At 41.4% G+C, this 72,089-nt stretch overlaps 2 non-coding genes across 2 annotated transcripts; one reads left to right on the forward strand and one right to left on the reverse strand.

Annotated features, from left to right (window-relative positions):
- Positions 1 to 20,860: 20,860 nt before the first annotated feature.
- On the reverse strand, positions 20,861 to 20,947 carry TRNAS-UGA (transfer RNA serine (anticodon UGA)). Its single transcript has one exon. It is a non-coding gene; the product is annotated as a tRNA-Ser (tRNA).
- A 21,797-nt stretch (positions 20,948 to 42,744) lies between these two features.
- TRNAE-UUC (transfer RNA glutamic acid (anticodon UUC)) lies at positions 42,745 to 42,816 on the forward strand. The gene has a single exon. It is a non-coding gene; the product is annotated as a tRNA-Glu (tRNA).
- Positions 42,817 to 72,089: the final 29,273 nt, after the last annotated feature.

Raw genomic sequence — 72,089 nt, forward strand, 5'->3', positions numbered from 1 at the left:
CGCTTACTGATTCAATCACAGCTGATACGCATTCATTCAATTGCAGCTACTTCGAAAAGCCTATGTAAAGGGCCCGGCTTCCCAGCACGAACGTCTTCTCTTTCTCTCTTGCCGATTCCGAACTCCTGGCCGACTAAAACCAAAATAGAAATGCAGTTGATCTTCTTGCAGCTGAGAGAGATACTGGCATTGAATGAAGCTGATTCCCCCTTCCTTATTGGAAAGAAATCAGTCTCACCATATTTGATCATCCCCCGCCTCTCTCTCAATCTGATACGCGGGTAGCCCTCTCAATTGATCCCTCTTGCTTGTGTCGGGGAGAAGTGGTTGCTTCGCTTCCTTAAGTAGAGTGCCAAGAGCTTGTAGAGAGCTATCAATCATTCTGCATTCACTCAGTTGACTAAGATTCAACCATTTTTTCTTGAGAGATTGAATAACCAAAATGAAGTACCCAAGCGCGGGATGAGCCTTTCTTTAGGGATTCCACCTTTAGGGATTCCACTTTCAGGTGCGGGACTTCCTCTTGATGCAAGGTTTTGCCAAGAATCTGCTTTTACTGTTCACGACTCCGATCTTCTTTAATGGAGAAAGGCGTTGACACATGACTGCATTTCAATGCTTTAACTCTTTCAGTACGTGGAAGAACCTTCTTTGCTCAGCTGATTAGCTTTCCTTCCTGCCGGACCGATCCCAACAGTAGCCGATCCTAGCCCAGGGAATGAGACTGACGTTTACTATCAGAAGTGAGCCAAGCTACCTTCATACTAAAGAACTTATAAGTGTTGAGACTCAAAGTCAGGAAGGACTCCACCTATACCTATCTAGCTATCCATTTTAGAGCTGTAAATAGAAGAAAGCTACAATCTCATAAAGCTTGCAGGCAAGGCATTGAAAACAAACCTCCGCTCTTGGCTAGCATCCAGACTGCCTTAGTTAGCTACATCCCTCAGGGTTTAACAGCCAGAAAGTCACGCAGCGAGCTATCAAACAATCGTGAACTCCATAAAGCAAATATGTCTGATTAGTCCTTCTACAGTAGGCATTAGTTTCTGTTTAGTTTAAGAAAAAGAATTACGAAATACTCATGGTAACCCTGAAAGCAAATGAAATTAGTCATATTATCTGTAAACATATTGAAGAATAGAGAAGAAGAAATTGTAAATACCGGTATTGTACTTCAAGTAGGCGAGGGCATTGCTCGTATTTATGGTCTTGATGAAGTAATGTGGAATTAGTCGAATTGGAAGAAGAGGGTACTATAGGCATAGCTCTCAATTTAGAATCAAATCATTTTGGTCTATTATTAATAGGTGATGGTTTGCTGATACAGGAGGGAAGTTCCGTAAAAGCAACGGGAAGAATTGCTCTGATACCATACCAATACCTGTAAGCGAGGCTTATTTAGGTCGTGTTATAAACGCCCTGGCTAAACTAAACTGATGGGCGAGGTTCAATTGCTGCTTCTGACTCTCGGTTAATTGAATCAATCCCCCTGCCTCGTATTATTTCGAGACGTTCCTTCCGTATATGAGCCTCTTCAATCAAACAGGACTTATTGCTATTGATGCGATGATTCCTATCGGACCGGGTCAGCGAGAATGAATTATTGGGGACAGGCAGACCGGTAAAACTGCAGTAGCCACGGATACGATTCTGAATCAACCAACAAGGATGTATGTAATATGTGTTTATGTAGTGGTCAAAAAGCCTCTTCTCTGGCTCAAGTAGTTACTACTTTACAGGAAAGGGGGGCAATGGAATACACTATTCTAGTAGCCGAACTAGCGGGGTGGCGGATTGATTGATTCTCCGGCTACATTACAATACCTTTACCCTTATACAGGAGCTGCTTTGGCTGAATATTTGATGTACGTAAACCAACACACTTGAATCATTTATGAGGATCCCTCCAAACAAGCACAAGCTTATCGACAAATCTCGCTTCTTCGCCCCTTCCCCTTTCTTGAACTGTAAACTAAGACGTCAGATGAATGAGAGAGATTGAACTCGGTCTTCATGGCTTCGCCCCTTCCCCGGCTTACTTAATTCCCTTTACTGGAAAGAAAAGAAGAAAATCAGACTCAACGAACCCAAAAGAGCTACTGAACCTGAACTGATATTCCCTGCACTTTATACAGGAGAGTCATTAAATCCTTCACCTATTTCTTCTTTCACCTATTAATTGTCGGAAGGAAAGACGAAAGATTCATTCTTTAACTGATCATTCTCTTTCACCTGCAAAGATCATTAAGAAATTGATTCTATCCTATATGACTGTTAAAGTTCGTAAGAGGTTTTTCCCTTAATAGCTGCAGAGGAAATCAAAGAAATTCTATCTTTCCCCTATTTTTTGGGTATCGCTCTTTTTCCCTTAATAGCTGAAGCTGAAAGAAAAGAAATTCTATCTTTCCCGTATTTTAGGGGTATTTCTCTTTTTCCCTTAAGGAAAGCAGCTGAAAGAAATTTTTTTCTATCTTTCCCCTATTTTTCGGGATAAAATCCCGGTATTTAGGGCAGAGGTAATGTTGAAGTCAATCCTTCAGATTCATGAGAGTTAACTGTCAGTCAATCCTCAAGATTCATGAAACTGTAAACACGACTTATTCATTCGTCATCGTTCACTGGAAGGAAAGACTATCGATTCATGAGACAGTCAATCCTCTCTCTTCCTTCTTTCTCTTTCTCTGATCCTCAAGATTCCTTCTATCTTTACCCTATTTTTGGGGATCAAATCTAGTCAAGGTAATTACGTATTAAGGAAAGACGAAACTCAAGAGGAATGAGACAGATTGAACTCTTTCACTCGGGTTTCACTATTCTTGAACTGTAAACTCTGTCTTCGTCTTTGCTCCTTCAGTTGCCAAGTCAAGAGTCCGGTCCGAACAAAGGCATTATATGCAAATTCAAGCTTTCTTTCCCATTTAACCATTCAAGGCAACTTATACCACTTAGTAGGACCTTCTGGCTTAGAGGAGACCTTCCATGGTTGATATATCTTTCTTTCTTCCGAGACTGTCTGGTTATCCGGGAACTGGCTTAGAGGAGACTTTCCATGGTGGATATCTTCCGAGACTGTCTGTTTATCCGGGAATGTGACTCTTTGTTTCCCAGTCCTTATAAGGAGGAGTACAATGTCCGAATGTTCGATCGATGCTACTGTCACTAAGGGAATAGCTCCTTAATTCCTTCTTGTCTCGCTCGCTTACTTAGGCTTTCTTTCTTCCTTCCCTTTTTTCTCGACTAGTTCATGCAATGGGATGAGTTTCTGTCCTGCCCCTTTCTTTGGGGGACCTAGTTGCTTTCTCCAAGTGAGTTTGGTATTTAGTAGCGGAGCGGGCAATAAGAACCTTTCTTGCGGAATCCAATCCATCACAACGAAAAAGACTAGCTTCGGGTTTCTCTCTCCCCGCCATAGAGATGGAAGATTTCTAGATCGAGGTTGCCACATCAAAAAGTAATGCTTAGAGGAACTTTTCGATGCACAGTCGGGGTAGGCTTCTCTGATTGCAACAATCGCGATATTCCCTTTGCTTGCCTTTTAGGAGTAGAAGCTGCACTGTTTGTTTGCCTTTTTTTGATGGTTGGTTGGGAAGACTTCGCAACAGGTCCTACGTGGATGCCCGGCAGCTTCAACAATTCTTTGAAAGGCTCTACTTATACGGTAGCCGCCTTCTAACATCGAGTTCACTCACCCATGCCCTTGGCTTACCTACCCGCCCGATTGGCTTTCAGCTTTCATCTCCTAATGTCAGAAAAGGTGTGTGTTCTATTGCATTCTTTTAGATATCCACGTGTGAGACTTTCATTCATTTAAGGAGCTTCTCAGCAGCTAAGGGCTTTGGGAGGCCGGGAAGGGCAGAATATACTACTATAGGGGCTTCCACTTCTCTTTTCAAAAGGAGAACTAAATTCAAGGGGTATTCCAATCCTCTGGAAAAGAAGAAAGCAGCACTTTAGTGATTCAAAGTTCTTTACTAACTCAGTGTCGATCTCTAAACGCCTAATTAATCTCACGAATGGTTAAGAAAGCAAAGTTCACTCTCAAGCTAACCTGTGGATGCGGGCTCCACCTCTTTCACCTTTCTTTTAATGGGAGCTAGTTGAGCTTTAGCGGGCATACCTGTGTGGGGCATTCTTCGAGGAGAAAGGCATGTCCTCGTCTTGGTCCAGTAGTTGAGCTTCTTTTCACCTAACCGTCTGCCTTCTTGTACTGATGTTTCTGTCTTGTTTCGATTTCCCAGACATCAGTGATTTGGAACATTACTTAGGCTATCCCTCGGTTTTTGAATGTAGGAAGATTCCACCATAAGGGGATTACCGGTCTACTAGTATGATTGTAGGAGACTCTTCTTATTGGTCAATCAAGCTTGAAAGACTGACTCTTGCGGGGACAGAAGTGGGGGCTTTTTCGGGTTATTAATGTTAACCGCCAACAACCTTCTGTGCTTGCTATAAATCAGTCTTTCTTCTCAAACCAAACACTACTCCCATCCGAGTGACATAAGCCTTTCCCTGCAGGAAGATCAAAAGTCAAGGTCTTCAATAGTAGTATAGTAGGGAACATCTCACAACCAGCAAGCGTATTCACGTCAACATTGACGCAAGCGAAGGAACGAGTGAGCCGATTCAAGTAAGGGCGTCCGTGTAACACATATCAAAGCGTCTGTTGCCAAGCCTAATATCAATCAGATATATCTGTCCTGTGTTAGCTGCCTGCCCACGACATGGGTTGGGCTTAGAGTCTCTTTCTTGTCTGTAGTAGGTTTCTGAATATCTCTCCTTTGAATGGCGTAGATCTTCGTAGTACCAGCGGGTCAGGATCGGCATATGGGCAAGAAGAACAAGTCTTCCTTTCCTGTCAGTAGCCGGGTAACGAAACGACCTTAGGAGCGATCGCCAAGTCTATGCATAATACTATGTGTTAATCTGAGGGCTAAAAAGCGCGGTGACAAGATCTTTCTCACTTCTATGCTTTTGCTGCTTTCTTAGATGCTTACAAAAAGGAAGTCTTTAGACTGACTGTGATATGAACCAAGGGACATCAATCATACAATATACTTCAATGAAGATGTGAAGAAAAGGTTGTCAAAATTATCAGAAGATGTTTCAATTCTGCTACATTGAAGAAGAATAAAGTTTGATTGTTTTAAATTCTGGGTGGGTTACAATTTAGAGTAATTTAGAGTTATTGTATTTTAAGACTTTTTATTTACTTTAGGTTACAATTACATATTTAGGTTACAATTACATAATGGCTAATTATGGCCATTAAGTATGAATGTTACCACTCTTGGAATGCCTTTAATAGTTTCATTTTTTAGGCTATATAAAGCCGTGTATGTTGTATTTGTAAGCAGACTTGGAAAATATATTAAAAGAAGCATTTGTGCTTTTCTTTAGCCAATGTCTAAGTTTCTTTGCAATTCTATATAGTTTAGATTGCATGTAGAATCATTCAAGCTCGACATGATCAATCTTGCTTGTGGAGTGATTCGAATCTCAAACAAGTGTTTGAGATATTTGATCAACAAGAGTCATTCAAGCTAGACATGATCGATCTTGCTTGTGGAGTGATTCGAATCTCAATCAAGTGTTCTTGCCTTGAGATATTCGATCAACAAGGTAATCCGAATCTTATTCCCCTTGTATTGATTCCTTATCTTATCATTTGGTATCAGAGCTTCAGGCTCAAGATCGGATATATGCTTTCTTTGCGTTTCTTCTCAATTTGATTTTTATTTATTTTCATCTTTTTAGTTTTTTAATCGACCCAGAGTTCAAAATTCAATCTTTGCTCTATTTAAAATTTTGAGAGGTGAGAATGTTGTGGTCAGATGCCACTCCTTACTTAACCTTTTAGAATTCTCATGCAGTGGATTTTCTGATTCATTCCATTTCAATAAGAAATTACCTCGCCTTTTAGACGGTTATATGTGAGAGGCTGTACTTTCAATTAGAACATAGAAAGAGGGACCGACCTGGTGGGGCATGAACACCAACCAACCTAATCCGGATAAGAAGTAGGCGCTAGTTACCCTTCTAGATGAAAGATGTGAATGAGGGAAGCAATGCTATTCGAGTCGAATTGAAAGCAAAGCCTCCTTGCAACTTTCTTGCCTTGTGGCATCGCATTCTGTATAAGGTAAAAGCTTTCTCTACTGTCTTTAGAAGGCACTCTTTTTTGCCTCTGCGACCCGTTGGGATTCCCAAAAACAATAGGATAAACTTCAAAATCGACTAGCTCTAGGAGCACCTCCTTCGGACCCTCTCTTTTTTCCCTTCATTCTCAGCTCCCATTCTCATTCCTTTTCTTTGAACAAATCGGGGAGAAATAGAAGATCTCATTCACCCTTTGCCCGGAGGCTTCCCTTGGACTGGAACAAAGACAGGTGTTTTCTCAACATAACATACGAGAAGAATAAACAAGATTGAGGCTCTTTTCGAGAAGAAAACCTCTCCCCGCGTAACGAAAAGTTAGCTTAACGAGTGAAAGCGTTTTCTGACCCTGCTGGGATTAGCTGATATGAATGAATTGATCCTTCCCCGGTGGTCTAACCGAATAAAATCCTTTCCTTCTTGGTTTTGTAGAAAAACCTTTCCTTTAGACGGAATCATACCAGCGAAAGGAGATGATGATTTAGCCAAGTGCTTAGCTCCCACTTTTGAAGCTAGGGGCCTAACATCAACGCTAATCGAAAGACAAAGACCCGCCTTCATCATAAAAAGGCCTTGTCCGCTCTCCTTTCCCTCTGCTTCGTTGACGTTTTCTACGCTCTCCTACCCCCTTAAACAATGGCTACTTTGAAAGCTCCCCTCGCTCCACCACTAGATGAGATGATGTCCAGCTAAAAGATCCTCTCCTTCTTCTTAGTAAAGGAAGCAAGTCTGCTCTTAGCCTCTAAGTCCGCTTCCCAGTCAGCTTCCGAGTCAACGAGAATAGGAAAGGGTATTATGGTCTGAATCTCAGGCATACTCAAAGGTAACTAGGGGTAAGTCTTTCAAATCCTCCAAGTGAGACGATCTAAAGCCTGCGATGCCTATTCATTGATTTTTGATTAATGGAGTAGTCTCCGTGCCTTCGTTTCATCTTCCTAACCACTAGTAGAGGGAGGCTCCCAAGGAGCAGTAACAGGTAACCATAGGGCGAGGGTAACCGAAGGGGTAGTTGCCTAGTAGCCAGCTGACTTACGAGTACCAGCAGCACTGACGGTTACGCTTTCCTTATGCCGATTCTTATTTCTAACAAGAGAAGGCTCCGCAATTGCCTGCTCCTTTGACACCCTATCCTATTCCGATTGCGAGAAGCTCGAGAGAAGGCTCCGCAATTGCCTGCTCCTTTGACACCCTATCCTATTCCGATTGCGAGAAGATCGAGTAGGACAAAAGTCAGCAAGGCACGTACGGGACGGAAGTCAGACTTGGCTTTAGTAGAGAGGGATGAAATCGATTCCTTTGCTCTGGCGTTGGAGGGACTCCGTCTTGCGTTCCCCTTTTTATCCCGTGGACATTCGTAGTGGGGCTTTGAGTTCATTCCTCCTTAGCCGGGAGGGCACTCTTTCCCCTTGAGAGCTTTCAGTTTAAGTAAGAAGGTGATCCATAATCAATGGAATTCGATGCTGCTTCGAAGATGCTCTTTCCCTAACGAGTCCCCTATACATCCTGATCGCTCTAGGCTGTCTTGTAAGACTTCCCCTACATAGTCGGATCCACTAAGCCTTACAACGAGTTGGGGATTCACCCTCTCTTCCGGCCCCGTGTGGACCCTTAGAATGCAAATCCATACAAGGAATGGCTTCTCACTTTCCATCCATGAACTCTGACTAGTTCACATTTATTCATGCTCAGATTATACCTCATGCTGGGCCTTTTAGAAGGTTTTGCCTTATTTAGGCACATCCAACCAATCAATCCCCCTTCCCGAGAGCTAAGGTAAGGTAGTTGGAAAGGAAGCAGGCAAGGATCGTTCCCTAGAATGAGCTTGAATAGGGCTTCTTACCGCCCGCCCTTCACTATCAATCAGCGTCATATAGATATGCTGCTGACGAGACATTAGGGGAGTTGACTTTGGTCATTCGAAGGGGGATGAAGGTCGCAAGGTGGGATTGACCAACAGGATAGATTGTATGGGCTATTTGCCTTAACAACTGAATCAGTAGTATCAGCTACTCAATGAGAGGAGACTTTCGGGCGTTCTAACTCCCGTTCTAACGCTTAATCCGTTACAGCAACTGAAAAGAAAGATAGAAGAATGAAATGCGCAGACAAGCTCGCTTTAGGTGGGAACTCAAGCCATTCTACTTCGGGACAATGGGAAACTAGTCTCATGGCTGCATGCTCTTCTTCCCGATCCCGATTTCCGAGTTATATAGCCTGGATGGGAGCTTTCAAATACCTCTCTTATACAGCTCCTTGTTCTATTTGAGTAGCTTGGTTTGGTTAGCAGCTTGGCATGAGTAGCTTGGAGTTTAGTAATTGCTTAGGACTTGCCTGTAGTAAAGCCTGCAGTTATAAGGCTTTGGGGGTAAGCACGCAAGCAGCATTTGATGTGGGAGTCAAGGCAAAGAAAGAAAGGGTGGGTATTGAAAGAATAAATGAATAAGGGTCAAATTGAAAGCTCACAAGAAGCGTCTTCTGCGTGCTAGGCCTACCATAGAGGAAAAGCTGTCTTTGATTGGCCGTTGAAAACAGAGGGCGATCCAGTCCAAAACATAGTTATGCCTTGAGCTCCTCAGGAGTGTACTCTGCGGTCTAATTATGCTTAATGAGATAGTCTATCAACTTGGCTTAAGAACCTTCAGATCGTCAAAGGAACTTCTCAAGGTACCGTTACCGTAAAAAAAGCCTATTAACGAGGACCACATTAGAGTCTATATCAAACCAGTCTTCGCACTTGGATAGGTTGTCCAAGACCACTTGATTGGGGACAGACAGTAGTATCCTATCTTGTGATGCCTAGAGGACAAGAGCTCGTTCAGAAACTCATTCATCAACCGAAGAAGCAAAAGAGAAAGGGGAGTGGAATGAATCTGAGAAAAGGAACGAATCCGAGTTTGAAGATGCGACTAGGAACTCAAAGTCGAGGTTCGAAGAAGATGCTCACAGGATTGGCAATGAAGCTCAGTCTGAGTCTGATTCTTCTGAGTGAAGAACTCTCATAGTGATTTTCTTAACTATTGAAATCGCGTGAAGGAAGAGAAGCTAAGGCGAGGGGAGGGGCATAAAGTAGTAGCTAGAGTTGGCAATGGAATTGTGAGACCGAGTTTACAAGGCGAACGAGCGAAAGCGGCTCGAACCATAGCGAGAGGAGTGAAAAAACCGCTCGACCAAAGGGAGAGGAGTGAGGTCTTGTCATAGTTTGAGATGAAAGTTTTTGTAAGATGTCTCAGTTGATTCAGTTGCAAGGGAATCTTCTTCAAGCGGAGGTGCTGAGATACTCAACTAAGCAGTCCTTTCCCTCGACGGAAACCTCTTTCATCACAGTCTTGTAGGAGAACTTGCCCAAAGGTTCATTCCTTCCCTACCCTATTGGATAGGTGTGTTGACAAAGGAAGTAAAACAAGAAGGGGCACATTGCTAGAAGGACAAATTCCCACTCTTAGCATTACTGAATGCAAGGTTAGCGTCCTACCTTCTTCTTGATTTTCCCCCTACCTAAGCTAAGTGGAAAAGAGAAGAAAGACCAGATACCAGAGAATCAACCAAAACTGGGAAATCACCAGAAGAAGCTAGGGGTTTCAAACGAAACTGATGGACAACCAAGAGATGATTTTCCTCAACAGGAAGAGAATGAGGTAGCTCAGCATCTAGCTCAGTAGCAGCGAGAGAGGAGTCTACTAAAGGAGTGAAGCTCAGTCATATACCCTAATAGTTCGTATTCTACTCTTCGATCTATCTTCCGGTTAAGATAAGGAAAGCGGGGAATCTACTAAACGAATAAGTGTGCAGTATTTCTGATAAGATAAGGAACCAACTACAAGGGGAATAAGATTCGGATTACCTTGTTGATCGAATATCTCAAGGCAAGAACACTTGATTGAGATTCGAATCACTCCACAAGCAAGATCGATCATGTCTAGCTTGAATGACTCTTGTTGATCAAATATCTCAAACACTTGTTTGAGATTCGAATCACTCCACAAGCAAGATTGATCATGTCGAGCTTGAATGATTCTACATGCAATCTAAACTACATAGAATTGCAAAGAAACTTAGCCATTGGCTAAAGAAAAGCACAAATGCTTCTTTTAATATATTTTCCAAGTCTTCCTTACAAATACAACATACATGGCTTTATATAGCCTCAAAATCAAACTAGTAAAGGCATTCCAAGAGTTGTAACATTCATACTTAATGGCCATAATTAGCCACGATGTAATTGTAACCTAAAGTAAATAAAATGTCTTAAAATACAATAACTCTAAATTGTAACCCACCCAAGATTTATAACAATCAAACTTCATTCCTCTTCAATGTGGCATGAATTGTTTGATAATTTTGACAACATTTTCCTTCACATCTTCATTGAAGTATATTGTATGACTGATGTCTCTTGGTTCATATCATTCTCCACTTCTTCAAGAGGATTCGTCCTCGAATCTATTTGTGTAACTTTGCTGCAAAAAATAAGTTATGGAAATACGACGGACCTCACAACACTCTCTCAAGAGTATATGCTCAAGGAATTTTAGGCCACTCTGTTTGCACTCATTTACACAAATGAAGCTCTCATTCTCACCTCTCAAATTTTTTAGTAGAGCCCAGATTGGATTTTTTATTTTGGATCGATTAAAAACTAAGAAGATAAAAAAACAAATTAAAAAGAAACGCAAAGAAAACATATATCCGATCTTGAGCCTGAAGCTCTGATACCAAATGATAAGATAAGGAACCAACTACAAGGGGAATAAGATTCGGATTACCTTGTTGATCGAATATCTCAAGGCAAGAACACTTGATTGAGATTCGAATCACTCCACAAGCAAGATCGATCATGTCTAGCTTGAATGACTCTTGTTGATCAAATATCTCAAACACTTGTTTGAGATTCGAATCACTCCACAAGCAAGATTGATCATGTCGAGCTTGAATGATTCTACATGCAATCTAAACTACATAGAATTGCAAAGAAACTTAGTCATTGGCTAAAGAAAAGCACAAATGCTTCTTTTAATATATTTTCCAAGTCTTCCTTACAAATACAACATACATGGCTTTATATAGCCTCAAAATCAAACTAGTAAAGGCATTCCAAGAGTTGTAACATTCATACTTAATGGCCATAATTAGCCATGATGTAATTGTAACCTAAAGTAAATAAAATGTCTTAAAATACAATAACTCTAAATTGTAACCCACCCAAGATTTATAACAATCAAACTTCATTCCTCTTCAATGTGGCATGAATTGCTTGATAATTTTGACAACATTTTCCTTCACATCTTCATTGAAGTATATTGTATGACTGATGTCTCTTGGTTCATATCAATTTCATTATTCTCTGAACTTCTTCATCAAGTAAGTCAACTTTGATCTTTTTCCTAGCAGCTAGCATCTCTGGGCTACCCGATCCATCAGTAAACGAGAGGTCGAAAGTCTCGACCATTGAGATCTTACTTTGATTTTGATACGGAAAATCTCTAACCATAGAAATAAGAAAGAGGACTTGATGCCCCGAGTCAAAAGCTAATTGATTTCATAGTTGAAACCATGTCAGTATAACCTGCTTCAGTTGCTTTTGCTTTGTGCTCTTCTCTTCTTCCCGACCCTGAAATGCGGGAAGGTAGTCTATGTTAACCTGGAAACTCTGCCTCTGTGAGCCTTTTTTCTTTCCTTCTGGTCTAGCGGCATAAAGGCTGCTATGCCTTCTCATATATCAATCGAATGTTAGACCTCATCTCATCAAGAAATAGCGTCTCGTATATAGACTCACCCTTCAGACTATCAGTTCCTTGCTTTCCCCTGTCCTGGGTGGGGCTTTGTTTGACTGGCTTGCTTTCGTGCTTGATGGAAGATAGGTGTCAGGCTCATAAGGTTTATCCTATAATTCTAATAAGGTGAAAACTCATCATCAAGGCGGTTTTCTTTCTAGTTCTACTGTCGAAGAACTCACTTGCGGGACGGACAACCTACCTAATTAAGAAAGTTGACTTCCTCCAAACAGCATGCATCTCAGATAAGGAAGAGCAAACTACAACGACTGACAGGTGAACTCAAGATCTCTATCTTACTCCGGAGGAGGAGTGAAGTGATTAGAAAGACCTAACCTTTGACTAAACATCGACATCGAGTCAATTACACATAGCAAGCATATAAGGCAACTTCAAAAGAAGCTTACTTAATAAAGAAAAATAGATCATTGGATAAATCGGTCAAAAGCCGCCTCTACAGCCTTTCCTTCTCCATCCACCTTGGGAGTCAAACCACCTTGTTTGGGTTGGGAGTCAAAATGGATCTAAAGACCTTGGTAAATGCACCAATCGTTCCGACCTTCCTTACATGTCCTTTCAGGGTGACCAGCCCGCCTCCTTCTTCGGCCTTCTTCTCGCCTTGCGGTGACAGCACCAGCACCACATGCTGACTGTGAGACTGCCTTAGTGCAAGAAATACCTGAAATGGGTGCACGAACTACCAGAAATGGACCTTCAATAGAGCGAGCTTTTCCTAGCCTTTTCTTGGGATCGATTTTTCATGATCGGAAACATTGAGATGCCAAAAAAGTCCCATGCCTTTCCGGACCAACCAACCCGGCCCTCGAAAGTCTCTATGCATTTTGGGAGCTGGAGCAGTCAAAGAATAAAAAAGAATAAGATGTCAGTATTGAATAGTCTAATTGATTGAAGAAGAAAATGAAAGATTAATTATAATAGTCTACAGGAAGGAAAGAAGAAACAGAAAGATTAACGATCCTTTTTTACAGTTGAAGAATAAAGGGAGAGGAAAGAAAGATGACTGAGAGTGAACTCCGGAACCTGAACCTGACCCTTTAGTAAATGAATGAAGAACCTTTACTGTGTTTGATTGAAGAAGAAAATGAAAGATGAAGGAAAGACGAAACGAAAGAAGAATTAGACAGAATAGAACAGGACTATTACTGATGAACCAGATTGAACGGTAAAGTGGCTGAGCACCTTTACGATGAATGATCCTGTAAAGACCATGAATTAATTAATTCTATCCACATATATTGTAAAACAGTAAAAGGGGTTTTTCCCTAACAGCTTCAGCTTCAAGAAAAGAAATTCTATCCAGCATAGGGGTAAAACAGTAAAAGGGGTTTTCCCTTAATAGCAGGAGCTTCAATAAATTATTTTCTATCTAGCATAGGGGTAAAACAGTAAAAGACCTTTTTCCCTTAATAGCTGCAGCTTCAAGAAAAGAAATTCTATCTTTCCCGTATTTTTGGGGATAAAATTGATGCTTTACCCTGATTTCCCTCGGTAACTCGACTGTAAACACGAAAAAAACAAGAATTCTCCTATCTATCCCCCATTTTTAGGGATAAAAGTCTATCTTTACCCTTCTTTCCCTCGGTAACTTTCCTGTAAACACTCAAAAAACAAGAATGATCCTATCCTCCCCCCTATTTTTAGGGATCAAACTCTATCTCTCCCTTATTTTTTTGATTAAAATCCCGGTATTTAGGGCCGAGGTAATTCATAAGTCAATCCTCAACTCAACAAGAATTCTCGTTCACTGTCAGACTGATTAGACTGATCCTACTGATTGAACTCATGAGACTTCCCTTCGCTACTGAACCTGCCTTCCCTTTCACCGATATTCCCTTCCCTTATTGATGGAGGTAAAGCATATTCTTTCAATTCATTCAATCCTGAACCGTAACAAAAACAGGAGAGGATAGTCAAAAAGGGGTAAAGCTCCTTCCCCTTATACTCAATATACTAGACCTATTTCCTATTTCTTCTTTCACTGTAACCGAAGAAAATGAAGAAAGATCAGCTCATTCACCTCGTCCTTATTCCTTCTCCTTCACTCGCTATCGGTCTGGTCTCATGGCTTCGCTCCTTCACCTGGGTAAAGCTGCTTCGCTCCCTTCTTTCATTCAGTAGCTCTTTTCTTTCCTTTCCCTATCGGTCGAAATGTGGAGATACCTTTACCGGCACCTGTTAGCTCTGTTCGGCATGGGTTAGCGACATAAAGTGCGAATCAAAGTTCATCGGGCCATTCCTTTTCTTCGACAACTGAACTATCATCACCGTTCTTAAGCCTAGTGTGGTCATATGCAAAATCTTGCTAAGCTTCATTCTACAAGCATTCCTCTATTTGTATACATTTTGAAGGTATATGGATTCCGGATCATAAGGTAATTTCTTCTGCGACCGATGTGACCGAAGATTGAATTGGTACCAACGAACCAAGAACTGATGGAATTGATGATTTGAACAGGGTGCGGAAGAAGAAAGAAAAAGGTATAGAGGCTTTAGATAAAGATAAAGGCTGGAAAGAGAAAGGTAGAAATCGAGTTCCAAAAGGAATGGACTCCTCAGAGGGGGTAGGAGAACTCAGCTAAGTCAGAAAGTCTTTCTAGCGAGGAGAGCGCAGAGTTAGTTATAGCAATTTCACTCTTTTCCTAAGTCAGGGGTATTCCTCAGATTTTGAATAGCCAAGGTCTTTTGGTCTAGGGCAATAAAGAGTTCTGATTGGTAATAGATAGGAGGGATAGGTTTTTCTTGCTCAACCGGGAATCTTGCCTGACCCCGAGCAAGGGCCTAATTGACGTACGTACGTAAAGGGAAGGGTGGGGTAGGTCTTTCACTCTTGTTGTTACCTCAATAGATGAGTGAAGCGAAGGGACGAGACACCGATAGGCACGAGAGGAGTTCCATCCAGGAGGGAGAGCATGTAATTGAATGAAGAAAATCAAAACTACACCAAGCTATGGGTGCAATCAGTACATATGACTTGGCTATCGGCCTGTCCTTTTTCGCAAAGCTTGGCTAAAACTTATTTGCCTAAATATTGGCTAGCTCAGAGAAAAATTCCAGCTAGTCAAAGAAGGTGGTCCTGAGCAGATGATCTTCGGATTCCATAACAGCACGTCCGGCGGCTATTCAAATGGATCCTGTTCCTACCCGCTTGCAACCCTGATTCGGAATGGAATCCTATCGACTGGCTACTTTTAGACCAAAAGGATTTGAGCCACTTTCACTATGCGAGGGCTTTGGTCTGCTTCCTTCTTTTCTTTTCAATCACAGGAAATGAATGATTCAATCTCGAACTGGGCCTGACTATTTAGTTGAAGTGAGAGTCAACTATCGAGGGTAGACATTTTGAGGCACTTTTTCAAGACTGCCGTCTTTGCTAGTTAGTAAGTGCATCGGAACGCTAACGGCGAGGTGCCAACTAACCTTTGTCCCTGGCCCTCAATCAATCAATGGGGCAAGAAGAGGGGAGAAGCTGACAGACCGAGGGGAAGGAGAAAGAAACAAACCAAACAAATACCTACCTATTTACCGAGAAAAAGAAAAGAGAGAGATAGTCAAACCAGAACCGATATTACCTGATGTGATTGTGAGTTAGTCTTTCACAGTAAACAAAGACGAAAGGAAAGAAAGAAACAAGAATGAGACAGAGTTTACAGTCTTTGAGGGAAGAGGAAATGAATGAAATCCTGACCGACCCTATTGATTCTTCTTCTTTTTCGGAAGGAAAGACTCAACCTTAAACTAAACCTTTTCCTATTTCACAGTGAAAGAAAGAAAGAAAGGAGACAGAGCATGAATGGAATTAGAGTTGACAGTGAAAGAGGGGAAAGAAAAGAAAGGAGATAGTCAGACCGGAACCTGAACCGGATGGGGTAAGTCAAAGACAGAGAGAATGAAAGAGAAGCAAGCGACTGAACCGATATGACCTTAACTACTTCCCCTGATGGAACTGGGTAAAGCATATTCTTTCTTCTGAGCCGGAACCTAACTATAAACTGATTGTCCTCTCCCTATTTTGTTGGTCATTTCAGTCAAACACAAGGGAAGGAAATAGGTCAAGCTATTTTACGGTCTCATTGCTGCCCTCGCTCCTCTCAAAAAGCATTACTGGCGAGTCAATTCTCTCCTGAACCTATCCAACTCTGTCTGAGTCTTCGCTACTGAACCGGAACCTGATTGAGCCTACCCTTTACAGTCTTTGAAGGGAGAGAAAGGAGAGTCAACTGATCAGAAGGGAAAGCCGAAAGAGAAAACCTTACCCTCTATTCCCGGACCATTCTTTCATTCTAAAGCAGCATTCTACGGAACCTCTAGTACATTACCTGAACTTTACGGGAGAGGGGAGTGAATGAATTAGCAAGTGAACCGGAACAAAAACTGGACAGGAAAGCAAAGAGATAGTGAGATTTTACAGGAGGAGAGTCCATTCATTGAATCCGGAACCGATATTACATATTACCTGATGGAACTGTAAACAAAGACAGACGAAAGCGAAAACCAGGACTATTCTTCAAAGACGAGGTAAAGCTGCGAAAAACAAATAGAATTAGAAGTCGAGTCAATGAAATCCTTTACAGGAGAGGAAAGAAATGAAAGGGGAAAGAAAGATGATCAGCTCATTCACCTATTTGCTTCGCTCCTGCCCCGATATTACTTGACCAAACAAACACCTATTTATCTTATTCATTCAATCCTGAACCTCATTCCCTTCTTTCTGTAGGTCTGCCCCTTCACCGGCGATATGACCTTCCCCGATTGAACGTGAAGTAGCTCTTTCTTTTCTTGAACGAACTGTAACCCCGAAAGATGAATTCTTTCTCTGATCTGATCCTTTCTTGAACTCGGTAAATAAATAGGCTGAGATTACTTACCTATAGGTCTCAGAATTCCATTGCCTGATCTTTCTCTTCTCTGATCTTGATCCTTATTCTGTTGCTATTCAATCCTGAACCTTTACAGTCGAGTCCATGAATTAGCAGCTTGACCTATTTACCTCTTACCTTATTTATTAAGATGAACCTGAGCCTCGGCTTCGCTCCTCCCCCTATCGGGCTCATTGCTTCGCTACTTCACTATTCTTGAGCAAGGTAAAGCATATATATGAAATGCATTCGAGTGAACTCCGGGGAACCTATTTATTCCTTCAAACACGAACAGAGTAAACAAAGACTCAACTCAAGAGTTTACGAGCTGAACTCAATCACTTGTCCCTGATTGAACAAGGTAAATAGGTAGTTCATTCAGTAGCTCTTTTCTTGAACTCGTTAAAGTGGCTTCCTTCGCCCCTTTTCCTCTATTGCCTTGCCTTCTTGAACAGTAGGTAAACTGCTGAACCTGTCGGTTTCACCCATTCATTGCCTGAACTACTGAACGAACTGAACTCATTCACCTTTTCCTATCCCTTACGGTCTCCTTCACTCCTGAACCAGATGGAACTCGGTCAAGCATATTCTATTTCAGTAGCTCTTTTCTTGAACTCGGTAATGAGGAAGTGAAGACGAAAGATTCCTTCTCCTTTACCTGAACCGATATTCCCTATTTATTCTTGAACTGTAAAAGAGAAATACTCAACTCCTTATTCTCCTGAACCTCTATTTATTCCCGTCCCTTCTTTCACACTTACTCTCCTATAAGAAACCAGAATGAGAGTTTACAGTCAGTCAAGACGAAAGGAAAAATGAATGAGACAGATTGCACTCGGGTTGAACTATTCTTTCACTGGGTAAATAGGTTAAAGGTTCTTTCTTTTCTTTCACAAGGTCAAGCTGCTTGCTGAGGATTGAATGTAATCTCTTGTAAACTCATGAACCTTCTTTCTTTTCCTCTCCTGTAACCAAAGACTGACCGAAAGATGAAGACGACTCTCAACCTTAAACCTTTTCCTGATTTCACTGTAAGAAAAGAAGAGGAAAGACTAAACTCAAGATGAATGAGACCTCACTCCTATGCTGCCTACTTACTCAACCGACAACCTTTTCCTGTAAACTAAGACTCAACGAAAGCAAGATTCATTCTTTAACCGATCTTTCTCCTCTGCCTATTTCTTCTATTCCTTCAAACACTAGGTAAAGCGGCTGGCTTCGCTCAATCACCTGTCCTTTCCAGTCGTCTCGGTCGAGCTAAGCTACTTACTCGCTCTTCTCTACACCCTGCATTGATTGGACTGATTGAACTCGGGTTGAACTATTTTAGTGTTTCTTCTCTTTTCTTTGCTCTCCCTTCTTGAACGAGGTAAAGTAGCTAATCTAATTCATTGACTCTCTCTCACTGTCAAAGATCAATACTGACGATTCATTCTCCCTTTCCTTCTTTCACTGGGTAAACTGTATGGGGGATTCTTCTTTCACTCCTGAACCTCTACAACTATCTCTCTCCTTCTTATTCTTTAACTAACTGATCTTTCTCCTTCACTCCGGAACAACCTATTTACTTACCCCGTAAATAAAGGGATATTAAATTCATTAGGAGCTTTGAAAGACTCAACTCAAGATTAATGAGAGTTCACTGTCAGGAAAGACTATCGATGAATCAATGATCGTTCACTGTCAGTAAATCCTCAAGAGAAAACCTGAACCGAAACCGACACCCTTTTCCTTCTTTCACGAGGCTCGGTAAAGCAGCTTAGCTTCTCTCCTGGACTGATTGATTGAACAAGGTCTCTTTTCTTTCTCCTTCACCTGTCGGTCTCACAGCTCGGTTGGTTCTTTCTCCTTCAAACACTCACTCTGCCTGAACTGTCAAAGAGAAAGACTCCTTTCCTTATTAATGATCCTCTCCCTTCCGGTCTCGCACTTCGTTCCTCTCCCTTCCGGTCTCGCACTTCATTCCTCTCCCTTCAACCTTTTCCTTCCCCTCGGCGCTGAGCTTACCTCATATTCGTATTTCTTCTTTCCTTGAACTGATTGAACTCGATAAAGCATATTCTCCTCTTCCCGCTCCCTGATTTCACTCGGTAAAGCGTATTCTCCTCTTCCCGCTCTTTTCTTTGCTCTCGCTTCAAAGACTCGATAAAGCTAGAAGAAGAACCTGAACCTTATACGATATTCCCTTTATAGTGAATGGAGAGGAAATTCATTAGCAGTAGCAGCTTTGAAAGACGAAAGCAACTATCAGGTAGACACGATTAATGAGACTGATTTACAGTTCAAGAAAGAGTCAATTCATTAGCTACTGAACCGATATGACCGGAAGGAGGTAAAGCAATTCCATTGCCTTCCCCTGAACTCCTTCTCCTATCTCTTTCTTCCCTTCGCTACTGAACCAGAAGGGCTGAAGAAGACAAAGACAAGATGAATGAGAGGAAAGAGACTGAACGAACCGATATGACCTTGCCTGAACTTTACAGTCGAGTAAATGAATTAGCTATTTCACCCTCACCTCTATAACCTGACCGGAAGGAAGGAGGTAAAGCCGCTGGATGAGAAGCTTCACTACTTGTTCCGTTATTGTCTCTATTTATGAATGAACTGTAAAGCAATTATGATCCGGACTAAGCCTGCCCCTTCACCGGGTACGGTAAAGTGTCTTCGCCCCTGAACCGGGTACAGTTTCGTGTCTTTGCCTCTTCGCCCTACGGGTCTCAGGGCTTCACCCCTTCACCGGGTACGGTTTCGTGTCTTCGCCTCTTCGCCCTACCGGTCTCAAGGCTTTGCCCCTTCACCTCTCTCGGTCTCACAATTCCATTTCCTTCACCAGATTTCACAGTAAGAAAAGAAGAAGAAAAATCAGTTCAAGCTCCTTCACCTTTCTTTATTCCCTTCCCAGATTAAACTGTAAACTAAACACTCAACTCAAGATTCATTCTTGATCTTCTCCGGAACTCAATCACTTTCAGAACTGTAACTGTAACCTCGATCTCTCTTGTCCTTTCTTTCACTCTTTCATTAAGGAAGGGGAAAGCTTTTTGATGGGAATATATCTATACTATAATAAACAGTGTGAAGTTATTGTGAGTGATTCTTTCACAGTAAAGACTCTCGATTCATTCTTGATCTTCTCCTTCACTGAACCTGATTTCACAGTAAGAAAAGAAGAAGAAAGAGAAAAGAAAACCAGAACTGGAACCTATCGGTCTCGTTGCTACGCTCCTCTCCCTTCTTTCAAAGACTGTAAACTCTCATTCATCCTTGAACGGTAAACTCTCATTCATCTTTCTTTCGTCTTTTTCAGAAACATAAGAGCTTGGAGACTGACCTACTCTTTTGCTTGAATTTGATTCTTTCTCTTCTCTTCTCTTTCTTGATCTTCTTTCTCCTTTCTTTCACTCACTCTTTCTTTTACTCTCCTGCAGCCAAAGTGATAGCGGCTGTAGCATCTACCGGTAATGTGTGTGTGGAAGAGGGTAAGCTTTCTATGTGGCTGGGACGTATCAACACCTTTTGCATCTTTCTTTGACTTTTCAAGACAAGATCGAGGAATAATATTGATTGTGTTGGGTCCTTAGGACTAGGATGGCCGAAGATCAAAACCTTTAATGTGCCAGGGAGGGGTTGATCATCGAAGCCAGGGCAATAACTCAGAAGGAATTTGAGCGGTAGCTAACAGCCACCTTCATTCATAGTCGATTCATTAGGGTCGTCACCTTCTACCCTCTCACTTGTTCTACCTCTTTAGGTGAAAGTATCAACCGTTTTCTTTGTCTCTTATCTTAAGCCGGGACTTCCTAAAGAAAACTGCAATCGTAGTTTATCTATCAACCACTAACAAGACCACTGAGATCATCGACTTAGCTCCCAAAGGTAATCCACCCGGCCCTTCCTTCCCCAACCTATACAAGGGGAAAGATAACGAAAGGGAGACAAAGTCCTAACTAAATCATCATAAAACAAGCTAAGCATTCCATCTATCATCTCAGTCGAGTCGATCCGATTCATTCGTTCTTAGTTTCTCGATAACGCAAGAGAGAACTTATGACTTCCCGGATGGAGAGGGATTCGAACCCCCGGTATTCCTATCAATACTTCGGTTTTCAAGACCGACTCTTTGAACCGCTCAGACATCCATCCCCTTCGCGCTTCGCCCGCCCTATCATCTATGCGCTGGCAGGTAGGGGCTTATCCATGTGATTCGCTACGCTTGCTTGTGGCTATCGGCGGACTGACTCTATTGCCTGCCGGTTCACTTTTCCGGTAGTACGAATCGCTACGCTTCGCTTGTTTCTATTCTACTCTATATGGGAATATGCACCTTGGTTGGTTGCTGCGCTCCTTGCGGGTTAGGAACAAGAGAGTGAAGAACGAATGATCCTCCAAATGGAGTGATTTCGTCCGACTCAAGCGAGTGAGTGAAAAGCGTGGCAAGAGAGCGAGTTCGACTCGCGAACGATCAGCAAGTGAAGGACCGATCCTTTTGCGCTAGTACTGTACTGTTGCGAGACTGGTATACTATACTTTTCGGCTCACAAGCAAGATATAGACTGCCAGTTGCCCATCACTTACTCGCTCTCTTTTTCAGGCCCTTTCTATTCTCTTTCTAGTATGGTTCCCCTATAATCACACTGAACGCCCAGCTTCGCAGAGCTTCTCTCTCCCCAGCCCACAGCATAGTGTGAAGGATCCTTTCTTTCATCGAGCACCATTTTCTTTGATCTCTCAATCTGACTCTATTTATTGGATTAAGTCATAACCTCCGCCTGAGACTAGTATACTACTATGGAGAGACTAAACTCTATTTCAGAGATTGGACTCTCTTCCCCTACTATTAAGTAAGGACCCTACTATTAAGAAAGAGTTCCCGAGCCTGGTTCCCTGGATCCACGTGTTCCTAGTCAAATGGATTAATAAGGGGGCGGGTAGCACCACTATAAAGAAAGAAGCCCGGCCACACACACCTCTCCTCTTTTTAACCGACTAAAGCTGGATCCATTACACGGCTAGAATCAGAGAAAGATTGAGAAAGAAACCCCAACCACCTTGTTTGTGTACTGTAACCCTATCTGACTCATAATAAGAATTAGTAGCGGGGAAGGTATGTATATAACTCAGCGGTAGAGTCTCGCGTGGTTCCCAATACGAATGAGTCGCTTCTAGCCCTCTCCTGTTCCTTGCCAATATGCCTATTTCTTTTCCGATTGATGTAATATGGACTTAGCTTCTTATTCCGAAGAAAGATGGAGACTGACTGCCTCAAAATCGTTTCGAGTGACCAAACAAAACGAAAGACCCCTCATTTCTTTAGATCAAAAGGTAACCTTCTCTTCTTCTTAGTCATTGTCAATTAGTCTTAAGGGATTGACTGATTTTATCCGTAAATTGGATTCTAATTCAATTCGTGACGAGCATAAGTATAAAGTTCATATTCTTCAGTCATTAGTCATTGAGAAACAATTTGTTGGACAATATTCAACGAAGTTACCACAAAATATACGGATCCCTAAATCCATTCCATACTATAATTAAGCAATCGTTTCTTTCGAATATCTGTTTCCAATTTCCAATCAACAACGGGGAGATCTATAGGACATAGACGAACACATACTTCACAAGCAATGCATTTCTCATCAAATTCAAAATAGATTCGACCGCGGCTCCGATGCGATTCATTTTGCGTGAGGATATGGAATAGTTAGAGGTAAACGATTTGCATGGGATAAAGTAATCATGAAACCCTGACCAATGTACACCTTGCAGCTCGTACTCTTTGTTGACCATACCATAATGAATGAACCCAGTTACCATAGGGAACATATTGTAATATCTCTAAAGAATTGGTTCTTTCTTTCTTTCTCTTGTTTCAACAAGTCTATAATATCTACTAGTATAGTATTCCTTTACAGTGAAAAGAGTTGAAAGGAAGTTGTTTGTTTGTTTTGTTAATAATGGATTAACGAGAGATATAGGTAAAAGAAATTTCCATCCGAGGGGGTATTGAATAGTTGGTCTATTCTTAGTCGTGGTAAAGTCCATCTTCTTGCTATAGAAATGAACAAGAACAAAGAAGTTTTAGCCTAATCTAATAAAGAGACTAATTGTCATTACAAAGACTGCCTGAATACGCTTTATTTATTTATTTCAATTCATAAGATGGAGATATCCCACCCACCGAAGTAAAGAACCGTTACAAATAACGAAGAAACTAATTTAGATAGGAAGCAAGCAAGAGAAAATCAACCAAATTTGATACCCGAAGGAAGACTCGGTTTGATAACCCGCTACTAATTCTTCTTCTGCTTCTGGTAAATCAAAAGGTAATCTCGCGCACTCTGCTAAGGAAGAAAGACGCAAAATAACAAACCCTATAGGTATAGCTGCCAGAAATTCCCCTCCCTCTACTACCTTTGATTGAGCCTCAACTATATCAACTGTACTCGAACTCTTCTATAATCATAGTCGGTAATACCATCACTGTTCTCATCGCTATTACAGAACCGTACATGAGATTTTCCCCTCATCCGGGGCCATAAATCAATCTAAGGAGCGTGTCAGTTTATCTTGCTGGATATGTCTTTGTTTGTGGAATAGTATAGGAGGATCAAAATCTATCGTGTGGCGGCAAATGCACCCAATATCATTCTGTCTGTTCTAATAATCAAGAATAAAGGGTACTTCTTCATTGATCTCATCCTTTAATAAAAGGAAATTGGCTATTCCATCATTCATTCGGACACGAATTCTATCTCTATGAATAGGGAGATAGGAAAGAAATGAATATAGGAATAGATGGAGATTAAGTAAGAAAGAATAAGAAATCTCTCTTTTTTTTATTGGATTCTTTCCATTTGACTTTTTCGTTCCTATTCTTCTTTCTGAAAAAAAAAAAAAGGGACTTACTAAATCAGGGATTATTGAGTTTACGCTAGTTATTTATTTAATGGATGGATAGGCGCATACTCTGGATCGGAATCGTGGGGAGCCTGATCATTTCTCTACAAACTTCAAGCCCCAATTCCTATTCTTTTGATATTATGCATGTCCTTCTCTCTCTTTTGGATAATTTGGAAAATGTCCATGACTAATCCTTTGTATATCTTGGTCTTTCTTACCATCCACTCATTTTTGCTCAATCGGCCGTGTTATGGTAATACATATATGGTCTGGTATTACATCCAAATAATAGTGAAAACTCAATCCAATTGATCTTTTGAGTCCGCGACAGGATAACTAGTCAACCAATCTTGGTTGGGATAAAGGCTCTCTTGCGCCTATCTTTCTTTCTGCTTCACTCTTTTATACATGGAAAATCAGACTCAATATTTTGACTGCTCATTTTGCTTTCTATAAGCTGTTTTCTTTCACTCATATAACTGTCTTAGTTCATTAATCCGAATAATGAATATCAAAATGAGGATATCTATCTATCTATGCCCCTTTTCTCAACAACAACAAAGTGGGAGAAGTTTCTGTCTCAACGAATCACACGTACAGATATTGATAATACACATAGAGTGTAATGGAATGGTATTTCATAACGAATTGATTGAGCAGCAGCTAGTAGACCACCTAAAAAGGAAGGAATCTTTCTTATTGGATCCATATCCTGGAAGTCCCATGGGAGCAAGACTTGAAATGGCAATCCATAAAAAAACACCTATATGCGGATCTGCTAAAACAAGGCGATAACCAAAAGGAATTACTGAATAGCTTAGTCAAATGGATATGACTGCTATGGATGGATGGTCCGATACTGAATAAACGCGTATCACCTTTAGATGGAAGGAAGCAGATTTTCTTTCAAAAGTGGTTTTGTACCGCTTGAAGAACTCGCAAAGGACCAGCATATTCAGGTCCAATCCGTTATTGTATGCGTATATTTCTCTTTATAACCATACAACTACTAGTACGCCGATTGTGATTCCCAATACAGTAGTCAAAATAGGGACAAGCACCCATAGAATTCCTTTCATAATTCCAATCTGTACTTCTCCCCGGTCAGACTCAGTATCCTTGGTTTCAAAAGGGATTGGATAAGGCTCACATTACTGCCACTTCACCGGGTACGGTTTCGTGTCTTCGCCTCTTCGCCCTACGGGTCTCAGGGCTTCGCCCCTGAAAGTCTTTCAAGTCTGAACTCTCGATTCATTCTTTAACTGATCTTTCTCATTCAGTTCTTGTGAACCTTTCACTCTTTTACTCTATAGGCTGGATGGATGAGAATCTCCTTCCCCTATTGATTGAACCACCTGTAAACAAAGATAAAGACTCCTTATTCCTTCTCGGATATGAAATCCTTCTTTCACTGGGTAAAGCATCTTCTATTCCATTGCCTTAACCTCTCCAACTCGTCTTCTTCCTTTCTTTACCTGAACAAAAAGAGTTGAGTCAATTCATATTCAATCCTGTAAACGAATAAAAGTCAAGAAAGATCAGCTGTGAGAGTACCACCCTGCATTGTACTTCTTTCACTGGGTGAAGCATATTCTATTCGTTCCTTTGCCTTTAAGTCTCGCTGCTTGCTTGGCACCTTTCCCTACTTCCTCGCTGCTTCTTCCTTTCCCTACTTCGAGTCGGTTTTCATTCCGGCCATGGCAGTAATTATATGACACCGGTATGAATTTTCTCCTGCTGAGGAAAAAGGCTTAGGCATTTCCTGTGTTGGCATTCCAGCCTTCCTTCTCATCAATGATTTAAGATAAGCAAAATGAAAAGGATTCCAATTGAGCGTGGATTTACTTTCTTTGTTGGGGCGAAGGAGCTGGAACAAGAACTGAATTAGTAGACAATTATGCCGAGATATTCCTCACTTCCTCGGGGCGGTCCGGGGGTAACCGAGAGGAATCGCGGATAAGAGATTTTGGAGGAGGTCCTCTGGATTACAAAGTCTCAGAAGAAAGAGATTGGTCTCCTTTCCTTTGTTTGAGGAGAAGAAGGTAAGTAGTCGTCATTGGATTTTCTCGAAGTTCAAATCTCGCCTGCGTTGTCGTCTGGGCCCAAGAAGAAGCGAAGCCAGAATGTCAGAGCCTTCTTTCTCTGGTGAACAAAAATGATGAGCTGTAATTCCTCCCCAGAACTCGATCTACGACGGGAATGAAAAAGAAGAGAGATTTTTGATCGAAATATGAACCAATGGGGAAGTTTCACTCCTAAAGAAGCACTGAATTCAGCCTCTCATAATTTGATTGATTTATTTATTCCTTTTTTACATGCGGAAGAAGAAAACTTCCATTTTCAAAACAATAAACAGAAAGTGACTTTACCCCTTACCCCTTGTTTACTTTGAATGAGAAATTGGCTAAACTAAGGAAAACGAAATAGCAATAGATTTAGATTGAACCAGAATTGAATCAATTTCAAAAAGACCTCAAGTTAGGGATTTCTCAATCGGTAATCTTGCTCCCCAACCAAAGGGCTACTGCGGTACCAATCAAAAGGTTGTCGCTACTGGACGACGAAATGGATTTTGGAATATATTAGACATTCTCCCAAAACGGTACAGTTAAGAATCCCGCCGGTACGGAAACCATTAAAAGAACACCCAATGACTTATTCTTATTTGGCATGTAACCCCTTAAAAGAACACCCAATAACTTATTCTTATTTGGCACTGTACGAAGGATTTGAAATAGGGGAAAGAAATACCATTCCGGCAATATTTCCAAAGGAGTTGCAAATGGATCTGTGGGTTCACCAATCATTGATGGTTCTATAACCGATAAACCCACGTTACATGCAATAGTACCTAGAATGACTACTGGAAAAATATATAAAAGATCATTAGGCCATGTGGGTTCTCCGTAATAATGATGACCGATACCCTTAGCCAATTTAGCTCTTAATACTGTCTCATTCAAATCTGGTGTTATTAGGTGAATTATAATGGATCCATCCCCCGAAAGAACCGGACATGAGAATTTTGCATCATCCGGCTCGAGCACAAATCAAACGAACAAACTGGATGCAGATATAAAATCAATGATTGATTCCATGTAAGAACAAATAGAGCAGATTCCGTTTTCCATAGAATTCTCCATTACACCTCATTCAGTTCTTACAGATAAATGCTCAATACCCAAGTAGGCTTACAAAGTTGATAATGTTCAAGTGCTTTATGGGTCGTCTCAGACCTTGCGAGCTTTAGCCCACAAATAGCATTAAAGGATACTGACTTTTGACATCCAAAGCAAAGGATTTACTTCTGACTAATAGAGTCTAGCCTATGTTCTTCTTTAGATCCCTTCTTTCACTCCTATAGTATCATAAATCGAGTCAATGCAGAGGAAGTGAAATAGATAAAACATAATCTGAAGCCAGATGTATCACCTATTCTACTGGATCTTACGGAGCCTGGTCATGCACGACATGGTCAAGTCTGATCATAGATAGAAAAGATTCTCTTCAAGCGAACCAGCCTACCCTCTGTATGGAGCTTTCCCGGTGGTTGGAATAAAGACACATTTGGTTGTGAATCCCAGGCAGATAAAGAGACATATATATATCCACATGGCCCAATCAATAGTTCAAGTCACACACTCCCTCCCATAATCTATTTTCTCTTCGAAGAATTCCCTGAAACTATGATTTTTCAATCAGACATATTTGCAGCAATGAAATACTCTTCTTACTGCCTTATGTTAATGCACTTCCCAATGATACGTAAGCAAGGCATTTCTGGTCCTTTCTACAGAAATGCCTTGCTTACGTATCATTGGGAAGTGCAATAAGATAAGGAATCAACTACAAGGGGAATAAGATTCGGATTACCTTGTTGATCGAATATCTCAAGGCAAGAACATTGTTTGAGATTCGAATCACTCCACAAGCGAGATCGATCATGTCTAGCTTGAATGATTCTTGTTGATCAAATATCTCAACGCAAGAACACTTGATTGAGATTCGAATCACTCCACAAGCAAGATTGATCATGTCGAGCTTGAATGATTCTACATGCAATCTAAACTACATAGAATTGCAAAGAAACTTAGCTATTGGCTAAAGAAAAGCACAAATGCTTCTTTCTATATTTTCCAAGTCTGTACAACATACATGGCTTTATATAGCCTCAAAATGAAACTATTAAAGGCATTTCAAAAGTTGTAGCATTCATACTTAATGGTCATAATTAGCCAGTATGTAATTGTAACCTAAAGTAAATAAAAACTCTTAAATTACATTAATGAAATACAATAACTCTAAATTGTAATCCACCCAAAATTTATCACATGAAACTTCATTCTTCTTCATTGTGACATGAATTGAAATACTTTTGATGATTTCAACAATATTTTCTTCACATCTTCATTGAAGCATATTGTATGATTGATGTCTCTTGGTTCATATCATTCTCCACTTCTTCAAGAGGATTCGTCCTCGAATCTATTTGTGAAACTTTGCTGCAAAAAATAAGATATGGAAATACAAAGGACCTCACAACAATCTCTCACGTGTATACACTCAAGGATTTTTTTAGGCCACTCTGTTTGCACTCATTTACACAAATTAAGCTCTCATTCTCACCTCTCAAAATTTTAAATAGAGCAAAGATTGAATTTTGAACTCTGGGTCGATTAAAAACTAAAAAAGATAAAGATAAATAAAAATCAAATTGAGAAGAAACGCAAAGGAAACATATATCCGATCTTGAGCCTGAAGCTCTGATACCAAATGATAAGATAAGGAATCAACTACAAGGGGAATAAGATTCGGATTACCTTGTTGATCGAATATCTCAAGCCAAGAACACTTTGTTTGAGATTCGAATCACTCCAGAAGCAAGATCGATCATGTCTAGCTTCAATGATTCTTGTTGATCAAATATCTCAAGACAAGAACACTTGATTGAGATTCGAAACACTCCACAAGCAAGATTGATCATGTCGAGCTTGAATGATTCTACATGCAACCTAAACTACATAGAGTTGCAAAGAAACTTAGTCGTGGCTAAAGAAAGCACAAATGCTTCTTTTAATATATTTTCCAAGTCTGTACAATATACATGGCTTTATATAGCCTCAAAATGAAACTATTAAAGGCATTTCAAAAGTTGTAACATTCATACTTAATGGTAATAATTAGCCATTATGTAATTGTAACCTAAAGTAAATAAAAACTCTTAAATTACATTAATGAAATACAATAACTCTAAATTGTAATCCACCCAAAATTTATCACATGAAACTTCATTCTTCTTCATTGTGACATGAATTGAAATACTTTTGATGATTTCAACAATATTTTCTTCACATCTTCATTGAAGCATATTGTATGATTGATGTCTCTTGGTTCATATCAAGAAAGGTTTTGGAAGGTTACACCGAACCGGAGCAAATCGAAGACATTACAGTAAATGACATCAGGACGCAGAAAGAAGCACGGATAAAGGACAAGACCGCGGTGTACTTACTTCTTTATTATTCCAAGCGGTTGGTTTTGATGAGTCAAATTTGTATAAGATAGCCAGCAGAACATAATATGGGAAAGTCGTTCCTCTCGATCAATCGAACTCCTGGTAGGAATTCCTCAGGGCGTATTACGGGGTTTCCGAAGGAAGGTACTAGCAACTTGCTGTGTCATGTCTGTTTTAGTTCTTTATTCTCAATTCTTCTTCTTTTGAGTTGAGTCAGGATGAATTCAATCCTTCACCTTATTTCACAGGGTAAACTGGACAATTGATTCTTCTTGAACGAGGTAAAGCTGCTTAGCTCCTGAACCGGAACCAGAACCTTTACAGAATGAAAGAAGGGAGAGGAAAGACGAAACGAAAGAGGAAGACGACTGAACTACTGAACCAGATGGAACTCCTACACCTCGGCTTCTTGATCTGATCTTTCTCCTCGAGCAGCGACTTACTCATGAACCTCTACAACTCTTATGATCTTACCTCCAGAACCTATTTCTTCTTGAACTGTAAACAAAGACGAAAGATTAATGCAAGATGAATGAGAGTTTACAGTGAGGGGAGACGAAACAAAGACAAAGACTCCTACTTCTAGAACTCTGACGGACCATTAATTAATTTATTCTATCCAACATAGGGGTAAAACATTAAAAGAGCTTTTTCCCTAACAGCTGAAGCTTCAAGAAAAGAAATTCTATCCAGCATAGGGGTAAAACATTAAAAGACCTTTTTCCCTAATAGCTGGAGCTTCAAGAAAAGAAATTCTATCCTCCCCCTATTTTTAGTGATAAAAGAGTCCATTTTCCTTGATTTCCCTCTGGAACTCGACTGTAAACACTCAAAAAACAAGAATAATCCTATCTCCCCCTTATTTTTTTGATTAAAAAGTCTATCTTTACCCTATTTTTTGGGATAAAAGAGAGTCAAGGTAATTCATTCATTATTAAGGAAAGACTCAACGAAAGAAGAATTGAAGACGACTTGACAGTTCAAGAAAGAAGGGAAAGAGAAGGGAGACGAAACGAAAGATGAATGAGAGTTCACTGTCAGTAAATCCTCAAGAGTCATTCTTTAACTGATCTTGATCCTGAACCTTAGCAGCAGCGTCAATAAAACCTTTTCTATCTAGCATAGGGGTAAAACAGTAAAAGACCTTTTTCCCTAACAGCTGAAGCTGAAAGAAAAGAAATTCTATCCAACATAGGGGTAAAACAGTAAAAGCAGTTTTCCCCTAAGGAAAGCCGCTGAAAGTTAAGAAATTCTATCTTTCCCGTATTTTTGGGGATAAAATGGATGCTTTACCCTTCTTTCCCTCGGGAACTCGACTGTAAACACTCAAAAAACTAGAAAAAAGTCTATCTTCTGTCTATTTTTTTGGATAAAAGTCTACCCTTCCCTTATTTTTTGAGATCAAAGAGAGGTATTTAGGGCCGAGGTAATGTTGAAGTCAATCCTATCGAAGAATCAATGATCGTTCACTGTCAGGAAAGACTATCGATTCCTTCTTGATCTTGATCTTCCCCTTCAAGTCTTTCAAGTCAAGACTCTACTCCTTAGTCATTCTCCTTCACCTATTGATTTCTTCTTTCTCCTTCACAGTCAGGAAAGCTTTTTGACGGTCATATAACTATACTAAGCAGTGTGCAGTTATTGCATTAAGGAAGGAAAGACATTCAAGAACAGAGAAGAGACAAGACAAAGAGAAAGCCAAAAGATTTATTCTCTTCTCCGTCACCAGATTGAACAAGGTAAGTAAAGCTCATGAACCTATCCAACTCATTGCTTCGCTCAATCACCGTACGGTTTCATTGCAAAGCTCCTTCCCTTCCCCTGGCCCCTCACCTCTAACTACTGAACCTGATGTCATTCTCCTTTTCCTATTTCTTCTATCACTGTAAAAGATCAATACTCTTCATTCTGGCATATTCAATGAATTTACTCGCCCTTGAGGAACTAGGTGAGAAGTACCTACTCATAGATTGGGTTGCCTGCCAACTTAGTTAGGCCCATCAAGACAAAGAGAGCTCTTATTCCTTTCTGGAGAACAAAGCACGGAGAAGACACTCGTTTTTCACTTCCTATCAAAAGTACTCAAAATGGAGCGAGTGAAAGAAGAAAGAATTTAGCGGGGGCCCACAACCACTACGATATTGGGCTCTTCGATGAGTTCCACGAACCAGACCCACAAAGCAGCATCATAGGTGCAACGCAGGAGGGAACTTCCTTTGCAAATACCATTTGAAAAAGTACTAGATATATATATTTAGAAAAAAATGTAAACTAGCAAGTCTTCCAGGGTTTGAAAGAAGAAAAAGAACGTACCCAACGTTATGATTACGAACAGACTGCCCCATTCGGCAGAGAATCAATCACGGGCCTTTCAGAGCAAGGTTCCTTAGACTATTGTTCTCATCAAATATACCGAACTTCAGTGAAGCAAGGATTGTGGCCACTCTCTGGCTGGGGATGCATGATGAAGAGAATCCGCCAAAGTCCTTATGCTAGGATGGAGCCCAAGATGGGTAAACCTTGACTATAATCAGATAGTTGGGTTAATAAGAAGAAATAAATCCCAAAGGAAATGTTGAAGGAATTCAAGGGGAAAGAGCTCAGTCGTCAGAGCAAGTATATCTATCTCGTATCACAGGGGTTTGAACAAGAAGAGGGACTGGCGGGGGAAACCCAAGCTAAATTGGGAAAGGTAAGACAAGAGAATGGAAGGTCTCTTTTTCACAAAGACCCTTACAACAGGCAATGTGTGGATCTAAGGGATGTAAACATGAGAAAAGAGGAGGAGGAATGAAATATAGGCCAGTGGTACGAATCGATGGTTGAAAGGATGGGGAGAAAGCAATGAGTGAAAGCCAGCGTGAAGAAATACCTACTTTCTCATCTTTTTTGAGCCTGCATACCTCTAAGCCAAACAAGAAAGAAGAGGGAATAAAGGAGAAGAGGAAGAGTCAGTTTGACCTTGACTTTATACTAGAGGAAGTATCAAGATCAAAAAGTAGCGGCAAGGTTATAGCCTGATGATGGGGAAACCCAAGGGGGCAAAAACAACAGATATTCTACGAAAGTAGGAGAAAAGGGGCAAGCTTACTCAATGTGTGGAGAACCAAGAACCCTGAGGTAAAGGACTATGCTACGTGGCTCTCCCAATGGACTCTTTTGCCTTCCCTTCACTGTTGGGCTATTGGGAGGAGAAAGGATGGGGGGTATTCATATACCTGTTATTCCGAGGCAAAGAGAAATCTCGAAAGGAAGTCAAGGCATAAGTAGGAAAGTGAAAGCTGTCCAAGGTAAGATCAGAGTGGACACATTCCAGCTGGCTTTTTTTGGGGAAGAGGAGTATTGGGAAACGAGAGACTAAGTGGCAAGTATTTCTGAATAGAAGAGCGGTCGATTCCCCGCTAGGCAATTAGCCGTATTTTGATGCAAAAGAAAAGGACCAATTCAGAATAGAAATCCACCTATGCCCTCCTCATCTTCTCTTCCTATTTCTAAGGAAGACTTCGACCCCTTTCCAATTTCCCGGAGATTCCTTGATTCTTTGTTATGACTAACCACTGGAGTCTTGCTTTTTTGTGTGTTGTCTGAAAATGGGTTTGATTTGCTTCACCTATAATCATTTCTACTCTTCTTTGTATTCATCAAAGCTCATCCCCTAATTAATCTTCGTCGCATATCCTACTCTTTAATATCTTATGCATCTCAGTTAGCAATTAGAAAAAAGATGAGAAGTAAGGGAAGACTCATCCTTCGCGACTCCCTTCTCTGATTTTGACTGAACATACTTCCACTACGCCCAAGTGGGGTTAATCGGGACTCCCACTCTGGGACTAGGGAGATCCCCTATACATCCTGTTTCCATGCCTCCCTCCTTCTCTCTCCCCCCTAAACGGATTATCAAAGAAAAAAGCCCCGCTTCCATTGCCATTGGGTCCCCTCTCTGATAAGGAAATACATCTTTTGTATTTATCGTCAAATGATTCTATTCGTAGGAAAGCCTCGAAACGTGCTGGCCCTTAATATATTAATAATAAAAAGAATGGGACGCTGTTTTGGAAGCAAAAAAGAGATGGAATGAATTCAAGCCAGCAAAGGGGACTAAGGTAGGGGACGAGAAAGGTAAAGAGAAGGGGCCGTCGTTGGTGGGTAACAGAGCTTTCCTATCGACGATCTTTCTGGGTGCATAAGCGAGGCTTAGCCAAGTACCGCATAAGCAAGAAAGCCAATAGACCTTGTTGAATAGCCTGTACGAAAAGACTGTTGAAGAGGATTTGCCTAGAGTCTCAAATCCATATATCAATCTTGTATGCAAGTTGGCGCTTTCGCTTTCAATCAATCTCGCTCATCTGGTCTGCCCGGTCAAATCAGCTCTCCTGCCTGTGTATCCCATGCCCGGTGCCCTTGATCTGGCTGATGGGAGAGATACACCAATTCCTTGATTTCAATATGTTGTATCGTGGGAGTTCTCTCTATTCAATGGATCATTTCCTGCCAGGGGTGAAGGTCATCTGTCTGATCTATATGGCGTTTATATGGGGTTACATTGAATTAGCCAAAACAGGAGTTTATAGCCTTTCTTTGACAAACAAACTAGCTACTCGTCTCGGGTGGAAACCTTAGGGCAAGCCTCTGGAGAGGGCAACCCTTGACGTGGGGACTACTCTCTCTTGGGGTCTTTGGCTTTACTCATTTAGGGCTTGCTTGGCAATTCCTGGTGGCAAAGTGGGCGGGGCAATCATATGCTCGGCGAGGAAAGCGCTAGATATAAAGACTACGATCTCTTAGAGCTATTTGATTCTTACTACATCGACGAGAAAAGGGGGAGAAAAAGCAAAAAGACTTGGAAGAGAGACTGACGAGGCCTCTCTTCTATCTGACTGACAAAGGGAAGAGAGTAACCATCTAATCCATTCCTTTGCTTAGCTTACGGGCTTGATTGAAAAGGTTATTGTACCATTAGCCTACGATTGTTGGCATATTAGACTACGGGCTATAACTAGCTTGAATTGATTGCCTGCCTTGAATAGCTTACTAATAGATACTAGTAGGAACTACAAACAGCTATCAAGACCGGATCCACTAGATGTTCTATGCTTTCAGATCAAATCATCCATTGGTAGCCCAACAACGCAGACGAAGTTCCGATACCACTAGCCGTCTCATCTTGATATCCCCTAGAAGCCCCAGAAAGAATGTTTTACAGTTTCGTGAGCCTAATCAAACAACGGCAGATAATTCGAACATGAAAATCACATTGGCGCATTAGCGGCCGGGAAGAAAGTCACTCAGAGTCCAGGCTGAGAACGAACACATTCAGAAGTTAATAAGGAAGAGCCCACACCTACTCAGGATATCTAGTCTCATAGGGGACATAGCCACTCAGGGTTACAAACCTGACTCAAATACCTGTTACTTAAGTTAAGTAAGGTAGCTTCCTCCTAAAAGCAGGAACGAGACAACCCCAGCTCCGACTGCACATGAGTTCCATAGCACTAGCCGCCTAAACTCAACAACCAAGAACAGCTACCATGCCTTGAATAGCTTACTACTAGCTACTTAGCTACTAGGTTCGGAAGCAAACTCACTGTTGACACGAGGGGAAGGAGACTGAACCAAACAAACACCTATTTACCGAGAATAAGAAAAAAGAGACTGAACTGGAAGGAAAGAAAGACAAAACATTAATTCGACTGAACTACTTCGCCTCTCCCTATTTTTTAGGCCATTTATTGAGGTAAACAGGAGGATGATTCTTTCATTTCACTCTTTTACTCGACTGTAAGAAAAGAAGAAGGTCAAGCTCCGGAACAGGAAGGAAAGACGAAACGAAACTCAACACGAGAGTTCACTGTCAGTCAATCCTCAACATTCTTTCTCTGATCTTGATCCTGAACCTTAGCTGCTTTTCAAGACTCAACTCAAGAGTCATTCTCCTTTCTAGTTCAAGAATCAATGACGGTATAGGAAAGAGACTGAACTCCTTTTTTACGGTTCAAGAAAGAAGGAAGAAGACACTTTGTTTACAGTTCAAGAATAGTGCTAGTGAAAGAAGAAGAAAATGAAAGAGAAGCAACTGCCCCTGACCCGGATTACAGTCTCGTAAATTCATTCAATGAAAGAGAAGCTCATGAACAGGAAGGAAATCAGGGAGACTCTAGCCGAAAGATGAATTCTCCGTAACCTTTCTAAATAATAAGAATAAGGAGAAAGACTGAAGCAAGACAAGATGAATGAGACAGAACTACTGACCGAGCCAGCCTGCCTTCTTTCACTCACTCGGTAAAGCGTCAAGAAGAACCTGAACCGGTATTACCTGAGCTACTGAACGAACCAGACAAGGTAGGTAAAAGAAAAAGAGCAATACTCCTGACTCCTTTTTTTACAGAAACATAATGAAAGAAAGCCGAAAGATGAATTCTCCGTAACCTTTCTAAATAATAAGGAGAAAGACTGAAGCAAGACAAGATGAATGGAAATCCTTTACAGTCGAGTAAATCAAAGAAAAGAGAAAGCAAGAGACTGAACTACTGAACCTGAACTCCTTTATCTTTCTCCTTTACTGTGATAGAATCAAATGAAAGATGAATGAGACAGAACCTCCTTCTCCTCCGGCTCCTATTTATTCCAGAACGAACTGTAAACCCGAAAGATTCATTCTTTCTCTGATATGATCCTTTCTTGAACTCGGTAAATAAATAGGCTGAGATGACTTACCTATAGGTCTCATAATTCCATTGCCTGATCTTTCTCTTCTCTGATCTTTCCCTTCAATGACTCGGTAAATAAATAGGTGTTTTCATCTTCCGTGCTGGACTGATTGAAGAAAGAAGAATGATCCTTGACTCGCATATGAAATCCTTCTTTCACTCTTTCCCCTTCACCTTCTTTCTCTGATCCTCTCCCTACTTACTGCCTCTCCTCTGTGCTTCACACAATTAGTAGGAGCTTTCCAACTCGGTTTCACAATTCCATTCCCTTTTCTTTCTTTCTTTCTTTCCTTCAAAGACAGTAAACGAATCAAAGCTTCACCCAATTAGTAGGAGCTTTCCAAAGAAATAGCTTAGTAGCCACAACGGAATCATTAGCTGACCTGTCTTTGTTAGAATGCTTTCCTTATTCCTCTTTCTTTCGTTAAGCAAAGGAGTCAAAGACCTCCCTAACAATTGAATAGCGTAGTTTCATAGCCAAATCAGTATACTGGGGCCGATAGGTTCAGAGTCTGAAGAGGTGAGCTGTGTGCTGCTACGCTGCGAACAAGATTCCACCCAAGAATCTGTTCATGTTGATTGAGCCCTGCCTATCCACGGCTTTAAAACCACACAAAGCTAGCCCCGCGAAGAAATAGGTAGAGGTCTATTTTCCATTAGCCTTTGTAGCAGCAAACAGGCAAAAGAGACTACTATCAGCTCGGGGTTGGTTATTAGACCCACGAGCCTCCATAAGAAAGGCTGAACCACTACTGTAGGAAAGCGAAACCACTGAGGACGAAGTCATTTAAGCTGATTATGATGCAATTCCCCACCAGTTCAATCATTGAATAAAAGAGACTACTTACTTCTTCTTTAATAAATAGTTCAATAATCTAGGGTGAAACCTAATAAGGGCAGCTGACCTTTCTTTCCCGGGCTTGTGTTCCTTTTCCAATCTTTCCAATTCTGTAACAGTGGCTATAAAGGACATCTAACGGCCGCTAGACCACCGTAATGGAGCGCCCTCCCCTTTTTTTTAGTTTCCATCGCTCTTTTCGCCACACCGATCGAGTATAGCACGAGTGATCCATACGAGGTGGTGATCCCCATTCTTGTCTTGTCCGCGCAGTACTCATACTGGAAATTAGAATCAAGGATTCCTCGATCTGATGCCCTTAGGTCGATTCTCATCATTCATTCTAAAGCCTTCTCCGCTTATGCTTAGAGGGTCCCTTTTCTGTAGCTACTTCCTCAAAATGTAGTTGAGCTTCGCCAATCGGTGATGTCCAGATCCAGATCCAAACACGGACCGGAGAACAGACAATCAGTTAGTTACCCCTCTGTGCAAGACATATAGGGACATTTCGTTTACTTAAGGTGTTGCCTACTAAGCTCCCCCTCTTCGTGCAGTTCGACTTATCCTTTCTCAATCAATCTCATATGAGGAATTATTCCGTTTTCATACCTGCCCTCAGATCCTCTGACCATCCACCACCATCAGAATCAAGGTCCTGTGGCGCTACGCCACGAACTGTTAGAATCATATCATCATGCAAAGAAATCCCCCTAAGAAGGAAGGCAGGGTTCTTGTCTCACCTATAAAGACACTCTTTCGCATTGCTTATTAAGTCAGCCCCTCGTCATACTCTGAACCTATCGGCTCTTCATAGCTTTCCTTGAGTTTGATTGCAGGGTGTTTAGACGAACCAGAGGACTTTTTTCCTTCCCTTCTTAGCCCTAAACTACGGGAAAGAGTGAAAATCTCATTACAGTCGTTCCGCCGCTATTCTTCCGGATATGGGATCCCATTATCATCGAGGTTCTAAATTCGGATCACTCACCTCTTTCTTTCTTCTTCCATTTTGATAATGAACGGGGTTTGCAAGAAATTGCCTGTAACTCCATTCCTACATAGCTTGCTCCAACTCATTAAAGCCAACGTACATTAATTTACTCATTCCCTGCCCTATGCTCCCCAAGTCGCTACAACCTCTAAGCGCTGGAATACAGGAAGGAAGGCAAATAAGTAGGGCAAGAAAGCTAATCGACGAAGAGGACGGTGTCGACCATTACAGAGAATTCGATAGACAAGACTACGGATATCAAGCTGCGTGAGAAAGAGTCGATCCTAACCTGCGAAATGGTTAGATTCTATATCTAATATACCAAAGACCAAGCAAAGTCCCGGCGGAATCTTCAAATGATGGGAGGCCAGGTTGCTCACCTAACCATGTTAATCCGTAATTCCAGAAAGCTTGCATTTTCCTCTTCACCGAGTACGTAAAGCAAAGAAAGGGTAGTTCAAGTATTAGTGAGTGGTTTGCGGAGAATGTTTCGACCGATGTTTCCGGTGTAACTGTTCCTAGTAGTAGTAACTGTTCTGAATGTAACCGTTCCTTATGTACCTGTTCCTAGTGTAAGGGGTTTGAGTGTACCATAGGTTTTAGGGGGGCCGTTTGCCACCAAGGGTTTTAGTCTTTCTTTCGGTTGAATTGATAGCAGAAGAGCCTTACCTTTATATATATACAAAGGGCTCCCGTACTAATAGTTGAGAAAGGAGAGACAATGGAATTGTGTGAGACCAACAGGTTATTGAGCGAAGCCGTGAGACCGATAAGTGTAGGAGTTCAATCAGTCCCCAAACAAAGGAGGAGGGGAAGGATAATTAAGAAGGAGTCTCTCTTTTTTACCTTGTTCAATCTGGTTCAGGGGCGAAGCCCTGAGACCCGTAGGGCGAAGAGGCGAAGACGCTCGACAAAGGAGAGGGGCGAAGACGAAGACAGAGTGAAAGAAGGGAGACGAAAGAAGCCCAGGTTCAGGATCATGAATCTTTCTTACAGTTCAATCAGGTTCAGGAGTGAAAGAAGCAAACTCACTTACAGAGCTTTCCCTTGTTTCCAGTTCAAGAAGAGACCGAGTGAAAGAAAACACCTATTCTATTTACCGAGTGTTTGAATAGTGAAACCCTACTAGTTAAATGACCTCAAAAATAGGGAGAGGAGTGAAAGAATAAAGAAGGAGTCAACTCTCATTCTTGCTTGTTTCGTCTTTCCTTTCAACACTTTCTTTTACCTTGTTCAATCTGGTTCATTCTTCGATAGTCTTTGTTTACAGTTCCAGAATAAGTAGGTGAAGTAGCTCAGCAAAGGGGCAGGAAATGGAATGGGTATCCTTGTTGCTTTGTTTGTTGTTTTGGAGAGTTTTCAAAGTCAACTCTGAAGAATTACCGTAAACCTTTCGAGCCAAGCCCCTTCATTATTATTAGGTTGATGGGTTGCTGTTGCTTTCTTCAAGTCCAAGTTTCCCGCTTGTTGCTTTAGAAAGAGAAAGATGGCAGGGGCGTGTTAGCGCTTTATTACTAATATCAAACAACTAGAATAAAGAGACAAAGGGCTCTTTCTTTATCAGCTGGATCCAGAACGAATAGGAGATCTATCAGTACGCCATCTGCTACATATCTTGAGTAGTGAGGGAACTCCTTTTTAGCTTGACGAGCTACTTGAGTTTCCGAAAAACAAACGCATAAACCCCGGGATTTTCTTTCGTAAAAGTCAAAGAAAAGAGGAACGAGTGCCAAGGGACTTGAGTGACTCTCCCTAATCAATAAGCGGCGGGAGAGGGACGAAGAAACGAGATCGGCTACTAGAGACGAGCAAGAGCCAGGGACGCACTTGACGAGCAGACGAGGGACGAGTGGTAGAAGCCGACAAAGAGTAGTGATAGTGACGGTTCAGTGAAGTCAAGTCTATTAGGGGCTCCCTGACGATCCCGAACCTTCCAAAAGTGAGTGGAGTATGTTTTGTTTCTTGGCACTCTCTTGACTTTGTTATGCCAACCTAAAAAGAGAGAGGGATAGATACGGAGCTTGACTTGAAAACAAAGAACTATGCCCACCCTATCACAACAAGGCAGATAGGGTACTTTTTTCCTTCCTTACTTAAGTCCAGGATACGAAAACAATTCCTCCCCACTAAAAAGAGCGATTGAGAGTGGATTTCCGGTTCGATAGTGTCGAGAAGATATTAGCCCCTGACTGAACCTACCTCTTTAACATCTAGAAAAAGGCCCTATTAGTTAAGCTCTTTCGTAAAAGCACCATTGGGCGGTGGTTCCTCTCTTTTTCTCTTTCCCCCCAAACACTAAATCGATCTATCTCGCCATCAGCTCTCGACTAAGAGTTCCTAATCGAAAAAGTAAACTGAACGTCGACTTGATGATGCAAAGGAGAGGGTTCCGAAGGAATATCTTCTTGCCAAAGGAGAGGGGAGAAACTGCTCGACTGTAAAGGAGAGGGGAGAAGCTGTGTGTAAAGGAGAGTTTGTCCATTCATTAGCTGCTTGTTGACCTATTTACCTGATTTATTAACCTGAACCTCGGTCTTGACTATTATTCAAAATCAAGTAAGGAAGTTCTTTTCTTGACTTGGCCTGTGTGCATTATACCTCTCCCCTTTCTTTTCAAAGAACTTGATTTCAATCTCAATAAAGAAATGAAAGCAACACTCTTTGCTTGTTGTCCTCTTACTCTTTGAGTCTGCCTTGTGGAGGTCTCTCGGGTGTCTACGGCGGATCCGATCAGTCTCGTGATGAAGATATCATTCTTTTCCGATCTTACACTAAGAAAGGGTATCGTCACGACAACTCAATTTGCCCGGTAAACTACTCGGGGCTCCCCATGGTTTAGTAAGAGGGGAGATTTGCTCTTCATCCGGGGGTGAATTCATTATTCACTCAAAAGTGTAAGCCTGATTAGTGAGGTCTTAAAAACTGAATAGAATGAAATTAATGATCAGCCATTACATTTGTGCTTGAAGCTAGTAGGCGCCGCGAATCTATGGTTTCTTTCTTTCTATCTTTCAATGGGATACCAATTGGTTGGATGCCTTTGAAAGCCTAGAGATGATTTGCCTTAAAAATGCTTGATAGGTTTGTTTGTTTGTCTTGTGTCTCTGTAACAAATGGTCTATTTATTGATGGGCGAACGACGGGGATTGAACCCGCGCGTGGTGGATTCACAATCCACTGCCTTGATCCACTTGGCTACATCCGCCCCTACCCCCGCACAGGTGTTTCAGTCTCGAGATACGATCAGATCCTTACACCCTATGACCGCTATCAAAGAGAAGCTTTTTCCTATACGAGAGTTGCAAGTCTATTGTTGTGTTTTGGAATTAGGGGAAGCAAAGCTTCAACAAGTCGGCCGCTTCCTGGCAAAGCTTCAAACAACCGAGGTTATGCTGTGAACTTCATCGATTTGACTGAACTTGACTGAAGATTCAAAAAGATAGAGGACGGGCAGTGAAGGCTAGTTTAGTAGACAGCAAGCTACGACTTTGACGAGCATACCTACTCCTATCAAAAAATGAAAAGCAGCAAGCGGGAAGAAGCGAGCCCCTCCCCTATCAAAGAAAGCCATTGCGCGCTAGCCTCTTGTTTGTATAGGGTTCCAAACCACCCCTAAACTCAAAGCTTTTCAGCCCCTTTTTGATGGGATATTTGAAGAAAAGGCCCCTGACTATAGAGATAGGCTAAGGCTTGACTCAGAGTCTCGTTAGGGCATCCTTCCCCACCATTCATTCCGGCCTATTATTGATAGGGATTTGACCGATGCTGAAGGTAGCTTGCTTACCAAGAGCCACCCACTTGAGAAGCTAGTCGCCAGAAAGAAAAGAAGCGAGGAGGAAGAAAGCTGTCGTAGAAGCAAAGCTTCCCCCCCTGTAGTCGTAGTACTCGGCTCGTCCCTACTTTGATACAAAAAGTCACCAACGGTTCCCTACTTTCTCCGGTTTCTGCAACCATAATCATTTCTCACTCCCATTACTTCATCCATCAACCTTTTATTCTTATTTCACGGGGTACGCTGTAAAGGAAAGGAGTTGCTTGCATTCGTCAAGCGGTAGCTTCCCGCCTCCTTCATTCCTACTGCCAGCCTCTTTCGGTGAGTTGTTCCCTTCCCTTTTCGAAAATGCCCTATACAAAGGGTCTGCCTCAGCAAATGTACAAAGTGGACCGCTGCTGACCCTCTTTCTTCTTCCCATTCGGGTTGGGTTGCCGTAGAAGTCAAGTAAGAAGGAATGGAACCACAGGAGAGTCGTCCGCAGTTCATACTTGGGCAAAGACGACTGACTTTGGAAGCGGAGCACAAACAAACCCATTGTAGCTATTCCGGGTTCTTATTGAGCTTAGCAAAATCAAGGTTTATGAGAAAGTCAGCGAAGTTTGGTGTTCTACCTTTGCCTAGTCTCGGTCCACAGTGGAAGGCTCCGCACCTGAGACTGGTTAGACTCAGCGGAAGTCTAAGGTGTAAGTCAAGAAAGAGAATAGAAGAAGAGATTCAGTCTATCCCTTAGCCTAGTCTATATCTACAGCTGACGCAACTCCGTACCGACGCCTCACTACCTACTACCTACTTATTAATTATTTAACGGCTAAGCGATTGAGCTTTCTTTCCTTAACCAGCTGACCTAAGTAACCACCTTAACTATCTTTCTGACTTTAGCATAGGCCTTCCTTCAAACGGCCCCTCTTTTCTTGTTTGAATTAGAATAGAAAGAACGGGGCCTCACTTAATTAACTATTTGTATAGGATGAACAGAGGATGAAAGACAAAGTCAAGGGAGAAGTCGGCTTGATGATCGGAGAAAGGGAAGGGGCGTGGTTGGTGTGTCACTGGGTCGGTGGGGGAACTTGTAGGAAGGGCGGGACGACCCGCCGAATCGAATGAACATAAGAAATCGACAACATAAAGACAAACGAAATCGTCGAATTGCTTATGTATAGAAAGAAAACGAACCACTTCTATTCTCGGAGCTTAGGTATATGAAGAATGGCTTTTTGGTCCCTTTCGTCCAGTGGTTAGGACATCGTCTTTTCATGTCGAAGACACGGGTTCGATTCCCGTAAGGGATAGGTACTCATTCCCGGCCTCTCTTAGTGTGAATTGCTGAGTGATCGCTCGCTATCTGGCTGGAAAAGGTGGGCCGGAAGCTTCCTCTCTCACAGCAAGCAAGACGAGATCACCTTCTCAGTAATGGACTTCCTTTCATTCTTCCTTAACTTAGCCTTAGATGTCCTTTCATAGATTCTCGAACCTCCGACAGACGAAATCTCTATGCATGTGTTCTTTCTTTCCACATCATCTCTTTTGGCCATTTTTCTTAGGCATTGAACCCCACCCACCTTAGGTGCTGAGTAGTGTCCCTATCTCCCTAATACCTAAAAACAAGTTCCGTCTATGGAGCCTAAAGCTTAAACCATGGCAGTAAGCAGTAAGTAAGTGGGCCTATCTAGTCTTTGCCCAGTCTTCGCCTTCTTCAGTGGCCAAGTTTCAGCATTCAACGTCGGCCTACCACCTTTCTTTTTCAAGGTTGAGTTCAATTCAAGTAGTCTTTCCTATTCTTATTGGTAAATAGCGTCTGGAAGGGAAGCGAACAAAGGCATTATTGAACGAAAGAGATGCCGGGTCGGTCAATTGCATTAGGTAGGAGATGCAGGACCTGTCTTAACCGCAAGTGTATTCGCTATTCGATTCCATACTCGATCCCACCCTATTAAACTTCCCACGGTTCTCTCTCTTTTTGACTTTTCAGTGAAAAAGGGGGAATGAATCGGTAGACTTTCTTTTCTATGTCGCCGGCTCATCAATGAGCGTAGATTGATAGAGATGGCTTTTGTGCTGGTCAATCTCTATCCCATTCTTCAGCAGGTATAGTTTTCTTTGATCAAAGGCGGGTAATCCATACTTTCGCCCCCTTTGGTCAGTCAGTCAAAGAACAACCTAAGGAAGGTACCTCACAAGCTTTTGGATTCCATGGCTAAGAAGTAAGAAGGCTGGCTGACTTTGGCAGATTTTAGGTGAGGGTGGAGGAGTAGGAGTAGGATAGATAGGAGGTGAGTGGTTGATATAACCGCAGTATGATAGGGAGATTTTGGCAATAAGGGTGGTGCTAGGGCTCAAGACAATAAGGGGGAGTTGGATCATAAATCTGAGTTTCTTCCTTTGTTTGAACTGGCGGAATCCTCCCGGACTTGAGATAGGAATGGCTAAACTGATTGTCCCAGGAAGAAAGCTAATGAAAGCAAAGGTCAAGAATATCTATCTTGGTTTAACAGAAGTTAGTCAAAATCTCGCTTGGTAAACGAAGAGAAAGAAAGAGAAGCGACTGAACCTTATACTTTATTACCTGACCGGAACGAACCTCTTTAGATAGAGAAAGAAAGAGAAGAGAAAGAATCAAACCAAACACCTATTTACCTTGTGAAAGAATAGTTCAACCCCCCTAGTGAGTGAAAGACTCAACAAATGAAAGAAAGATCAGCTACTTAACAGTGAATGAAAGAAGAAGAATCTAATCAGATATTCCTATACAGTCGAGTAAATTCAGATTCAATCCGGAACCATAACCCATTTCTTTTTTCACTGTAAGTGTAAACGAAGAAAGCTCAAACCTGAACCTATCCTTTCTTTACCTTTATCAATCACCAGATGTAACCTGTAACCAAAGAAGAAAGCCGAAAGCAAGATTCATTCCCTTGAACAGTCGAGCCACTTACTCCTATTAATTATCCTGAACCTCTACAACTCGGGTTGAACTATTTGATTGAACTACTAGGTAATGAAGTCAAGACGAAAGAGAAAACCTTAAACCTTTGCCTGATTTCACTCGGTCTGTTCGCTTAGCTTTCCTTTGATTCCGCTTTCAATACTCAACGAAGGATTCCTGAGAGTGAACTATTGATTGATTCTTTCTCCTTTGATGATATTCCCTTCCCCCCTTATTGAACTCTGTAAACTGTAGGATGATTCCAACACTCTTTCTTTTATTTGACTCTCCTGCCTGTAAGTAAGAAACAATAACCTGAATGAGACTGAACTACTTCACAAACTGAACTCCGGCTCCTGCACTTAATCACTTGTCCCTTCTTTCCCTGTTTTACTCTCCCGTAAGTAAAGACTGAACTCAAGATTCCTTCTCTGATTCCTTCTTAACTGTTCATTCACTCATTTATTGAAAGACTGTAAACTCGTCTTCTTCCTTTGATGATATTCCCTTCCCTTTACCTATTTACCTTTTCATTCTCCATTTACCTTATTCATTCTACCCTGAACCTATACAGTCGGTAAAAGAGAAAGCCGAAACCGACACCCTGAACGGCTATTCCCGTACTATTCTTCTTGAAGAACAAGGTCAAGCTAGAAGAAAGAAGCTCCTTCACCTTAATTACCTGATTGTGATGTGATTGAAAGGTTAAAGAGGACTATTTATTTCATTTCTTCTTCTTTGTCCGATATGACCTGACCTTCACTTTACAGTCTAGTAAATGAATGAAAGAAGGAACCTGTCCCTGATGGAAGAACAGTAAACAAAGCATCTTATCTTCTGTCATTTACAGTTGTTGAGTCAATTAAATCATCTTCTCTCGTCTTCTCGTCTCACTGCTAGCTTCGCTCATTCGGCTCGTAAACAAAGAAGGGAGAGTCAAGTTGCTGAAAGAGTCATGATCCTGTTCCTATTCTATTCTCAAATGAAAGATGAATGAGAGTGAACGAACTCCTTTCCCTATTTTTTAGGGCATTTCACTCTTTTACAAGGGAAAGCTCATTCACCTATTGATTGATTCTTTCTCCTCCTCTACCAGATTGAACTCAAACACTCAGTCTCTTCTCTTTTCTTTCCCTTCTTAAACTGTAACCTCGGTGAAGAATCTTTGCTTTGCTTTTCTTTCCCTTCAATGTAAACAAGACTCAAGAGTTTACGAGCTTCACTCCGCTGAACCAATATTCCCTGAGCTACTGAACCGAGATTACCTTTCTTGTTTGTTATTACAGTAAACTCCTGGACTATGACTGATGAACCTTCTTTCACTCCTTGCTCTGAACCGTAACTTGACGAGAAAGAAAGAGAAGCTAAGCTCAATCACCTTTATAGGATAGTAAAGAAAAGAGAATTGAAAGACTGAAGCAAGACAAACAAGATTCTTTCTCCTGAACCTGATTGAACTCTAAAGCAATTATGAGACTGAACCTTTGACTGATTGAACGAGGTTACAGTGAAAGAAAGAAGGGAGAGTACATTCCTTGCAGCGACTGAACCTTATACGATAGATATTACCTGACCTGAACCGGAACCGATATTCCCTGAGCTACTGAACCGGAACAGGAAGAAAAAGAAGAGAAAGAATTGATTGTAATGAAAGAAAGAGTCAAGCCTTCCCTGTCGAAAGAAAGAGACTAACTCCTGCCCCCTACCTAGTACGATATTGATTCCCTGACCTGTAAGACTCAACTAAAGATGAATGAAAGTTTACGGAACTTGCTTTCTTTCACTCTTTTAGGCTGGATGAGAGAGAAAGTGTTTTGTTTCATTGAAATACTCAACGGCAAGATGCATGAGAGTTTACGGGACAGGCAGGGTTGGAAGGAATGGAACAGGCTTGGTTGGAAGGAACGGAACAGGCTTGGTTGGAAGGAACAGGCAGGCAGTAAGACTCAACTCTCGATTCATTAGAGTGAACTGGCAACTCAACTCTTTATTCATTAGAGTTTACGGAACAGGCTGGGTTGGAAGGACAGAGTAAGTAAAGAAGCTAGCTCCTTAAAGAAAGATAACTCCTTCCCTCCCCCCTAAGAGAGATAACTAACTCCTGCCCCCCTTGTACGATATTTATTTGCTTCTTGACCAGTAAACTAAGGCTCAACTCAAGACTGAACTCAAGCAAGATTGATGGATTCTTTCCCTTCTCTTTCTCCTCTCTCTGCTGCCCACTTACTCCTGAACCTTTTCCTTCTTGACCAGTAAGCTAAGACTGAAGCAGGATGAATTCTTTAACTGATCTTGATCCTCTGCCTACTCCTACTCTACTTACTCCTTTGCCTCTACTCAATTCCCTTCCCTATACCTATTCCTTCTTTCACTCTTTGATTCTCCTCCTGTAAACAAACAAGGGTTGAACTATTCAAAGACTCGGTCTCGGTAAAGCAGCTAATTAATTTCCTATCCTGCCTGCCTGTAAGTAAGAAAGAAAGATGCATGATCAATAACTACTGAACCAGAACTGGAACCTACCTTTAGAATTCTCCTTAACTACTAAACCTATTGATTGATTCTTTCTCCGGAACCTGATTTAACTGATCTTTCTCCTTCACCTGTATTACAATCAGTTATTGTGTGTGAGTTATTCTTGAACTGTAAAGAAAGGGGAGTCCATTCATTAGCATTACCTATTTCCCTGATTTATTAACCGTCACCTCGGCTTCTTGATCTCCTTCACTCGCATATTCAATGCTTCTTGCTTGAACTCTTTTCCTCTCCCTATTTATGAATGAACAGTAAAAGAAGAAGAAAGACTCATTCGACTGAACCTTCTTTAACTGTAAACTCCGATTCCTATTCCTGATTTCACTCAGTCTTTCATAAGGGCCGAAAGAGGAATTCTCCTTAACTCCTTTCCTTGTTCCGTTATTCTCTCTTCTATTGAAGTGATTGTTCGAGGTAAACTCCTGCCTACCCCTGATTGAACTCGGGAAAGACTATTCTTTCTCTGATCCTTGATTGAACTCGGGCTGGGCTGGCTGGCTGGCTGAACTATCTCTATTCTTGTCGGCTCGGTAAAGGGTATTCTTGATCCGTCACCTATTTATGAACTGTAAACTAAGTAAACTAAGACGAAACTCCTTTCCTTATTAAGGAGACTGATTTCACTCTTTCACAAGGTAATAAGGTAAAGCAGCTGGATGAGAAAGAAGTGAGAAGAAGGTCTTTCTCCTGAACCTCTTCCCGATTTCACTCCTCCGCCTATGGGTCCGAGTGGCTTCGTCGCTCCTTCACCTTTTCCTGATGTAACTGTAAAGGAAGACTCAAGATTCATTCTCCTACCTACTACTACTTCCCTTCAAACACTCTGTCTTGAATAAGGTAAAGAAAGCGGCTGGGCTGGCTGAAAGGTCAAGCTCATCATTCACCTCTCCCTGATTTCGCTCCTCTCCCGTAAGGTTTCGTAGCTTCGCTTATTCGCTTCTACACCTCGGGCTCACAATTCCATTGCCTTCAAAAGCGGGTTGGTTACCGTTACTTCCTCTCTATCTTAGCCTTTCAAACACCGACTCTCCCTCCTATAAGAAAGATGAATGATCATGAACCTCTCCAACTATCAGTCTACTTCTCTCCTACACCTGAACAGATATTACCTTCCCTGATTTCACGAGGTAAATAGGTTCAGTAGCTAATTCATTTACTCGTCTGTAAACAAGGGTTGAACTACAGATCTTTCTCTTTGCTTTCTACTTTCAAGACTCAACCGAAAACCTTTTCCTGAACCTGAACTGTCCCTATGATTTTAGGCCATTGAACTAGGGTAGGGAAAGCCGCTTCTCTCCTTCTCTCCTTCTTGAACTGTAAAGAAGTGACCTCACTCCTCTCCCTATCGGTCGAGCTGTTTCACTCCTCTCGCTATGGTTCTCGTGGCTTCGCTCCTCTCCTTTCCAGTCTTCGCAGCTTCGCTCGTTCGCCTTGTAAACTCGGTCTCACAGCTTCGCTCCTCTCCCTCTCGGTCTTCGCAGCTTCGCTCATTCGACCTCTTGGTCTCACAGTGGAGCTCCTTTTCTTTTTCGATATTCCCTGAGCTACTGGAACCTTCTTTCACTCTTCTCCCTCTTGGTCTCACAATTCCTGAGCCTTCGCCCTACGGGTCTCACAGCGGAGCTCCTTTTCTTTTCCGATATTCCCTGAGCTACTGGAACCTTCTTTCACTCTTCTCCCTCTTGGTCTCACAATTCCTGAGCCTTCGCCCTACGGGTCTCACAGCTTTCGCTCCCTCACCGATAGATATTACCTTCCCTTATTGAACGAGGGTTGAACTCCTGAACCCCTATTCCTTTCGCTACTTCATGAAATCCGAAAGCTCCTACTTCTTTCACTCATGAAATCCGAAAGCTCTATTCCATTGCTTGCCTACACCTTATACTCTATTTCTTGATTGAAAAAAGACTAAAGATTCATGAAAGTTCAGACTCAACGAAAGATTCTCTCCTCTCTCCTTTACTGTGTTTGAATAAATAGGAAAAGGAGCTGCATAAGAGGAACCTATAGTGTTGAAAGATTGAACCTCAAACCGGAACCTCTTTAGATAGAGAAAGAAAGATCAGCTCAATCACCTTGACAGTTGAGTCAATTCCGATTCAATCCGGAACCAAAACCGAGAGCTACTTCACCGTTACCTCTCCCTGAAGTAAGAAAGTCAATCCGAAAGCAAGACAAGAAAGATGCATGATCCTGAAGTAAGGAAGTCAAGACGAAGACAAGATGAATTAGCAGACAGTCGAGTAAAGAAAAGAAAATTGAAAGACTCAAGCAAAAACCTTTGACTTCCCTATCTATTTTTGAGGTCATTGAACTCTGTAACATAGGCTGGATGAGAAGAACCTTCCCCTTCACCTCTCCAACTCGGTTTCACAATTTCATTGCCTAAACCTATTGAGAATGAAAGAAGAAATGACTTAGCTTTAGCTTAGCTGCTTTACAGTCGAGTAAATGAATGAAATCCTTCTTTCACTCCGTAACATATCCCTTCTTATCCTATACTGGCTGAATAGTAAATCAAAGAAGAAGAAACCGACAAAGAGCTACTGAACACCGATATGACCTTTTTTACAGTCTTTGAAAGAAGGGAGACTCAACATTAATGAATTCGACTGAACCTCTATTGCCTGGGCTACTTCACCGGCGGAACCTCTCTTCCCTTCGCCCCTGAACAGTCAGGAAAGACTGAAGCAAGACAATTAGACTGATCCTACTTCTTTCACTCAGGAACTCGGGTTGAACTATCTCTTTTATTGAACTTGGTAATAAAGAGAAAGACGAAAGATGAATGAGCGTGAACGAACTCTTTCCCTTGCCCCTGAACCGGGTACGGTTTCATGTCTTCGCCCCTGAACCAGATTTCATTTCTATTCTTTAACTGTAAAAGGGTTCGTAAAATAAAAAGCAGCTATTTTCCTCAGTCTTCATTCTTCTCGGTCTGGCCGTGCCTTAGCTTTGGTTTTGTCTCCTTTTCCTATCCTTCTTCTTCCCTTATTTCAGGAGGTCAAGCTGCTAATGAATTTACTGTCCTCCCTAATTTCATTCAAGGGAAACACTATTCTTTCACTAACTGTAAGAAAAATCCTCCTTATTCATTCTCTTTCACTCCGTAACCTATTGCTTCATTCGACTTAACTAACTACTCTATCTAGACTTAAGTACTCTCTGACGACTTCACTACTCACTCTCCTTATGGGTCTCTTTTCTCTTTTCAATCACTCAGGGGTAAAAGACAAAGAAAGGATGGAAGAGAATGCGGGGCTTCTTTCTTCTGCTTTCAAGACTGAAAAGTTTATTTACTTACGAACTGAACGAACCTTCCTTCACTCAACTCACTGTAAAGACTGAACTAAAGATTCGTCAGCCTCAACAACTCCTTCCCCTATCCCTGATTTCCCTCTTTCTTGAACAAGACAATCCTCAACAGGAAGTCAATCCTCAACTAAAGATGAATTAGACTGTGAACCTATCAGCTTATCTCCTGAACCTATTCCTTCTTGAACCTATTCTATTGGTAAAGCAGCTAATGAATTTGCTCTCCTGTAAAGACGAAACGAAAGAGGATATTAGGATTTAAGGAAGGAAAGACGAAACCCTTATTCCCTGACCCTATCTTTTACAGTTCAATCCGTAACTTGAAGTCAAGAGAAGCGACTGAACCTTGTTTACAGTTCGTCAAGGGAGAGACTTAAAGCTGAATGAGACTGATGGAACTCATTCACCTCTCCAACAAGGGTTTAACTATTCGAGAACGAGGGAAAGCGTCAAGAAGGTCTTAAACCAACCCCTTATTTCAGTTCCTATTCAATTCTGAACCTCTACAACAAGGTCTCATTGGTTCTTGAGACTTACCAGGAAGTAAAGGTAAGCTCATGATCCTATCTATCCTTGAACAAGTAAAGCCGAAATGAAAGACAAAAGCAAGATTACGGAATTATCCTGAACTACTGAACCTGACTTGGAAGCACTATCAGTGTGTGTCTTCGCTCCGATTCATTCATTCTTCTTAGCTACTGAACTCCGTAACTTATCCTTTCTTCTTCTTATTCCTTTACTTACAGGAAAGACTAAAAGGTAAGTAAAGACAGACTTGACAGGAGAGTTACTCCCGAACCTGATTGAACAAGGTAAGTAAAGACTACTTCTTATTCTTTCTCTGCTCCTGCCCGCCCCTCCAAGGGTTTCACTCCCTCACCTCTATGCTCTAAGCTACTTCATTCAATCCTCAAGCTCCTACTTCTTTCCCGGAACCTTATACCTGGCGGACTCTATATTATTACTATTACCTGATTGAACAAAGAAAGATGAATGAGTCGAGTTTACAGTCTTTGAATAAAAGGAAAGAAAGAAAGGAGACTCCTTATGAATTATCCTGATTGAACTCAGTCTCCTTAACCCGGCTTACTCTACGACCTTCCCTGATTGAACAAGGAAAGAGGAAAGCAAGACAAGATTCAATCACCTGTCCGTCCTTTACTGTGTTAGAATAATATAGGGAGAGGAAAGACGAAACTACTTATTCATTCAATCCTCTAAAGCAAGACAAGTAACCGAAGAGAAAGCAAGACAACAAGATGAATTAATTACAGGAAAGAAGGTCAAGCTCAAGCTGCACATTAACCTCTAGCAAGACAACAACATTTATATTCATTACATACAGGAAGGCCCAGCTAACCGAACGTGACGAGAAAGCAAGACAAACAACAACATTAGTTTAATTACAGGAAAGCAAAGGTAAGCGGAAAGCAAAGGTAAGCTCATGAACCTGACGAGCAAGCAACCAAGACAAGAACAACAACATGAATTACGGGAAAGAAAGTGATAAGCGCCAACAATGCTGGAATTTGCAAAGCTAGAGGTCCTTCTAGAATCCTTGCAAAACGCTCACAGAGAAAGCTAACTTAACGGATTGATTCCAACCAAGAGCTGGTTAGTAGATGAATGACTCTTAGATCGAACTTGGAATCTATGATGGTCACTCTTAGATACCAAGACAATTCACTCCAGAATTAGCTTGATCAAAACTAATTCAATGAATCGGTTTAAACATCAAACCTAAAGCAAGGTTTGAAAAAGAATAACACCAAAAGGGTATCAAGAAAACACAAAGGTTTTTTCTGTATTCAACCAAAAATCCCCCAAACATGAGTATTACATGCCTTTAAATTGGCCCAAAAGATAACCCTAACAAAATAAAGTTCAGCCACCAACCACTAATAAATGCTAATAAATGCTATTAAATACAAATTGAAGAATATAAGGCAATTCATACAAACTTTTAATAAATGCTATTAAATATAAATTGAAGAATATAAGACAATTCATAAATTGTCTTAATTGGTAGTTCAACTACCAAAGGCAAGTCTTCTAATCACTTTCCAATGTCAGCCACTCCATTATTTTCTTGATTTGATACTTGAATCTTCTTTGTATTGCTTCTTATAATTGCTTGTTCGGGTACATGGAAGTGATCAGTTGTTGGATTCATATCAGAAAGGTAAACAAACTCATGAACCTAGAAAGCAAGACAAACAACAACATATGAATTACAGGCAGGCAGCGGTGGGTAGGTAAAGCCCAACGCCTAGTCATGAGCAAGACAAACAACAACATTTACATTAAAGGCAGGCAGCGGTAAAGCTACTCAACTCCCCTGACGAAGACAACAACAACAAGATATTCATTACAGGCAGGAAGACAACAACAAGATATTCATTACAGGCAGGAAGGGGTGGGTAAAGCCCAACGTGACGAGAAAGACAAACAACAACATTTACATTAAAGGAAGGTAAAGCAAGCGACTCCCATCTCATGACGTCTAACAGTCTAACAACAAATAGAAATACAATGAAACACTATTTCTTTATATTCCCAGACCTTATACTCTATTTCTTGATTGAAAAAAGACTAAATATTGATTCATTCAAGTTCACTGTCAGACTCAACCTCAAGCTCCTACTGAACTCATTAGACTGATCCTACTTCTTGAACTCTTTTACGACGAGGTAACATAGAATAGAAAGATTAATGATCGTGAAGACGAAAGAAGAAGAAATGAAGACGCTGCTTTTCAAGACTAAACTCCTTTCCCTTAGCTACTTCCTTCACCTATCCAACTCGTTCGTCTTCTTCCTTCCCCTCTGCCTTCGTTCACTCATTCCCCTACACCTTCAAACACTCCGGAACCTATCTATCCTTCCCTTATTTATTGAGGTAAACTCGGTAAAGCTATTCCATTGCCTTCCCTGAACCTATAGATTCTTGATCCGGAACCTATTCCGTAAACTCAATCACTACTGAACCTATTGATTTCTTTCTTCTTTCTCCTTAACTCCTTCTTCTTTTCCGAGATTCCCTTTCCTTATTTCCGGAGAGTAGACTGAAATCCTCCCTTTTCAAGTCGAGCTGCTTCATAGTGTTTACTTAAGTGCTGCGGAACCTTTTCTTCTTCTTCTTCTTCCTTCCCTGCTCAATCACCTATTTATTCTCGAACTGTAAACTCTTGATCTGATCTTTCTGCTTATTCTCGAACTGTAAACTCTTGATCTGATCTTTCTACTTATTCGAGAACTGTAAACTCTTGATCTGATCTTTCTGCTTATTCGAGTGAGTCAGGAAAGCCGAAACCTTAAACCTTTAACTATCCTTTACAGGAAATGAAAGGAAAGAGAAGCGAATGAACGAACTGAACTCCGGCCGTAACCTCTTTCTCTTCTTTCTCCGGAACAGGAAGGAAAGACAGAGAAGCGAATGAACAATTCCCTGAGCTACTTCTGGCCCCGATATTCCCTATTGGCCATTTCAGTCGGTAAAGCAATTCCATTGCCGGAGCTACTGAATGAAACCCTGACCAGAAGTTATTGCATTAAGGAAGTCAAGAAAGACCTGTCTATATTCCCTGAACCTAGCTCCTTCCCCTGAACCCGGATTTCCCTCCTCTCCCTGATTGAACAAGGCCAAGCTCATTCGCTCTTTCACACCTGTCTGTCGGTAAAGCAAGACAAGATGAGAGTGAAAACGAAAGAATTCCCTTCCCTGAGCTTCTTCACCTTTATTTATAGAATGAAAGAAGAAATGAATTAGTAGCTTTACAGGAGAGTCAATTCATGACGGAAGGAAGGAACCTGACCCGGAACAAAGAAGGGGGAGTCAATTCATTAGCTTAACTCCGTCACTCAATCACCTATTTATTCTTGAACCGTACTACAAGTGTCTTCGCTTCGCTCCTTAGCTACTTTGAAAGCCGAAACATTAGCTGCTTTCCAGTCGAGGAACAGGAACAGTAAACACCGAACTCTTTATTCATGAGAGTTTACAGTCTTTGAATCAATAGGAATAGGAAAAGGAGCAGCATGAGATGAGAAGAACCTATACAGGAGAGGAAATAAATGAAAGCGAAAACAATTCCATTGCCGGACCCCGCCCCTCTCCTTTCCAGTCGAGCTGCTTCTTCGCCCCTCTCCTTTCCAGTCGAGCTGCTTCTTCGCCCCTCTCCTTTACAGTCTCGCTTCTTCGCCCCTCTACAACTCGTTCTCGTGTCTTCGCCTCTTCGCCCTACGGGTCTCAGGGCTTCGCCCCTCTCTATTTCCTATTGGCCATTTCAGTCGGTAAAGCATATTCAACATTCATTCTTATTCACCTTCTTTCACAAGCCTAAAAAGCGAACCTTCTCTCTGTCTTAGCCAGCCTTTCTAGCTTTTTGTTTTATTCCTTGCTGATGGAACTCTCTAACCAAAGACTCTTTCTTCATTAGACTGATCCTACTGAACTCACTCTTTTACTCCCCATTTGTCGGTTGAACCCATTGCCTGAACAGTAAAGATAACTACCTACTCCTTCCTATTCATTCTTCTGAGCAGGAAGTCAAGAAAGAACAGCGAATGAACTGCGGAACCGAAAGGAAGAAATTCTGGGACAGGAAAGCCGAAAGAAGAATGAGACTGATTGAACGAACTCTTTTCCTCTCCCTTGTCAAATACGAAAGCAAGACAAGATGAATGAGACTTTACAGTGAAAGAAGAAATGAAGGAGTTAGCAGCTTTGAAAGACTCAACTAAAGATTCATTCTCCAGTAGTGTTTGAATAAATGAAGGGAGAAGCAAATGAAGGAATAATTCTCCTGACCCTACTACTTTACCTTTACAGTTGAGTAAATCAATTAAAGCTCCTTTCTTTACAGTTCAAGAAAGAGTCAATTCATTAGCTACAGATTAGTTCGTTCTATCAAAGAGTGAAACCTAAACCTGAACCGTGGTGGTGCTCTTCTATAGCTTCTTCGATAACAGCTCCTTTTTCCCTTCGGTCTCTCTTATCTTTGTCCTCTCCCTCTTTACTGACTCATTCACCTTTCTTTAACGGTTTTCCCTCGGTAATATGGAATAGATGTTTTCATCCCTGGATTGAAGAAAGATTCATTCTACTCAATAACTTTAGATTCTTTAACTGTAAAGAAAGACTCAAGAACCCGCGGGGAACCTACCTATTGATTCTTTGACTGATTTCACTCGGTCTTGAAGAAGGGAAAGCCGCAAAAAGCATATTCTTTCTCCTTATGAGTTATTCTGAACTACTTTGACTACTTAACTGACTCATTCAGCTTTTCCGATAGTACCTGACTGACCTGATTTCCCGCGGGTTGAACTATTCTTTCAGTAGGTAAAGTAAGTAAAGCATATGCAGTTGAAGTAACTCTTTGATTGAAGGAAGAAGGTAATGCAGCAGAAGTCAAGCCGAAAGAGAGTGAACCGATCCTACTAATAGCCTTTACAGTGGAAAGAAAGAAGAAGAAGAAAGCGAAAGAGTGAACCGACCCTACTAATAGCCTTTGACAATGAAAGAATAGATTCATTCAACCCTGACCCGGAAGGAAAGACTGAGGATTCTCTTCTCTTTTAATTCGACTGAGCCTTTGACGATATTCCCTATTTCTTCTTTCCATTTCACTCAAACACAAGGGAAAGCATATGAAATTCATTGCCTGAACTATACTAATTCATTTACTCATTCTCCATGAACTGTAAAAGATCCATACATACTCTCGATTGGATTAATAAGACAGAACTACTCTGAACGAACTCTAAAGCAGCTGAGCTCCGTAACCGGTCCGGATTCCCTTCCCTTCACTAGGTGGAGTAGTAAGTAAAGGAATGAAATGAAAGATAAATCCCCTTATTCGTTCTCCTTCCCCTTCTCCTATTTAGCTGGTTATTGATTCAATCCGTAACCTCTACCTATTTATTCTGATTCTTTATGAGTCAGGTTTAAGTAAGTCAAGACTAAAGGGAACCTTTTTTCTTTTCTCGTCGAGCGTCTTCGACCCTGGCCTATTCTTCTTTCAGAGGGGTAAAGCTATTTGTTTGAAGAACCTGAACCGTAACCTGATTGAACTCGGTCTGTTGTTCTCTTTACTCCTTCCCCCGCATTGGCCTTCAAAGACTCTGAACTTCTCCCTGAACTATAAAGCCGAAAGATTAATGAGACTAATTTCACTCTTGACCAAGGTAATTTGTAAGTCAAGACGTTACTCCTTATTCATTCTCTTGATTGAACTGTAAAGTGGCTTCTCTCCTGGACTGATTGAACAAGGTAAGTAAAGACGACTATTTATTCATTAATTAGACTGATTGAACTCATTCACCTATTTCTTCGTTAGACGGATTGAACTTTAAACAAGTCAAGACTCAACCGACAAAGAGCTACTTCACGAACCAACCTATCTATCCTTTCTTTACAGGCAGAGGAAAGAAAAGAGAAGAGACAAGACAAGAAGAAACGAAACAAGAATGAGAGTTTACGAACTAAACTCCGGCTCCTTCACCTTCTTTCACTCATTCACCTATTTATTCATTCGACTGAAAAGGAAGAGGAAAGATTGAATAACTCACAAGATTCGAGACACACCGAGTTGTAAGTCTTTCTTTGAAGGGAGACTCCTTATTATTAATTAATCGGAACAGGAAGGAAAGACGAAAGATTCATTCGAGTTCACTGTCAGTCAATCCGAAACATTCTTTCTCTTCTCCTTTCTTTCACTGACGTAGTACTCTCCTGTAAGAAACTAGAATTCTCCTTTTCCTTCTTGAACGAGGTAAACTGGAAGTCAAGACTCAACTCTCTCTCGATTAATGAGACTGAACAGTGAAAGAAGAAGAAGAATCAGAGAATGAAAGAAAGATTTGATTTGCTCATGAACCTTCTCCTGATTGAACTCGTAAATAGGTGTTTTATTCAAACACTTCTCTTGGTCCTTGTTCTGGCTCGTTATTCTCAGGAAATTCTTGTTCTAGGTAAACTCAATCACTACTGAACCTTCCCCTTTACAGTTACAGCCGGTAAAAGAGAAAGACTCCTTATTCATTCTCGTTCACTCCTGGCCTATTACTTCTTGAACTCGGTAAATAGAATAGAATAGGTGTTTTCATCCATCTTCCGTCCTGTCCTTTACAGTCTTGTCCATTCATTAGCGGCTTGCTTTCCTTTCGCTCCTCTCCCCTAACTCGTAGTTAGACTAAGAGCGAGTGGCTCTGCTCCTCTCTATAGGATAGCACCTGAAGGAAGTTCCTATTAAAGGGACTATTACATTCAGTTCGCGAGGGCGGAAGAGATCCTGCGTTAAGGAAAAAGAAACCTCTTCGAGATTGAGACTGGGTTAGAGTTAGCTAGACTCTTGGATAAGACGAGTCTCTTTCTCTAGACATAGACTGAATCAATCTGGTTAGGACCAAATGTACACCTTCTTATAGAAGAAATCAATTAAGAGCAAAATAGAAATAGTTGGTAATGGGGGGGTTTGTTTCCAAAGCAGACATGCACACGAAAATACTTGCATAAGGCTTTTCAGTCTTAGGTGAATCACTCAATCAATTCTTTCCGTACCGACCTCTCTCGAAGCATTGTAAACAACCTCATTAGCATATCCAGTCAGTTCCGAACTAAGATATCAAGTTTCTCCTGAACAAAAGGATCCCGCGGATTCTGCTTTTCTAGAATCAACATCAAATTTGAGCTAGGTCAGTCATAGGGTTCTTTCCAGAATCAAGACCAAACAAAGCTGCACCGACACTAGGTACAAGATAGCTGTGATAGCCCTGACCGTGGTGTACGCGACGCATACACTCGCAACACAAAAGGAAAGCGAAGCCCCTACATATCATACGATGGCTTCCCCATACCGTAACTAGCAGCATACAAAGAAGAGACGGTTCCCAGATAGAAGATTGAATTAGTTTTGATAGAACTTTTTAGAAAAAGGATTACAGCCGTAAAAGCCAATAAAAAACGAAGACGACTCAAAATTGAGAAAAGCTGCCAAGTAGGAGAAGCAAAGCAGCCAAGGAAGGAACCTAAGCTAAGGCAACTCTCCGCAAACTAGCTGTATTTGAGTTTCGACTTGAGAGAAAGAAGAAGAACTCATCTTCTTGCCTTTTGTTTGATATTACCTTCCTCGCCTATGTATAAGACCGAATCCATTCTCTTTCTAAAAAGGATTGATTACTAATCCTGAACTTTTCGAGGAATCCTTCATGGTTGTGAATGACTGATTTTGATCAACCACTGATGAAGAGTGGAGGGGACTTCTTTTCCCTGTATTCCTACTCTTAGTTAGTCTGTTTTGTTCCTAACTGTAAGAGCTTATTCGAGCCTTGTCTTAAGACTTGACCAACTCTCCCTCCTTCTACTTCTAGTCTTTCCTCTGCAACATCAGAAGTAAGCAAGCTACCTTCTTAGAGTAAGGTGAGATCCTTTATCAATGAGTTTCTTTCTCGATGCGAAGAAGATCACTAGTCTTAGCCCTTGCGGTTCGAAGGTGCTTGATTCCTCAGTTCCCCGCCTAACCTTTTTTAAGAAGAGAGGTGTTAAAAACCGATAAGAATGAATTAGAATTAGAAATAGTAGTTACTCATTACACACAAGAAAAGAGTGTAGGTTGTTGGGTTTTATGTCCTAAAACTCATAGTTTGTAAACAAAGATATATTCTATTTTCAATAAAGTTATTATTGATGTTTATTAAGTAAAAAATTGTTATTGAATAAAGTGAACTTTACTATCGTTAATCTAAATCCAATAAACTAAGAACACTCTGGCTATAGTATGATTACTTGAACTATATGTAGAGACATAAGAGTGGATCAAGTTCAAGTATATAGTCAAAATGATCTATAGTATAAGGATAAGGCTGAGTACCTTATTCTGGGGACACTATGGATGCGGCCCACTTTTGTATATGATATAAACAATGTGATCACTAAATTGTGCATGTGGAGACATGTGAGTGGGGGCGTCCTATGCAATGAGTATTGCATAATATCGGACCATGAAGAAAACCACTCTCACTTTATAAAGTCGTTTACTGTTGAGACTGATTTTCTTTTCATTCGATAACCTAGGTAACTCGGTTTTAATCCTGAGCTAACCATGAACTCCTGTTTATTCGGAATTATCCTTAGATTTGCATGGGTGAGAGTGGCTCTAGTTCGCCGACTCAACAGGCCTCCCATTTCAGGGGTAAGACTGGGTGAATGGCTGGGGACGTGGGGTGCAAGACGGAATTCACTCCTACCCACTTTTTGGGATAGAAGAAAGGTAGTTCCCTTAAGCACTGACTCCAGGTCTTGAACAAGGGGCCCCACTCTCTCATTGGCCTGAGAGGGATTCGGTTTACTGGTTGGACCACAAACCAATTGTTTATTAGAGGATCAGTGAGACATAAGGAACAAGAAGTAACTTCAGGGGTAAAACGGTAAATTGACCCAGCTCAAGTTACGAACAACCTATGAAGGATCGACTTACTAATCATGGTTATATCAAATGGACAGAAATATATCTATAGTGAGGGGAGTGCAACTACTAGGCTATAGTGGAGTGTCCTAGTAGTTAACGAATGTTGGTTAACCAGGTTAATGAGTTTAATCGGTTAATCTTGAATCGTTGGAGCCCATGATCTATAGGTCCATTAGGTCCCTCTGCTAGCTCATATCGGACTAAACCATAGAACAGTGTGACGAGTGAGTTCGAAGTGTTCGAATTCAAATTAGGGAATATGCGTTACATATATACGATATATTTAACCGCAATTTTGTTTTATTTACGAATTAAACGAAAAGAGAGAATCTGAGATATTTAAATAAGAAATCTTAATCAATTATGTGTCGGAATTGATTGGGATTGGCATTTGAATTAATATTAAATATTAATTAAATAGTTTAATTAATCATTTAATGTTATTTTAATTTGAAATTCATTATTCAAATTAATTGTTGAATTAAAATGAAGAAAGTCAAAATGTTGACTTTCATCTAATGGAAAAATCCATGATAGTGGAATTTTGAGGTGTCAAAATTTTGTTTAACCAAACTTGCATGTTTGCCAAACAAACCCCACAAGTTTGAGTGGAATTTTGAGTGTCAAAATTTGGTTAACTCAAACATGCATGCTTGCCACATAATCCCAAACATTTGAGTGGAATTTTAAGTGTCAAAATTTGGTGATCTCAAGTTTGCATGAACATGCAAACTTGACTCTTTAAATAGAGTGATCATGATACTTGCAAAAATTTTTCTTCATCTTGATGAAAAACCTCTCAAAAACACTCTCTTCCATCTTTACAAAATCCCTCCCAAGTCTAGTCACTCACCGGATTCCACAATCCCGTTCTAAGGCCGGAGAATAGTGGAGAAGACACTAGTGGTGGTTCGAAACCGGTTCGTGAGGCAAAAGGAGTTTGAACTACAAAAGGTTAGTATTTAAACTCATTAAGTTTTAATACTTATGAACATGCTAGTCATTTACAATAATTGATGTTCTAAAAGTGCCTAAGATCCAAATTTCTTCCGCATGTGTTATAGTAACACCATCATAGGTTTCAGTTCAGGCTACAGTCTCCTTAACGAAAGAAAGATATCACTCACACTATGCCCTGCTTTCCTTGGGAGTGAGAAGTGAATCAGGGATTTGCCATGGATACGAGTTCAAGGAGGGTTCTGAAATAGTTCTGCATCAATTTCTTGACTTTGATCTTGATTTATGATTTAACCGCATTCTAGAAGCGTCAGCCTCAGTGTCCTTTGCCTGGGTACACAGCAGGCTTGATCTTTATCACGATCATGGCTACAAAATATGCCTATCTGGGTTTTGCTCTTTTTCCGGGTCTCGCTCTTGCTGCATTGTCTCTAGATTCTGTTCCGGCGGGCTATAAAGGTAATTCTGAACACCAACCACATATCTTTTTCAAGAAAGATGAAACAAGCAACTACGCAAACGGGGGCAGCAGACAGAACGGAACTATCAAACGGAGGGGAAGGCGTCTACTGGCAGTAGGCCCGGGGAACGGGGGCAAGATACGATAGAGAGAAAACAAGATCACAGAACTAGCCCTAGCAATCAGAGGTGACGGAAGCCTGATTATCGTACCGCTGAAAGTAGTTCACTGTATCAGTGTCAATGAATAAAGCTGTTCGTAGGTGACAGTTCTGGAGATCGAATGGAATTGATAGCTTAAAGTCGTAGTTCAGGGTGTGTGCTTGAACTGACCTTTCGGGAGGAACGGGGCGCAAGGCAGGCTTTTCTTTTTTCTTTTTATCCACTCCAAGCTTTCGGAAGCAGCGAAGGTTATCAACAAGTCAAAATGCAAAATGAAAGGAATAACGAGTAGTGGGAATAGACCAAGCACTGATTCAATTCCAGCTGCTGAGATTACGATGCTGATTCAACAAGTTCGGATGGTAGGCTAGGGCTTGATGCAGCTTCGGCTGTGAACTCCGAAGAATCGACTACTAGCCATTATCTTATAGTCGAGAGCCCCTTGATGCTGAGAATGAGGATTAGACTGTTAAAGTATAAGAATATAATAAGGAGAGCCAATACGTGAGGTAAGGGTTTGATTTGGATCAGTTCAAATTGATCCAATTCCCACAACCTATGTAGTTCCATTTCCAGCATATCCCTACCTTGGAGGTAGGCCACTCCAACAGGATAGCATACAACTTACATGGAAATATATGCCTTTCTAATTAGAACTTCACTTCAACAGGAAGGGCAGCAGAAAGCGAAGAGAACTTGACCTTGACAAAGAGCTAGCAAAAGATGAAAGGGGATGGAACAACATTCGTTTTTTGCCCTAGAACCTGCTATCTCTAACGCGTCCTAGTTTGCCTTTCCTTAGAATCGGTTATCAAAAGAAAGCAAAAGGCCTATCCCGCCGCTTGAACTTGATCGAAGGAATTTGAGTCTACCAATAGTAGTTTAGTAGTTGGGTTGGAGCTCTATTTCAACTCCCGGTCCCCTTTTATTTAACGGGTGGATAAGGTGTGATATAAGTCAGAATAAGGACAAGACTGCGAGGCAATGCTAATTTTCTCTTTCTTAGAGGACCCCATCCTATAGTTATAGTATAGCCCTTTTCCAAAAAATGGATTAACCAATAAAAGAAAGGATAAGATTAGACTGGGACCTTCCTTTAGAACCAAGTGGTGCTTCGAAACAAAGAAATGGAATCACTTCAAGCTCTTATGCACAAGCTTCGAAAGTGTAGATGCGAGAGAGACCTTCCTTGCTGCTGCCTAGCCATACTGAAGCGAGATCTTTGTCTTTCCCCGCTATTTTCGCTATCCGACCTCTTTGCCTAATAAGAGAACCCCGAAAAGCCCAACAATTTCTCACTTTTGTCGTCGGAAGAGATCAAACTTTCTCCATTCGTCACCTCTATCATACTTAGAAAGAAGGTTTAGTGATATTTAAGTATTCAATGAATGCATAGAGAAAATCGTGTATTGTATCTGACGATCGGAAGGCATCTAGCCCATACCATTCTATGGGGTTCGAATCCGATACTAATCAGGCTATCAATGTATTAATAAAGCGGAAGACAGATCGATATTGGATTTTCACCGCACTCTGGGGATGGTTGGTTTCGACATTCAACCCCTTAGCTCGGGTGCAGGAAAACTCCGTAGAGATCACTGCTGATACATTTGGGAAAGCAGAACAAACACTCATATTGCGAGCTTTGCTCTATCTGAGTCTAGTGCCATTCCTTTCCTAAAAAGGGGATTGATTCTGACTAAGTTATTCCGCTTCCTTCTATAGCTGATATGCGCATGTATACCACCAGCTTCAAGCAGATATGCGATAGTCTACCTTATTAGTTGCTTATTCTAACTAGTAGCAACGCATATGCGACAAGAAAGCAGATATGCCGGGAAAGAAGGAAGGCAGAGTAGCACTAGCGGGAATGGGATGGATGTCACTTGAAAGTTTGAAGAAAGAGAAAGGAGCGGTCCTTCTTTCGATGTATGCAAGGTATGCCAACTTAGAAGTTGCCTCAACAAGCTGTGATAAGTGAGAGAGAAATCATCCATCTATGCGTAGACTGATGAAAGAGAGTTAGCTTAAGCCGAGACAGCTTTTACGTGTAGTCGAGTCTGAAGGAGAAGAGGGTTCTGGCAGAACTTTCCAATAGACTAGGGTGATTCGGGCAGAGTTGCGCCAAGACTTAGCTTATCTTTGCTTCAGCCGAGGACGTTAGCTGCTCTCTAAGCCAAGTATCCGTCAGAGAAGGGAATTCTCTATTAGTTATGGAGCGCGAACCCAATCTCGATATTCGTCTCCCGATACTTGCTTTTTCGCAACAAGAAAGATTCTCCCTATCTTTCCTCACTCAACCAACTTCTTGATTTGTCACACAAGTGAAGAAAGGATGGGCTTAGGTAGCGCTCTCGTTGCCAAATAAAACAAAAGGGCGAGCTTGTTGCTTCTATTTCGAGTTAGAAGAATATTAAGATATTAATAGTCGTATCCGTTCCAAAGGAAAAGTGTCTTTCAGTCTCTTCCTCAGCATCAGAGTGTCTATTCCTTCACGCACAGGCGCAAAGCTCTTTCAGAGCCTCCTTCCTACGTGGCATACTTCCATCCATCGATTATGGAGAAAGAGAATCTATTCATAGGCGAAGAAGAAGCGGGATGACGCTTTTTCCATGTTAAACCCAGCTTTTTCACTTTTGTTGACCTCGGGCTAAGTCGATACCTCAAACAAAGGGGGGAGAGAAGAGAGCCTCAGTAGCAAACTGTTAGGCCCTTTCACCTTCCAAATAGGCACTTTCGGGCAGCTTTCCTCTCTCTCTTTGCTTTATTGCTATTGGACATCCAGGCTAACTAGTCCAAGGGATAATTAGCGACCTCTACCTATATTGGATCGACATCCTTTCCCGCCGAAGACTCATTCCCCGGATAACTAATTCCTGCTACAAGGTAAAGGGCACGACATTAGCTTCTCACATTAGCTTATCAAATTCGTCTTTCCTTTGTTAGGATCGATACCAGTTGTTAGGATCGCACAACAACGCACACGCTCGATCTAGATGAACACAAAGAGAAGGATAGAGAGAAGTTGCAAGGAGAACTCTGGCTAAAAGGATTTTTTATTGATGACTTCAGGCATGTACAACAAGAGAGTACAGAGAATAGAAAAGTACATTTAAGAGCTTTACTGGACGGGATATATATATGGTTCAGTCTACTAAATATAGCTTTACCAGATTTAACCATCTACTATATATAGCTATGTACCATATATAGCTTTACCGGATATAGCCATTGACCAAGCTATAAATACAGGGAGCAGACTCCATAACTCAACAATTCTCCCACTTGGAGACTGATCCTACACCATACCAATTAGGGCTTTGCATAGCTTTAATTTTCCAACATCAACACATTTTGTCAACATGTCTGCTGGATTCTTTGCACCCTCTATCTTCTCCAAACACATATCGCCTTCTTCCACTAACCTGCGAGTGAAATGGTACCGTCTTCTAATGTGTTTTGTTCTTGAATGATAGACTGGGTTTTTCACCAACTGTATGGCACTCTGACTATCTGTATAAAGGATCTTCTTGCACTGCTTCCGGCCTAATTCTTCTAGATAGTCTGTCATCCATATCATCTCCTTTCCAGCTTCAGCTATGGCCACGTACTCAGCTTCAGTAGATGAAAGAGCAACGCATTTCTGAAGCTTAGACATCCAACTCACTGCTGTTCCATCTATAGTGTAGATATACCCAGATGTGCTCTTGCTGGAGTCTACATCTCCACTCAGATCAGCATCCACAAAACCTTGCAGAACTACTTTGCCATTTCCATAACAAAGTGTAGTATTGGATGTACCTCTCAGATATCTTAGAAGCCACTTCACAGCTTCCCAATGTTCCTTCCCTGGATTTGCCATGTACTTGCTAACAACTCCCACTGCATGTGTTATGTCAGGTCTAGTGCAGACCATAGCATACATCAAACTCCCAACTGCAGAAGCGTACGGAACTGATGCCATGTGCTCACGTTCCTCAACTGTCTTGGGAGATTGCCCCTTTGACAATTTAATATGATTTGCCAAGGGGGTAGTCCTGGGTTTAGCGTTATTCATCTTGAATTTGGACAACACCTTCTCAATGTACTGCTCTTGGGATAGATTTAATGTGCCAGCAGATCTATCTCGAGAAATCCTCATCCCAAGGATCTGCTTCGCTGCACCTAAATCTTTCATCTCAAATACTGAAGACAAGCTTGCCTTCAGGTGGTTTATCTCCCTCATACTTGATCCAGCAATTAGTATATCATCCACATACAGGAGTAGAAACACATAAGAATCAGTGTATTTCTTGAGGTAGCAACACTGATCCTTTTCACTTCTGTGGAAACCACTCTTGCTCATGAAGGAGTCAAACTTCTTGTACCATTGTCTCGGTGCTTGTTTCAGTCCATACAAGCTCTTATTGAGCTTACACACCATGTGCTCCTTGCTTGGAGCTGCAAATCCTTCGGGTTGTTGCATATAGATCTCCTCGTCTAGATCTCCATGTAAAAATGCCGTTTTTACATCCATTTGCTCAAGGTGCAAATTCTCCGATGCAACAATACTCAGTAGAATTCGGATAGTAGTTAATTTCACAACTGGAGAAAAGATCTCAGCATAATCAATGCCTTTTCTTTGTGAATATCCTTTAACTACTAACCGAGCCTTAAACCTCCTTCTGCCATCTGGTTCAACCTTGATTTTGAACACCCATTTGTTCAACAGAGCTCTCTTTCCTGTAGGCAACTCAGTCAGCACCCACGTATTATTCCTTTCAAGTGAGCTCATCTCATCATCCATGGCTTGCTCCCACTTAGTTGAATCTTCCACTTGTAGGGCCTCATCAAAGGACTCTGGTTCTCCTTCGTCAGTCAGCAACAGATAGTGTAATGAGGTTGAATATCTGTCTGGTGCTCTGGTAGTTCTGGATGATCTTCTCAACACCTGTTCAGGTGCAACTTGCTCCACGTCTGGTTCTTCAGCAATAGGATCAGCCACGTCTGGTTCTTCAGCAATAGGATCAGGAGTTTCTTGAGCTTCTGTTGTACCATCACTGTGTGAATTTTCTTGCCACTCAAATTCAACTCCCACTTGCTTCGTAGTCTCAGAGTTTATCTTCTCTCTGTCCTTGTACATGACATTTTCATCAAAGGTCACATCACAGTGTCTTAGGATCTTCATATTTTTCTCATCCCAAAACCTATACCCGAACATGTCAGAGCCATAGCCTATGAAGTAGCATTTCACAGCCTTAGCATCAAGCTTATCTCTCTTCTCTGGATCAACATGAACATATGCAGTACAGCCAAAGGTTCTCAAGTGAGAGTACTTGAGTTCTTTTCCTGTCCATACTTCTTCGGGCAATTTGAACTTCAAGGGTACTGACGGCCCTCTATTAATCAAATATGCTGCTGTGTTCACAGCATCAGCCCAGAATGCCTTTGGCAATCCAGAATGAATCCTCATGCTTCTTGCTCGCTCATTCAAGGTTCTGTTCATCCTTTCTGCAATACCATTTTGTCTTGCCTTACCGGGAATTGTTCTTATTAATCTAATTCCCTCAGCTGCACAAAATGTTATAAACTCTGATTTGTTGTACTCTCCTCCATTGTCAGACCTCAGGCATTTGATCTTCAAGCCGGTCTGATTTTCAACTTCAGCTTTCCACTTCTTGAAGGTGGTAAACACATCTGACTTATGTTTCAGAAAGTAAACCCATACCTTCCTGCTGAAGTCATCGATGAAGGTGACGTAGTACCTTGATCCACCAAGTGATGAAACTGGAGATGGTCCCCAGACGTCTGTATGGACCATTTCCAACCGCACTTTCTTCGGTTCTCTGGCAGCCTTTGTGAAACTAACTCGTTTCTGTTTGCCCATAACGCAGCTCTCACAAAGACCCATATCAACAGATTTTAAGCCTTCTAAAGCTCCTTTCGCAGTGAGCATCTTCATTCCTTTGACGCTCATATGTCCAAGTCTATTGTGCCATAGACTTGAATTGGAAGCACTCTCAGCAGCAGCAGTCATGTTTATACACTCTGCAGTAGTGTATAAGGTTCCAGATTTTGTGCCACGCGCAACAACCATGGCCCCCTTCACAATCTTCCAGGAACTCTTTCCAAACTCTGCTGCATAGCCTGTGCTATCCAACTGACCAATAGAGATCAGGTTCTTCTTGAGACCAGGAATGTATCTGACATCTTGTAATGTCCATTGATTTCCTGCTGGAGTTTGTATGGAGACATCTCCCTTTCCTTCAATCTCCAAGGTTTTATTGTCGGCAAGATACACCTTCCCGAAATTTCCTGATTTGAAATTTCGAAACAATTCCTTACTTGGAGACGAATGGAACGATGCACCTGAATCCAAAATCCAGGATTCAGCTGGGCTATCCACACTAAGGATTAAAACGTCCTCAGCATCTTCTGTTGTGTATATAGAATCATCATCATCTTCAGATTTATGATTCTGCTTCTTCTTTAGCTTTGTACAATCTGTCCGAAAGTGTCCTTTTCCCCCACAGCTCCAACACGTTACGTTGGGTTTGTTTGGAGATTTTCCCCGGTTCTTTGATTTTGAACGCCCATGTTTGTTTGAGCTCTTTGATTTGCTTCTTCCCCTTCGATCAACACTGAGAGCATTGCCTGATGAATCTCCAGTTTCCCGTTTGCGAATACTTTCGCTGAGAACTACATCTCGAATTTCATCAAACTTCAGTTTATCAGATCCTCGGGAACTGCTGATTGCGGCAACAACAGTATCCCATGACTCGGGTAAGGATGACATCAAAATCAACGCTTTAATTTCATCTTCGAAATTAATTTCCACCGAACCCAGTTGACTTATGATCATATTGAATTCATTTATATGATCCGCAACACGTCCACCTTCAGACATCTGTAGATTGAACAATCTACGCATCAAATACACCTTGTTCATAGCCGACGGTTTTTCATACATATTTGACAGCGCCTTCATCAGATCTGACGTTGTCTTCTCCTTGATGATGTTAAACGCCACGTTTCTGGATAGCGTCAACCGGATCATCCCTAAGGCTTGTCGATCCTTGAGCTTCCACTGTTCCGTGGTCATGGTATCCGGCTTCACCCCCAACAGAGGTTCGTGAAGATCTTTCTGGTACAGATAATCTTCAATCTGCATCTTCCAGAAACCGAAATCGGATCCATCGAACTTCTCAATTCCAATCTTTGAACTTTCCATCTTCACAGATCGTGGTGAATTTTGCCTTGCTCTGATACCAGTTGTTAGGATCGATACCAGTTGTTAGGATCGCACAACAACGCACACGCTCGATCTAGATGAACACAAAGAGAAGGATAGAGAGAAGTTGCAAGGAGAACTCTGGCTAAAAGGATTTTTTATTGATGACTTCAGGCATGTACAACAAGAGAGTACAGAGAATAGAAAAGTACATTTAAGAGCTTTACTGGACGGGATATATATATGGTTCAGTCTACTAAATATAGCTTTACCAGATTTAACCATCTACTATATATAGCTATGTACCATATATAGCTTTACCGGATATAGCCATTGACCAAGCTATAAATACAGGGAGCAGACTCCATAACTCAACATCCTTCTCTAGGGCTTCCTAGGATGCTCATTCATTTTAGCTTCCTCAATACCCTTTTCCTCTCCAACTCGGTAAAGTGTCTTCGACCCTGAACCTGTTGTGGATAATGGCAGGATTCAAGTTCTTCCTCCGAGAGGTCTTTTGGACGAAGGCAAAGTGGAGTGGGAGTTCGGATCCCTAGTTATGGGTTTCAAACCGTTTCCCTCATAATCAGAACAAGAAGTGAAGATAGAGTTGGTGGGGAAGGCTTTCCGGGGCGGCGAACGAGGAGATAGGCCAGGTTTCGATACATGTCTAGTTGGCGCAGTTGGAAGTTGCTTGGGAAGATCTGTGCTGGTTGGTATACTTGCTGGGGTTTTTTGGTGACATAGATCCATAGGTATGTGCTTGCAGTCGGCTGATAGAGCACTGCATCAATCAAACTCAAGTCAAAGGGCGTCGGTGTAGTCAGCTTCCCCGCTCACGTTTCGGGTTGCATCGGTCAGATTCTTGAGAAACAACAGTCCTAGGAGGGCCGATTGATTGAACGAGATGGGAATCAATGCCTAGTCAAATTCAAGTAGAGTACGGGGCTTGTTTGCTCCTTCGTATAGGTTACGTGTAGGCTTCCATACGATCAATTGAATATTGGAAAATATAGATATTCATTACTATTGATATTTGAAACTTTAGACTGAAAGTATACTGCTTACTCATTTGATTTTATAGTTCTTCGGAATCCATACAGGTCGAGTGGGCCTTACGGGTTGCTTGCTTGGCTCTCAGTTGCCTTTAATTCAGGCAAATATGGCTCATAAATAATCTATTAGCATTAGATAGCTGTTAGTAGGGGCGCATTGGTTAGCCCACGAGAGAGAGAGAGAGGTTGTGGGGCTGTTCGAGGTTGAGAGGAAAGAAAGAAATTGGAGGTGGTGAAGGAACTCCACTCTCATCTAAGCAAGCGCCTCCGCAGGCACTCTTGCAATAGGAGAATACGCTTTTCATTCACCACTCTAGTGGACAGAGACAAACAACTACTATCGGATTCAGTTGATCCAGCCTTATGAGGTGCCTTAGTGAGCTAGGTGGTAGTTCAGCTGTAAGCGTCAACCAGTCGAAAGGAGAACTCATAGCAGGGGAGGAAGCCATTTCAAGGGAGAGAGAAAGTCAGATAATGAAGGGACTTTTGTATAGTTGATTATTCAGAAGTCACAAGAGGAAAAGAAGAAGAGGAAGGCGAATCGGAATTGAGAATCAATAGAAAAAGAAAGAAGAGAACTTCTATGCGAGATTGAGTGAAAGAAAAGAAGAAGAAGAAGAAAGATGAACTGGAACCAAAGAAGAAACGAAACAAGAATGAGACGAAACGAAAGAAGAAACCGATATTCACCTATTGATGAATTAGACTGATTGAACTATGAATGAGAGTGAACAGGAAGTAAAGACGAAACCGAAAGAAAGACAAGATGAAATGAAAGAAGAAGACGACTGAACTGTAAACACTATCGATGAATGAGACGGAACAGGAAGAGAAGATCGAAGAAGAAACCGAAACAAACCCTATTCAGTCAGTCAAAGAAAGAAGGGAAACAGTAGGCTCCTTCACCTGCAAAGACCATTAAGAAATTGATTCTATCCCCATATAACTGTAAAAGTTCGTAATCGGTTTTACATGACCTTCCTATAGAGTCTGATTCTATGCTCTTTGGTTGTAGGTTATGTAATACACTTGAATGAAGAGGAAGAAACTGGACTCAAACTTCCAAGAGAACCCCCCAATCGACACAGTACCGAGCCAGAGCGGTCTAACAAGGGAGAATCTTTGTTTACAGCTTCACATCCTAGTGTCCAGCCGGATGATGAGGATATGCCGACATTTGCTCTTTGGTAGCCCATTCATTTCGAGTCGGTGATTGTAAGATCAAGCACGGATCAGAAAGCCTCAATTGATGTTCTATGAGATCAGACAGAAGTTAATAAGACAAAGCAGAAGTGAAAGATGAAAGCACTATACCGAGAACCCAACCGAGAGTTCAGTCTTCCTATTAGGGGCTGGCTGTGTAAGAGCTCTATGCCATCTATGGACGGCCAGTGCTACTTGATTGACTGTTTGGAAGGCAGGATATTGGGATCAGACTGATCATCATCAGATAAGAAAAGGAACTAGTGGAAGTACTCTTCCCTGCACTCCCAGAAAGAGTGTGAATCATACGCCGTATGTAATTAGATGGATATCATCAAGATTCTATAGTCTAGTGGAGTAGCCTCTGTCTGTGCCACATATACTGTTCGATTGAGTTCGTTCGGGACACGTGGGCCAAGAAGCTCTAGGCAATTCTCACGATCACGGTCGATCATGGTTCAAACTCGATGTCGTGAAAGTGAACCCAAGAATTTCTTTCATTAAGATCAACGAATCACTATCTTTCATCGGTAGGGCGATCAGTCTTTTCTTTCTGTGTGTAATCGGAGTGTAGCACCTCTCTTTATGGGCCTCCTCCACAGATGTAACAAAAAGTGGAATTCTGTCTGTCTATAAGCTTGTGACTGGATCCGCTAGCGCTGGTTCGATTCCTGCCTCAAAATGAAAGGATCTACAGGGATTTTATGCTTCTCATCCATTCTTTGAGTGAGTCGGGTCATAGCATCGGTTGGCTTGCTTCACCGGTCTGGCTCATCGGCTGATTAATGACTAAAGCGAAGTCGTAGAGGTTCTGACTTTTCAATGGAAGTTGAGCTCGTCGTGCTGCCCGTGACGTGAGTGATCGTTGACCCTGCCCCTTTCTTCTTTCTATTTGTGACGTCGAGTGCTTAAGTGAGAAAAGCGGTCTGGCAGATCCTGGTAATGATTCTATAACTGGGACATCCGTCCACCTATATATATCTATGTGCTCCTTATCCTTATACGTTACGTCATTTTTTATAGAAAGAGAATGATGACCAAGCCGACGATGTCATAGATTAACCAAAGAAGAAGCTGTAAAAAAGAAAGCCTACTTATTTAGCAATTTGAGCAGCATATATATGTCCCACCACTAGTCACTCTCTTGGTTAGCTGAGAATGAATGTGAACCAATTCTCCCTACCATAGAGCGAGTTCGACTTCTAGGAGTTAGATTAGAGTCCCTAAGTAGCAAGAACAAGGTTTAGATGTAGGATTTAGATTACAAGGAAGGAACG

This window comes from Cucurbita pepo, chromosome 6 (assembly GCF_057944985.1).
Source record: "Cucurbita pepo subsp. pepo isolate OVF chromosome 6, ASM5794498v1, whole genome shotgun sequence".
Taxonomy (NCBI): domain Eukaryota; kingdom Viridiplantae; phylum Streptophyta; class Magnoliopsida; order Cucurbitales; family Cucurbitaceae; genus Cucurbita; species Cucurbita pepo.